The sequence below is a fragment of the Nerophis lumbriciformis genome, linkage group LG03 (assembly GCF_033978685.3).
Source record: "Nerophis lumbriciformis linkage group LG03, RoL_Nlum_v2.1, whole genome shotgun sequence".
Taxonomy (NCBI): Eukaryota; Metazoa; Chordata; class Actinopteri; order Syngnathiformes; family Syngnathidae; genus Nerophis; species Nerophis lumbriciformis.
In genome coordinates, this window is record NC_084550.2 from 4,694,069 (window position 1) to 4,766,157 (window position 72,089).

A 72,089-nucleotide genomic window follows, 5' to 3' on the forward strand; every position below is an offset into this window, starting at 1 on the left:
ATGTCTGTGCTGCATTGGATCAGTCTCCTTTCTTTAACAGGCAAAAGCTTTATAACCTCACTAATGCCTTGCATCGTCTATATTAGATATATAACAACGGGCGGGTGCGGTTCTGATCAAATGTTACATCGGGTGGATGGCGGATGGTTGACGACTTTCTGATGCGGTTGCGGATGAAATAATTGCCTATCCGCGCATCTCTAGTGTGCGTGCTGAAGTCGCACATATTTTGTGATCGGGCCGGCACGCTGTTGGAATGGATGAAGAGCAGACGTGACGACAGCTTGTGGAGGACGATAAACGCAGTGCCTTTAAAGCACGCCCCCCAAGACTGTGGTCCGGGTGGACTACGAGGTATAATGACTGATGAACAACTTGGTTGGATAATGAAGGCTGCCTCAGCTCAAAGCCTGAGCCCCGACATTAATGAACCAGCATCCCAGAAAAGATGGCAGGTATCTGGCTTGGGCACATCAGATTAGATCAGTGTGTTGCAAACTGAGCAGTTTAAAGTCCTGAATGGTTGGTTTATTCATTGTTATTTTATTTTCTAATTTATTAGCCTGTGGAATAATAATCAAAATAATATTTTTTGATTATTATTATTATTATTTGAAACTGGATTTTGCATGTCACTATAAAGTTATACAAGCCTTGCTTGTTCAATATTCAATGCAAAACTTGTTTGGATCCCTATTAAAAGGTTAATTTGTTCAACCTTGGCCCGCGGCTTTGTTCAGTTTGAAATTTTGGCCCACTCTGTATTTGAGTTTGACACCCCTGTCTTAGATTATCAATAAAGTATTTTTTGAGAAAGTTCGACTTTTTTGCACTATGAAAAAGTTGGAATTAGAGATGTCCGATAATATCGGACTGCCGATATTATCAGCCGATAAATGCTTTAAAATGTAATATCGGCGGTACACGGACATAGGGAGAAGTACAGAGCCGTTGCGGCACAGTCATCAGCCCCTCCCCTCTTCCACTCACAACACAGGAGTTGCAGCACGACTGCAGCATGAGAGGTTTACTGGCGACGCTTGATGACCTCATCAAACCGCCGCGAGCGCAGCATAACAACAACAAGAGTGTGTTGTTGCCGGTGCTGTAGCCGTGGCTAACAAGCGAGCTCGCTCTGTGACTGACTAACGACACCATGTCTATTGTTTGGGATTATTTTAAAGTGTCTCTGACGGATAAAAAAACTGGTAATTTGCATAAAGTTGGTGTTGCCATGAATTGATACATTATTGGTGTCATGTCTGTGTGATCATGTTTTGTTTTAGAAATGTTAGGTTTAAATTTTTGACTTTTTGTGCACTTTTGTTTTGTTTTGTCACCATAGCAACCATTAGTTTCACCTGTCACGTCACGCACCTGTTCCACGTTTGGACTCATTGTGCACTCTTGTCACCATAGCAACCATTAGTTTTCACCTGTCACGTCACGCACCTGTTTCACGTTTCGAGTCACGCACCTGCTTTCACTAATCATGTCCATAGTATTTAAGTTCATTCATTTTCTGTTGTTCGTTCTGACGACATCACCACATTTATGCTCCTGCACACTCTCCACACCCTGATGACCCTTGCTACTCTTTTTTTTCATGCCGGTTCCATGCCAAGTAAGTTTTTGTTTGTTAAACCACAGTTAGTGTTTTGTTTAATTGTTCATAGTTTCTGCCAATGTGCAAGTTTTGTGTTTAAAGTCTAGTTTTATTCTCCGCCACTGTGCGCGCTTTTTGTTTATTCCTTTTTTGATAGTTTAAAATAAATCATGTACCCACCTTCAAGCCTTGACCAGTCCAGTTCATTTGCACCACGGGAGAACAAACCAAGCCAAAGTCCAAGTCATGACAGTTGGAAAATAAACTGATATTCTTATGAAAAAGTTCTCTAGTCTGTATACATTTCTAGAGATTAAAGTGACAATCTTACAAAAAAAATAAAAAAAATCGTAATTTTACAATTTACTCTTGAGAGTTAATCTGTTTTCAGAAAATAATAATAGTCACAACTTTGCTGGAATGTAAAGTGTTTTGATAGGAAAATTGTATTTTATTTTTGATCATCTTTATTAAAAAAAAAATCCATAACTCTATGATAATGCGATTTTCCTCAAGATACAATGTATTTTTTAGAGATTAAAGGGTAATATAAAGGAGTGACTTTTCTTGAAATAAAATGTATTTTTTAGAAAATAAAAATATAAATTTATGAAAAAGTGTTGCGACACAAAAAAAAAATGGTACCTTTACAATTTACTCTTGAGACTACATTTTTTTCCAGAAAATAATAATAGTCATTACATGGAAAAAAAAAGTCACAGCTTTGCTAGAATGTGAAGCGTTTTTGATTTATTTATATTGACATTCTCATATTTTTAGAAAATTAAAATTAAAATGTATAACCCAACAAAAAATGTTTACATTTGTTCAAAAAAAAAGTGTTGCGACCCCGAAAGGGACAAGCAGTAGAAAATTGATGTTTTTAATTAGGAAATCCATTTTTGGAGAATAAAGTGATAATCTTACGAAAAAGTTACGTCATAATTCTATTGGGGGGGAAAAAAAAAGTAATCTTTTGAATGATGCGGACACGTTTGTTACTGGATACTTTCTAATACACTTTGCATGTGTAAGTAATATGCAACCATCATTTGTTGATACTTGTTTATATTGACAAATGTGCTGTTTTAGACTGAAATATTGTTGAATTAAGGACACTTATTACATGTTTAGCGTATGTACTACTGTGTGCTTAGCTGTTGTGTAGCTGCTGGTGCTTAACGTGTTTACCTTTTGTATATAATAAAATAGAAGAAAAGACCAACCTTGTGTGCTTATTGGAAGACATTTAGCTATGCATGAGTAATCGATGGTAACTGATCCCTTGCTTGTTTTGTTGATGATATCAGATCAATCTCTGATATCAATACCGCTAGTGAAAAATTGTCAAAAGGTGCACTACTACTGTGTCGCCTGTGCCATTATCTTTCTGACGAATACACCACATGGTGGCGCTGTTATTAAGCCCCAATAAACCCCTGAAGGGTGTGTCAGGTTCAAACACTGTAACATATATTAAACAAGACAAGAAGCAAGGAATTAAACAGAGACAGAATTAAATTTGGCTCAATTGAGGAGAAATGTCTGCGCTGTACTCTTGTACAGTCTCCACCACGCTCTAAAAGTAATCTTTTTTTTTGGACTGGGTACATTTTTAGAGATTAAAGTAATGATCTTACGAACAAAATCTTGATTTTACAAATACATTTTTTGAAAAAGTGATCACTTTAGGAAAAAGTTGATTTTCTTGTAGAAATTAAGGTAATAATCTTAATAACCGAGAACACCACCGGTTAGCAGTGGTTTAACACAGGGGATCTTAACCTTTTTGACCCCAGGGCCTATACTTGCCAACCCTCCCGGATTTTCCGGGAGACTCCCGAAATTCAGCGCTTCTCCCGAAAACCTCCCGGGACAAATTTTCTCCCGAAAGTCTCCCGAAATTCAGGCGGAGCTGGAAGCCACGCCACCGCCAGCTCCATGCGGACCTGAGTGACGTCAGGTGCGCAACACCACGTAAATCGTTGGCCAACCAAAAAGTAACCCCAGTACGCTATAGCCAACATTCACCAGGAGATGGCAACAGACAAACATAGATCACTCTATTACATTCCTCCCCTTTTAGAAATGTATAGAAGTTACTCAAAATAAATAAACAACCCACCAAAAAATGCAGAAGCTCAATAAAAAACTGTACTTAAGCCACATTCTTTTCTTTTTTTTTTAGTACTGAACTCTTAACCCTCAATTGTAAAAAATAACATGCTTATTATACAAACAGTATTTGTACACCTTTAACACAGATTTTTATACTGTCTTCAGAGATTCAGTTTTTTTGGTGGTGCTCGAAACCTTTCTGGGTACCTGCGAAAGGGTGTTCAGCATGGTTAGAAAAATAGTGACAGAGAATTGAACAAGGATGGACAATTCAACCCTTAACTCAACAATGAGTAGATGAGTGTTATGTGTGTGTATATGTGTAAATAAATGAACACTGAAATTCAAGTATTTATTTTATTTATATATATATATTATATATATATATGTGTGTGTGTATGTATATATATATATATATATATATATATATATATATATATATATATATATATATATATATATGTGTGTGTGTATATATATATATATATATATTAGAGATGCGCGGTTTGCGGGCACAACCGCGGAGTCCGCGGATTATCCGCGGATCGGGCGGATGAAATAAAAAAAAATTAGATTTTATCCGCGGATCGGGTCGGGTCGGGTGGTTCAAATTATTTAAAAAAATTAGATTTTAAATAGATTCAGGCGGGTGGCAGTTAAACCAATTGGGAAATATATATACATAGTTAAATGTTGTTACCCACTTACGAAAAACGAGCAGGCACCTGCAGCATATGCCACAACAGAAGAAAAAAAAAAAAAGAGATGGACACTTTTACGGAGCGGAGAAGGGACGCCTCGCCGGGGTCCGGGACCGAGGCCCCTTCCCCCGAGAGGGCCCCACCGGGAGCCGTAGCTGAGGCGATCCGCGAGAAGGGCCGGACGCACGTCCAGGGTCACCACCGCGCCCACCGCACCGACACCCCGCCTCGTCCGCCTTCGCCGCGGCCGGCGTCAAGCGCAGCAGGTAAGCAGCTTACCTGCCCGCCACCCCCGTGGCCGGGGGCTCGTAACAGGGGTCACTCCGCGCGCTCCGCCCGCGCAGCTTACCTGCCCGCCACCCCTGTTGCCGGGCAGGCCGCGTAACAGGGGTCACTCCGCGCGCAGTGCGCTCACGAAAGGGGTGGGGCTCACCCTGGTTGATATAGACAGCAGCTAGGACGGTGGCCATGGAAGTTGGAACCCGCTAAGGAGTGTGTAACAACCCACCTGCCGAATCAATTAGCCCTGAAAATGGATGGCGCTGGAGCGTCGGGCCCATATACCCGGCCGTCGCCGGCAGCGAGACGCGCTTGGAGGTGCGCTCAGCGCGGCTCCCATATGATTGCGCACTGGTGTACGTCTGGGTCGTGACAGCGTGGCACGCGAATGTCTGTGCTGCATTGGATCAGTCTCCTTTCTTTAACAGGCAAAAGCTTTATAACCTCACTAATGCTTTGCATCGTCTATATTAGATATATAACAACGGGCGGGTACGGGCGGATGGCGGGCGGATGCGGTTCTGATCAAATGTTAGATCGGGTGGATTGCGGATGGTTGACGACTTTCTGATGTGGTTGCGGATGAAATAATTGCCTATCCGCGCATCTCTAATATATATATATATATATATATTAGATTATATATGTGAAATACTTGACTTGGTGAATTCTAGCTGTAAATACACTCCTCTCCTCTTAGCCCCGCCCCCAACCACGCCCCCACCCCGACCACGCCCCCCACCCCCAACCCCCCACCTCCCGAAATCGGAGGTCTCAAGGTTGGCAAGTATGCCAGGGCCTGACATTTCTACTACAGAGGGGCTCAAATATTAACACTGAATTAGTAAACTTACTCTTAATTTTAATTGTATTTAAAAAAAAAAAAAAAAGTACTATTATACTGCAAAAGAAGAGACACATAAAAACTGATGAAATATAAATTTGCATACAATTACGCAGTGCTAAAACAACATTTTAACAAAATTAATAACACATATTAATAACATGTTTCTTAAAATAAACTGTCAATAAAAATGACGTGCAACTGAAAATAAAACTTTAATCATATTTTTTTGCGATGAAGAAACTACTTTATGTCTTTAGCTCCAGACGTGTTCTGTCTGTTTGATATTGTCATGACTGCCTCAAGTGGTGGAAAAAGAGTATTACAACTGAGTACTGCAAGGACCAGAGCTGAGAAACAGATATTTTTTGGCGGCCCTCGAGGGGGGCCAAACCAGAAACAGGTTTAGAAAATAAATGTCTATTTTTGTCACAATTACAAGTTCAACTTTGTAAAAACGCTTCCGCACGGTTCGAATGAAATGTTGGCTTTGATTGGCTTTCGTTTTTTCGTGTCCGTACACGCGCACATTCCTACGACGCTTGCCCACCCACAGGAGACATCTTTGGGTATGAACGGATTAAAAAATGGATGCAATGGCCACGGTGCAGAGTTTGAACAAGGTGAGCGAGACAATAAATCACTCTAAACACGGCCCTTTTTCTCCGGGCGTGTGCGTATCCTGAAAGTCTGAACTAGGAAGAGTCACCATGGTCAAACGCCAACGCCCTCTAAGCATCCACCTGACCGTGACATACAGAAACTTTAAAGTGGTAATCGTAATTTACGGAAAAAGTGCTTTTCTTTCTGATTCAAAATACAATTATATAGAAAAAAAGTAATACTTTTAAGAGAAAGTTAATTTTCTGCAAAAAACATTATTTAAAAAAAACATTATGTGGCCATTTTATGAAAAAGGTTATGACATTACAAAAATGATGTAGTCATATGATCAAGCATCCTTGCCAACCTTGAGACCTCCGATTTCGGGAGGTGGGGGGTGGGGGCGTGGTTGGGGGTGGGGCGGGGCGTGGTTGGGGGCGTGGTTAAGAGGGGAGGAGTATATTGACAGCTAGTCACCAAATCAAGTGTTTCATACATATATATATATATATATATATATATATGTATGTGTGGGGAAAAAAATCACAAGACTACTTCATCTCTACAGGCCTGTTTCATGAGGGGGTTCCCTCAATCATCAGGAGATTTTAATGGGAGCATTCACATACCATGGTTTATATAGGGCACAGAGTGGATGGGTACAGGCTGGCGTAGGGGCGTGGTGATTGGCTCATGTGTTACCTAGGAGGTGTTTCCGTCTGTGGCGGCATGCTGATACAATTTGGCTGCGCTTGTTGAGGGATGACAGGTCTGGACGGTAAATAATAAACAGTTTCTCTTTCAAGCATAGGTTGCATCTTTTATTACCACTATTGTAAGGTGTGCTGGATGCAAGAATTTGCCATGTTATTGAATATTCAACATTATTGTCTTTGAGGTCCCAAATGTGTTTGCTGAGTTCTGTGGTATTCCGCAGGTTTTGGTTCCTGAAAGAAGCCTTGTGATTGTTCCATCTGGTTTTGAATTCTCCCTCGGTTAATCCTACATATGTGTCGGATGTGTTAATGTCCTTGCGTATTACCTTAGATTGGTAGACAACTGATGTTTGTAAGCACCCACCGTTGAGAGGGCAATCAGGTTTCTTGCGGCAGTTGCAGCCTTTGTTGGTTTTGGGGTCGCTCTGTCCGGGGGCCGACGGCTCATTTGCAATTGTTTTGTTGTGGTTTGAGATAATTTGTCGTATATTGTTCATACAGCTGTAGCTCAATTTAATGTTGTTCTTGTTGAATACTTTTCTTAGGGTGATGCCTTTGGGGAAGTGTTTGTCAATCAGACTGAGGAATTTGTGGCCAATGTTAGTTGAGACGTTTTTGCTGTATGGGGGGTTGTACCAGATGATGTTGTTTCGTTTTCTGTTCTTTTTTGGTTGGTTTCCTGGCGTGGGTTCATAGGTGAGGGTGAAATTGTATCCGCTTTCATCAAGGGCTTTTTGGTACGGGGGGGTTGCTTGGTCAAATTCAGCTTTGCTAGATGACAGCATCGATAGCCTTTTATTAATTCCGGTAGGTATTCTTTTCGTGGTGGTGGGTGGGTGGTTGCTGTCATGGTGCACGTATTGGAGTGTTGTGTTGGATTTCGTCAATGGTTGGTAGCTGTTATTTCTCAGGTTGAAAGTGACGTCGAGGAAGTTGACGGTTTGCTTGTTGGCTTCAATCGTGATCCGTAGGCCGTTCTCTTTGAAAATTTGGCATATACATATATATATATATATATATATATATATATAGATATCTACATCCTGAAAATATGCAAACAAAACTGTGTTTAGATAATTGATACTTCAAACTTGCATAAATAAATCTTAAGGAATATAACATAACTTGGCTTCTGAGAGTTTCAAAATGTAATGAATAAAATGCTAAAGTTGTTGATAAACAAGCAATTATTTTAATAATTAAATATGGTCATTTTTTAATGAATTATTATGATAATTTAAAATCAATTATGTGAAATATGTTTATTTTAATGTATAATTCTATGGCTGGATGTAATAAGGAGTCACGAAAAAATACAAATAAAAATGCAATTAATTTTGATGTTTTTAGCAAAATAAAGTAAAAATGTATTTAGTTTTTTTTTTTTTTTTAATTAATAAATATATTTATTTTTAGGTAAAATAAACATAATAATACAATTTACCTCTCGTTTGGATGATTTAGTTCTTGTCACCCTGTTGTCCTCCCGTCATGAAAAAAGGCTGTCCTCACTCAGGTCCGCATGGAGCTGGAGGGGGCGTGGCTTCCAGCTCCGGCTGAAAATCGGGAGATTTTCGGGAGAATATTTGTCCCGGGAGTTTTTTTAGGAGAGGCGCTGAATTTCGGGAGTCTCCCGGAAAATTCGGGAGGGTTGGCAAGTATGTGATAAAGTGCTTTTTGATAGGAAATGAATTTTTATAAATGTAAGTGTATAATATTCGGAAAATCGTAATTGTACTTTTTTTGATTGGAAATACATTTATAGATAAAGTGATAATCTTATGAAAAAGTAACATTTCTTGAGAGCAAATGTCGGTAGTAACCTCAAGACAACGTGGATGGTTACACTAAAACTAGAGATGTCCGATATTATCGGACTGCCGATATTATCGGCCGATAAATGCTTTAAAATGTGATATCGAAAATGATCGTTATTGGTTTCAAAAAGTAAAATGTATGACTTTTTAAAACGCCGCTGTGTACACGGACGTAGGGAGAAGTACAGAGCGCCAATAAACCTTATAGACACTGCCTTTGCGTGCCGGCCCAGTCACATAATATCTATGGCTTTTCACACAAACAAGTGAATGCAATGCCATACAGGTCACACTGAGGGTGGCCGTATAAACAACTTTAACACTGTTACAAATATGCGCCACACTGTGAACCCACACCAAACAAGATTGACAAACACATTTCGGGAGAACATCCGCACCGTAACACAACATAAACACAACAGAACAAATACCCAGAAACCCTTGCAGCACTAACTCTTCCGGGACGCTACAATACACCCTGCTGCAGAATACGTCTCCGCTTATGCCACGCACAGAACCTAGACCCCATCCTGAACGAGACCTGCAGGATAGTGACCAGGTGCATCAAGTCAACCCCTGTTCTCTATCTCTACGCCTTCTGTCGCAAACCCTACCCCCCCCCCGACATCCGCAGAACAGTCACTACACAAGCCAAGCGCAAAAAGCAGGCTAAAGACAACCAGCTCTGCCACCCAGAAGTGCCTCTCTTCCAGGAATAGCTTCCTGGACAACACCAAAGCCCTGGAGACTACCCCAAAAACCTTGGGTCGGAGAAGGGCAGTGAAAGGCGCCCATCAAGAGGTTGAAGCTGACATTGTCAGACTCACAGTCATGTGGAGAGCTTCAGACCATGGAACACCTCATGAGTTGCAGCCAGGCGCCACAGTGTATTGGAGATGACCTGGCCAAACCAAGCTCCACTGCACTCGCCTGCGCCGACCACTAGAGGGACTTGATATATGAAGAAGAACCTAAAAAAAATATATTGTTTTCTTATTAAAAAAAAGTTGTTTTTTTATTAGAAAATACATTTTTGGAAAATATGGTGGTAATTTTATGAAAAAGTCATGATTATATATCCATCCAACCATCCATTTTCAACGGCCTCGTTACATATATAAAAGTAAATGTTCTTTGGACTGAGTGATAATCCATCCATCCATCCATCTTCTTCCGCTTATCCGAGGTCGGGTCGCGGGGGCAGCAGCCTAAGCAAGGAAGCCCAGACTTCCCTCTCCCCAGCCACTTCGTCCAGCTCCTCCCGGGGGATCCCGAGGCGTTCCCAGGCCAGCCGGGAGACATAGTCTTCCCAACGTGTCCTGGGTCTTCCCCGTGGCCTCCTACCGGTCGGACGTGCCCTAAACACCTCCCGAGGGAGGCGATCGGGTGGCATCCTGACCAGATGCCCGAACCACCTCATCTGGCTCCTCTCGATGTGGAGGAGCAGCGGCTTTACTTTGAGCTCCCCCCCGGATGACAGAGCTTCTCACCCTATCTCTAAGGGAGAGCCCCGCCACCCGGCGGAGGAAACTCATTTGGGCCGCTTGTACCCGTGATCTTGTCCTTTCGGTCATAACCCAAAGCTCATGACCATAGGTGAGGATGGGAACGTAGATCGACCGGTAAATTGAGAGCTTTGCCTTCCGGCTCAGCTCCTTCTTCACCACAACGGAACGATACAGCGTCCGCATTACTGAAGACGCCGCACCGATCCGCCTGTCGATCTCACCATCCACTCTTCCCTCACTCGTGAACAAGACTCCGAGGTACTTGAACTCCTCCACTTGGGGCAGGGTCTCCTCCCCAACCCGAAGATGGCACTCCACCCTTTTCCGGGCGAGAACCATGGACTCGGACTTGGAGGTGCTGATTCTCATCCCAGTCGCTTCACACTCGGCTGCGAACCGATCCAGCAAGAGCTGGAGATCCTGGCCAGATGAAGCCATCAGGACCACATCATCTGCAAAAAGCAGAGACCTAATCCTGTAGCCACCAAACCAGATCCCCTCAACGCCTTGACTGCGCCTAGAAATTCTGTCCATAAAAGTTATGAACAGAATCGGTGACAAAGGGCAGCCTTGGCGGAGTCCAACCCTCACTGGAAACGTCTCCGACTTACTGCCGGCAATGCGGACCAAGCTCTGACACTGATCATACAGGGAGCGGACCGCCAAAATCAGACAGTCCGATACCCCATACTCTCTGAGCACTCCCCACAGGACTTCCCGAGGGACACGGTCGAATGCCTTCTCCAAGTCCACAAAACACATGTAGACTGGTTGGGCAAACTCCCATGCACCCTCAAGGACCCTGCCGAGAGTATAGAGCTGGTCCACAGTTCCACGACCAGGACGAAAACCACACTGTTCCTCCTGAATCCGAGGTTCGACTATCCGGCGTAGCCTCCTCTCCAGTACACCTGAATAGACCTTACCGGGAAGGCTGAGGAGTGTGATCCCACGATAGTTAGAACACACCCTCCGGTTCCCCTTTTTAAAGAGAGGAACCACCACCCCGGTCTGCCAATCCAGAGGTACCGCCCCCGATGTCCACGCGATGCTGCAGAGTCTTGTCAACCAAGACAGCCCCACAGCATCCAGAGCCTTAAGGAACTCTGGGCGGGTCTCATCCACCCCCCGGGGCCTTGCCATAATCTTACTAAAAAAAATACTAATCTTACAAAAACATTTATTTTTGGAGTTAAGAGTAAATACATAAAAATAATTAAAATAGTAATTTAATTTGAAAAAAGTCATAGTTTCATGGAAAAAATATTGAATTAATGACAGAACAAAGCTGGTACTATTACGAAAAACTACATTCTATGTGAGGCATTTCGTAACAGTGAGACAACTTTTTGTAATTTTATGAGACGTAATTAAGTCGTCAAAGACATGAATGTTCTTGTCGTGTGTCTTGCTTGTGTGTACTTCAGCAGGTTGCTCTGTATTGTTTACATAGTTGGGGTCACGTCTGAAGCCTGAGGTCATGTTGACAGCGATCAACGCGTTTGTTTTGAACACATCACGTGGGCACGGTTCTATTATTTTTGTCGCAAGGGTCAAAATACTAGAAACACCTGTGTCCATGAGGCAGTGCAAACTATAATCATCAAAAATATTCTATCTTTTTTTTTTTTTTTATCTCATCAGGCAAACAAGTGATGTTTGTCTTGTGTTGGTTTGGGTATTGGACTGTGCGGGTGTACCTAATGAAATGACCAATGACGTTATAGAGAAAAGATTACATGGAAACACTGACATCTAGCGGCCAATCATATTCTTTCTTTTTTTCTTTCTTTAGTTTATTTGGAACATGAACACACTTACATCATAATACATCACACAATTTCATATCATTTCATTTGACATCATGCCCGAAAAGGAGTAGGAAGAAGCAAAGCTTATTTAATCCTACCCCTTTCCCACTTCAAAGCGTTTACAAATATATAGAATCATTTACTGACCTTTTTATATAATAAAATAACATCTATGAATTAGTATACAACAGTTTTGTAATATGTAATTAATTAATTAATTCAGTCATTATTAACATACTGAGATGAAGAATATCTTATTTTCAATAAGGAAAGTATTTCTCATAATTCTTCTTTTTTGTACTCTGTAAGCACTATTATTTTGAACAACCTCTTCAACTGGATCATATCAGTACAATTTTTAACTTCTTTACTTAATCCATTCCATAATTTAATTCCACATACTGATATGCTAAAAGTTTTAAGTGTTGTACGTGCATATAAATGTTTTAAATTATTTTTTCCTCTAAGTTTGTATTTCTCCTCTTTAGTTGAGAAGAATTGTTGTACATTCTTTGGTAGCAGGTTATAGTTTGCTTTGTACATCATTTTAGCTGTTTGCAATTTTACCAAATCACCAAACTTTAATATTTCTGACTTAATAAATAAATGTTCTCTATATCCAACATGATGTATTATTCTAACTGATCTTTTTTTGTAACACGGTTAGCGAATGTAGCGCACATTTGTAGTTATTTCCCCATATTTCTGCACAATAACTCAGATATGGTAACACTAGCGAGCAGTAGAGAATATGTAGTGATTTTTGGCCCAGGACATATTTTGCTTTATTCATTATTGAAATGTTTTTTGCCACCTTATGTTGTATGTTTTGTATATGAGATTTCCAGTTCATTTGATCATCTATTAATACTCCCAAAAATCTAGTTTCTTTTACCCTTTCTATGTCTACTCCGTCTATTTGTATTTGTGTATGATGCTCTTTTCTACTATTACCAAATAGCATTATTTTAGTTTTACTGAGATTCAAAGATAGTCTGTTTTTGTCAAAGCATCTTTTTAATTTGTTCATTTCTTCTGTTATTATTTGTATTATCTTCTGTGTGCTCTCTCCTGAACAGAAAGCAGTTGTGTCGTCTGCAAATAAAACCAACTTTAAGTCCTTCGTAACCTTACAAATGTCGTTTATATAAAGATTGAACAATCTTGGTCCCAGTATTGACCCCTGGGGTACACCACAGGATATATCTAGCCGTGTTGACATATTTTCACCCATCTTTACATATTGCTTCCTGTTGGTTAAATAACTTCTTACCCAATTCAATACCAAACCTCTGATGCCATATCGTTCTAATTTTCGTATTAAAATATCATGATTAATTGTGTCAAATGCTTTTGTTAAGTCCATGAATACTGCGGCCGCACATTCTTTACCATCTATTGCATTGGTAATTTCCTCTGTTATTTTGGTTAGTGCTATTGATGTTGAGATATTTGCTCGGAATCCATATTGGTTCTCCACAAGCGTCCCACTTTTGTTAATAAATAAATCTAATCGACTATTGAATAATTTTCCCAAGATTTTGGAGAATTGTGGAAGTAATGAAACTGGTCTGTAGTTAGTAAACTGGTGTACGTCTCCATTCTTATAAATTGGTACGACTTTTGCAATTTTCATTATATCAGGGAATTTACCGGTTAAAAATGATACATTGGTGATATATGTCAGAGGTTCTGAAATGTCTTGTATAACCTTTTTTATCGTTGTCATATCTATTCCATGACAGTCGGTTGAGGTCTTGGATTTACAATTTTTTACAATTTTGATTATTTCTTCTTTTGTTTCACTTTTAAGAAACATGGAATTGGGATTTCTGTCTATGAGCTCACTCAAGGCCTCAACTGACCCATCATCTGCATTTGGAATTCTTTGATCCAGATTTTTTCCGATATTAACAAAATAATCATTGAAACGTTCAGCTATTTGGTTCATATTGTCATTTTTTGTATTTCCATCTAGAAAGTACTGGGGGGTAATCTTTCTTAGCACCATTTTTAATGATGCTATTTAGGATGCCCCATGTTGCTCTCATGTTGTTTTTGTTCTTGTTTAATAATTGACTGTAGTATTCCTTCTTACATGTTCGTAGTATACCAATTAGTTTGTTTTTATATTTCTTATACTTATTTTCTGCCTCTATAGATCTCTGTGTTATAAATATTCGATACAATGTGTTTTTTTTTGTGACAAGCATTTTTCAGTCCTTTTGTCATCCATGGTTGGTTGTTTTTCTTTTGCTTCTTACTACGTTCTTTCCATGGACAATGTTTATCATAGAGTGTAAGAAAGGTGTTAACAAAATTCCCATATGCATCATCTACATCATCTTCATTATATACGTTGTCCCAAATTTGTTTCCTCAGATCCTTCCTGAAGGAAATCATTCCTTCCTCTGTGCATAGTCTTTGAAATGTCTTTTTGTCAATATTCTTCTTCCTGTAGTTCCCATCATAAATAGTAAAGACTGGCAGATGGTCGCTGATGTCGGTTGTTAACAGTCCACTTGTTGTATTATTTTCAAAGACATTAGTGAAGATATTGTCAATAAGTGTAGCACTGTGACTTGCAATTCTGGTTGGCCTTGTGATTTGGGGATACAAACTCATACTATACATTGTATCTGTGAAATCATTAATGGACTTTTGCTTGTGGTTATTAACTACAACCAATAGTGTTCCTTGCGAGCGAGTTCAGATCATTTTCGGTGAACTAAGCCAAAAAAATAATGAGAAGAACATCACGACGGCAAGGAAAGATGATTACAGATTCTCGTTTACTTAGCAGGGAAAATATTATGAAAGTTTGGAGTCTTCGAAATGTTTTGTATCATTTTATTAGGTTCAAATGGGACTTTTTTTGGCCTAAAAAAAAATGATTTAGTACTTTTAGTAAACTTCTAAACGACCTTTCAAAAACAACATGAAGCTTTTGAAGTAAATTAAATTGATTTCTTGCAGGTAAATATGATACAGCCGAGCAACGACAGACGCGCTAAACATCTCCCATGATGCATCGCCGCGTCAATTCGCGCATGCGCGCTTTTGACGACTAACCCACTAGCTATTTCTTTACAGCAGACAAAAAATGAATGAAATGTTGTTTTTAAATAATGTGACTTATCCATTTGATTAAACTAAACATTTTTTAGTTTATGCTCAACGGTGAAGAGACATCGCAGCGGAAATATGATATAACTGAGCAGGGAAAAAATCTGGATCAAAGAATTCCAAATGCAGATGATGGGTCAGTTGAGGCCTTGAGTGAGCTCATAGACAGAAATCCCAATTCCATGTTTCTTAAAAGTGTAACAAAAGAAGAAATAATCAAAATTGTAAAAAATTGTAAATCCAAGACCTCAACCGACTGTCATGGAATAGATATGGTAACGATAAAAAAGGTTATACAAGACATTTCAGAACCTCTGACATATATCACCAATGTATCATTTTTAACCGGTAAATTCCCTGATATAATGAAAATTGCAAAAGTCGTACCAATTTATAAGAATGGAAACGTACACCAGTTTACTAACTACAGACCAGTTTCATTACTTCCACAATTCTCCAAAATCTTGGAAAAATTATTCAATAGTCGATTAGATTTATTTATTAACAAAAGTGGGACGCTTGTGGAGAACCAATATGGATTCCGAGCAAATATCTCAACATCAATAGCACTAACCAAAATAACAGAGGAAATGACCAATGCAATAGATGGTAAAGAATGTGCGGCCGCAGTATTCATGGACTTAACAAAAGCATTTGACACAATTAATCATGATATTTTAATACGAAAATTAGAACGATATGGCATCAGAGGTTTGGTATTGAATTGGGTAAGAAGTTATTTAACCAACAGGAAGCAATATGTAAAGATGGGTGAAAATATGTCAACACGGCTAGATATATCCTGTGGTGTACCCCAGAGGTCAATACTGGGACCAAGATTGTTCAATCTTTATATAAACCACATTTGTAAGGTTACGAAGGACTTAAAGTTGGTTTTATTTGCAGACGACACAACTGCTTTCTGTTCAGGAGAGAGCACACAGAAGATAATACAAATAATAACAGAAGAAATGAACAAATTAAAAAGATGGTTCGACAAAAACAGACTTATCTTTGAATCTCAGTAAAACTAAAATAATGCTATTTGGTAATAGTAGAAAAGAGCATCATACACAAATACAAATAGACGAAGTAGACATAGAAAGGGTAAAAGAAACTAGATTTTTGGGAGTATTAATAGATGATCAAATGAACTGGAAATCTCATATACAAAACATACAACATAAGGTGGCAAAAAACATTTCAATAATGAATAAAGCAAAATATGTCCTGGGCCAAAAATCACTACATATTCTCTACTGCTCGCTAGTGTTACCATATCTGAGTTATTGTGCAGAAATATGGGGAAATAACTACAAATGTGCGCTACATTCGCTAACCGTGTTACAAAAAAAGATCAGTTAGAATAATACATCATGTTGGATATAGAGAACACACAAACACTTTATTTATTAAGTCAGAAATATTAAAGTTTGGTGATTTGGTCAAATTGCAAACAGCTAAAATGATGTACAAAGCAAACTATAACCTGCTACCAAAGAATGTACAACAATTCTTCTCAACTAAAGAGGAGAAATATAACCTTAGAGGAAAAAATAATTTATATGCACGTACAACACTTAGAACTTTTAGGATATCAGTATGTGGAATTAAATGATGGAATGGATTAAGTAAAGAAGTTAAAAATTGTACTGATATGATCCAGTTTAAGAGGTTGTTCAAAATAATAGTGCTTACAGAGTACAAAAAAGAAGAATTATGAGAAATACTTTCAACCTTATTGAAAATAAGATATTCTTCATCTCAGTATGTTAATAATGACTGAATTAATTAATTAATTACATATTACAAAACTGTTGTATACTAATTCATAGATGTTATTTTATTATATAAAAAGGTCAGTAAATGATTCTATATATTTGTAAACGCTTTGAAGTGGGAAAGGGGTAGGATTAAATAAGCTTACTCCTTTTCGGGCATGATGTAAAATGAAATTATATGAAATTGTGTGATGTATTATGATGTAAGTGTGTTCATGTTCCAAATAAACTAAAGAAAGAAAGAAAAGAAAGATATACGTCCGAAATATTTCCCATGATGCATTGCCGCGTCGATTCGCGCATGCGCGCTTTTGACGACTAACCCACTAGCTATTTATTTACAGCAGACAAAAAATGAATGAAATGTTGTTTTTAAATAATGTGACTTATCCATTTGATTAAACTAAACATTTTTTATTTTATGCTCAACGGTGAAGAGACGTCGCAGCGGAAATATGATATATAACCGAGCAGGGATATACGTTCGAAATATTTCCCATGATGCATTGCCGCGTCAATTCGCGCATGCGCGCTTTTGACGACTAACCCACTCGCTATTTCTTTACAGCAGACAAAAAATGAATGAAATGTTGTTTTTAAAATAATGTGATTCATCCATTTGATTAAACTAAACATTTTATGTTATGGTCAACAGCGAAGGAAAAGGAGGAAGGAAAATTGCGTGTTTTTTTTGGGGCGGACCGACAAAGCTAACTAACAGGCTAGTAAGCTAACGGGCTAGCATCTTGACAAAATGTATGTTTTATACACAATAGTCGCGTCGTTGGTCGCCTTTTTTGTTTTGAAGTGGATGAAAAAGAGGAGGTACTGCACCGACCTGAAGCGACTGGATGGAAAGACGGTTCTAATCACTGGTAATTAAGCCACTTCCGGGTGTAAATGAGCTGGACTTCCGGTTGTAAATGACCTGTTTATGAATGTTTTGTTTACTCACATGAATGTGTTTTGTGCAAATGGATTCTAGAGGTCAAGGTCAAGGTCAAGGTTCAACTTTATTGTCCCCGCGGGGAAATTTGTCTTGGGCACAGTGCATCATTGCTTTCTTAACATACCCAAAAACAACAGAACAAAAACACAAGCACAGACACAACCACAACCAGACAACTAACATTTAAACATCAGAACATGGAGCTTGATAGACATAGGTGGCACTTTGATGTAGGCATCAAATCTACAGTATGGAGATAAAGATAAAGTACCAATGTGCATTGCACTAGAGCTCATGGATAAAGTGCTGTGTGCTAAAGTGCTTAGTTCTAAAGTGCTATGTGCTAAAGTGCTATGCAGAGGTGGGTAGAGTAGCCAGAAATTGTACTCAAGTAAGAGTACTGTTACTTTAGAGATTTATTACTCAAGTAAAAGTAAGGAGTAGTCACCTAAATATTTACTTGAGTAAAAGTAAAAAGTATGTTGTGAAAAAACTACTCAAGTACTGAGTAACTGATGAGTAACATACACACTCATATGTATGTATATATATATATATATATATATATATATATATATATATATATATATATATATATATATACATACATACATACATATACATTGATATATACAGTATATAATTTATATGTATTTATTTAGCTGTTTTTGTTTACATGTTAAAGGGGTTTTAATGAATATACATGCATGTTTAACATATAGATTCCTTTCTTTCATGAAGACAAGAATATAAGTTGGTGTATTACCTGATTCTGATGACTTGCATTGATTGTAATCAGACAGTTGTGATGATAACATCCACGTTTTCAAATGGAGGTGAAGAAAAGTTCCTCCTTTCTGTCTAATACCACATGAAAGTGGTGGGTTTTTGGCATCTTGTTTGTCCAGCTTCCATATTCGTTTTTATACACTTTACAAGAAATATATTGGCGTCAAACTCCGTAGCTTGCTAGCTTGTTTGCGCTGGCTTTCGGAGACTCTTGTTTTGAAAGCGCAGGCGCGATGGAGCGGCACTTTTATTGTGAAGACAGGAATGTCCTCATGTGCGGTCAGTCTTTAGGCTTTTGACGGGATGTACGGTTAAAATAAAAATGTATCTTTTTTCCTTCACACTTTTGATTGATTGATTGGAACTTTTATTATTAGATTGCACAGTACAGTACACATTCCGTACAATTGACCACTAAATGGTAACACCCCAATAAGTTTTTCAACTTGTTTAAGTCAGGTCATGTGACCACCTGGCTCTGTTTGATTGGTCCAACGTCACCAGTGACTGCATCTGATTGGTGGAACGAAGTGAAACGTCACCAGTAAGGCAGGCACTTTGAAGGTCTGTCTGACAGACCAAAACAAACAAAGCGTGCATTAACAGATCGATAAAAATTAGTAGCGAGTAGCGAGCTGAATGTAGATAAAAGTAGCGGAGTAAAAGTAGCGTTCCTTCTCTATAAATATACTTAAGTAAAAGTAAAAGTATGTTGCATTAAAACTACTCTTAGAAGTACAATTTATCCCAAAAGTTACTCAAGTAGATGTAACGGAGTAAATGTAGCGTGTTACTACCCACCTCTGGTGCTATGTGCTAAAAAAGTGCTAACCTATGTATTAAAATTCTATTGCACATTGTTGGTCAGCTTAATGGAGGCTGGAACAAATGATAATTTAAGGCGGTTAGATTTGCATAGTGGGACCCGGAGTCTTCTCCCTGATGGCAGGGTTCCATATTCAGGAAAGAGTGGATGTTGTGAGTTGGAAATAATTTTCTTAGCTTTTTTCCTAACCGCCTGCTCATAGATGCTCTGTATAGGCTCATATTCTTTCCTCCCTACGATTTTCATTGCCGTTTTATGCATGCCGGCCAGTAGAGATGCGCGGTTTGCGGGCACAACCGCGGAGTCGGCGGATTATCCGCGGATCGGGCGGATGTAATTTAAAAAAAATTAGATTTTATCAGCGGGTCGGGTCGGGTCGGGTCGGGTCGGGTCGGGCGATTGAAATTAAAAAAAATTAGATTTTAAATAGATTCAGGCGGGTGGCAGTTAAACCAATTCGGAAATATATATACATAGTTAAATGTTGTTACCCACATACGAAAAACGAGCAGGCACCTGCTGCATATGCCACAACAGAAGAAAAAAAAAAAAAGAGATGGACACTTTTACGGAGCGGAGAAGGCCCCCGACGCCTCGCCGGGGTCCAGGACCGAGGCCCCTTCCCCCGAGAGGGCCCCACCGGGAGCCGTAGCTGAGGCGATCCGCGAGAAGGGCCCGACGCACGTCCAGGGTCACCACCGCGCCCACCGCACCGACACCCCGCCTCGTCCGCCTTCGCCGCGGCCGGCGTCACGCGCAGCAGGTAAGCAGCTTACCTGCCCGCCACCCCCGTGGCCGGGGGCTCGTAACAGGGGTCACTCCGCGCGCTCCGCCCGCGCAGCTTACCTGCCCGCCACCCCTGTTGCCGGGGGCGCGTAACAGGGGTCACTCCGCGCGCAGTGCGCTCACGAAAGGGGTGGGGCTCACCCTGGTTGATATAGACAGCAGGACGGTGGCCATGGACGTCGGAACCCGCTAAGGAGTGTGTAACAACCCACCTGCCGAATCAACTAGCCCTGAAAATGGATGGCGCTGGAGCGTCGGGCCCATATACTCGGCCGTCGCCGGCAGCGAGACGCGCTTGGAGGTGCGCTCAGCGCGGCTCCCATATGATTGCGCACTGGTGTGCGTCTGGGTCGTGACAGCGTGGCACGCGAATGTCTGTGCTGCGTTGGATCAGTCTCCTTTCTTTAACAGGCAAAAGCTTTATAACCTCACTAATGCCTTGCATCGTCTATATTAGATATATAACAACGGGCGGGTGCGGGCGGATGCAGTTCTGATCAAATGTTAGATCGGGTGGATTGCGGATGGTTGACGACTTTCTGATGCGGTTGCGGATGAAATAATTGCCTATCCGCGCATCTCTACCGGCCAGTTTGCTTTTTAGCTTAACGGTTAGGTTGCCAAACCATGAGGTGATCCCGTATCTAATGATGCTCTCTACAATGGCACGGTAGAAAATCATCATGATGTGGCATGCTTACGCCGTACAATCTTAATCTTCGCAAAAAATATAGCCTCTGTTGCAGTCTATTGCACAGTTTGTCAATATGTGTCTTCCAGCAGAGAAGATTATCAATATGAACCACTTGGCCACCTACTCAGTGGCCAAGTGGTTAGAGTGTCCGTCCTGAGATCGGTAGGTTGGGAATTCAAACCCCGGCCGAGTCATACCAAAGACTATACAAATGGGACCCATTACCTCCCTGCTTGGCACTCAGCATCAAGGGTTGGAATTGGGGGTTAAATCACCAAAATGATTCCCGGGCGCAGCCATCGCTGCTGCCCACTGCTCCCCTCACCTCCCAGGGGGTGATCAAGGGTGATGGGTCAAATGCAGAGAATAATTTCGCCACACCTAGTGTGTGTGTGACAATCATTGGTACTTTAACTTTAACTTTAACTTTAAATATTTATATGAGGATACCTGGGTGATTTCCTGATTTTTGATGACCACTGGCTCATGGTCAGTCACTTTCCTCGGATCCAAAACCATTTCCTGTGTCTTGGTCACATTTAAAATAAGATGGTTAGTGTCACACCACCTAATAAATAGGTCTATCTCGTCTTGGTACACAGAGGGGTCCGTATCCTTGTGTAGAAGGCTTAGGAGCACGGAATCGTCCGCAAATTTCACCATATAATTGTTAGGGTGCACAGTCCTACAATCATTGGTGTACAATGCAAATAGTGTTGGTGATACAACGCAACCCTGTGGGACGCCTGTGTTGCAGTGTTTGGTGTCTGACAGTGTTCTGTTGACCTTCACTTGCTGTGTTCTGTTTGTTAAAAAAGAGTGGAACCATTTGATCAAGGTGGAGTTTACACCCATGTTTTTGAGCTTCTCTAAGAGTACCGTATTTTCCGCACTATTAGCCACACCTAAAAACCACAAATTTACTCAAAAGCTGACAGTGCGGCTTATAACCCGGTGCGCTTTATATATGGATTAATATTAAGATTCATTTTCATAAAGTTTAGGTCTCGCAACTACGGTAAACAGCCACCATCTTTTTTCCCGGTAGAACAGGAAGCGCTTCTTCTTCTACGCAAGCAACCGCCAAGGTAAGCACCCGCCCCCATAGAAGAGGAAGCGCTTCTTCTTCTACTGTAAGCAACCACCCGCCTCCGTAGAAGAAGAAGAAGCGCGCGGATATTACGTTTCATTTCCTTTGTGTGTTTACATCTGTAAAGACCACAAAATGGCTCCTACTAAGCGACAGGTTTCCGGTTCATGAAAAGACGCAATCCCTCCATCCGCACACGGACTACTATTTCACAGCAACTGCCTAAAGACTTTCAAGAAAAGCTGGCTACTTTCCGTGCATATTGTAAAAACAAGATAGCTGAAAAAAAGATCCGGCCAGAGAACATTATCAACATGGACGAGGTTCCACTGACTTTTGATATTCCTGTGAACCGCACTGTGGATACAACGGGAGCACGTACGGTGAATATTCGCACCACAGGGAATGAGAAGTCATCCTTCACTGTGGTTCTAGCTTGCCATGCTAATGGCCAGAAACTTCCACCCATGGTGATATTCAAAAGGAAGACCTTGCCAAAAGAGACCTTTCCAGCCGGCGTCATCATAAAAGCTAACTCGAAGGGATGGATGGATGAAGAAAAGGTGAGCGAGTGGTTAAGGTAAGTTTACGCGAAGAGGCCGGGTGGCTTTTTTCACGCAGCTCCGTCCATGTTGATATACGACTCCATGCGCGCCCACATCACGCTGGTTTTTAATATATTATTAAAGTTTGACTGACCTATCTGACTGTTTTTTTGACATTCCTTTAGCGCAGTTAGATGCGGCTTATAACACGGGGCGGCTTATAGGTGGACAAAGTTTTGAAATATGCCGTTCATTGAAGGCGCGGCTTATAACCCAGGGCGGCTTATGGTGCGGAAAATACGGTATGTGAATTTGCACTGTATTAAAAGCTGAGCTGAACCTGATGACCTTTGACCTTTGCCAGGAGGATGTTCTGGGGTGGGCAAGGAGACGGCCGTGGCTTTAGCCATGAGGGGCGCCCGCGTGGTCATCGCCTGCCGAGACCCCGACAAGGCGGAGAAGGCGGTGCGGGAGATCAAATTCAGGAGCCGCAGTCTGCTGGTGGTCCACATGGAGCTGGACCTGGCCAACCTGCGCTCGGTGCGGGACTTCTGCGAGACCTTCCTCCGGCAGGAGAAGCGGCTGGACGTCCTGGTCAACAACGCCGGTGAGTGACGACCCGATGGCGCCATTTAAGACGCGGCCAAACTCAAACAAGACGTCCGCTAGTGATGGGTTGATGAGGCGTCATGAAGCGTTTCGACACATTGCAAAACTGTATTGATACTGTGTCGATACTGTGTCACTAAATACTGACATCTGCTGGACATTAAAAATCCCTACAGGCAACCTATGGACCGACTCAACTGACACTGATTGTATGCCCTAGTACAGGGGTCACCAACCTTTTTGAAACCAAAAACTACTTCTTGGGTACTGATTAATGCGAAGGGCTACCAGTTTGATACACACTTAAATAAATAAATATATTGTCATTTGTAAGTTACACGTAAGTGTGATTTAAACAAGAATAGCTAAATAAATACATTTATATACAGGTAAAAGCCAGTAAATTAGAATATTTTGAAAAACTTGATTTATTTCAGTAATTGCATTCAAAAGGTGTAACTTGTACATTATATTTATTCATTGCACACAGACTGATGCATTCAAATGTTTATTTCATTTAATTTTGATGATTTGAAGTGGCAACAAATGAAAATCCAAAATTCCGTGTGTCACAAAATTAGAATATTACTTAAGGCTAATACAAAAAAGGGATTTTTAGAAATGTTGGCCAACTGAAAAGTATGAAAATGAAAAATATGAGCATGTACAATACTCAATACTTGGTTGGAGCTCCTTTTGCCTCAATTACTGCGTTAATGCGGCGTGGCATGGAGTCGATGAGTTTCTGGCACTGCTCAGGTGTTATGAGAGCCCAGGTTGCTCTGATAGTGGCCTTCAACTCTTCTGCGTTTTTGGGTCTGGCATTCTGCATCTTCCTTTTCACAATACCCCACAGATTTTCTATGGGGCTAAGGTCAGGGGAGTTGGCGGGCCAATTTAGAACAGAAATACCATGGTCCGTAAACCAGGCACGGGTAGATTTTGCGCTGTGTGCAGGCGCCAAGTCCTGTTGGAACTTGAAATCTCCATCTCCATAGAGCAGGTCAGCAGCAGGAAGCATGAAGTGCTCTAAAACTTGCTGGTAGACGGCTGCGTTGACCCTGGATCTCAGGAAACAGAGTGGACCGACACCAGCAGATGACATGGCACCCCAAACCATCACCCAACCATGCAAATTTTGCATTTCCTTTGGAAATCGAGGTCCCAGAGTCTGGAGGAAGACAGGAGAGGCACAGGATCCACGTTGCCTGAAGTCTAGTGTAAAGTTTCCACCATCAGTGATGGTTTGGGGTGCCATGTCATCTGCTGGTGTCGGTCCACTCTGTTTCCTGAGATCCAGGGTCAACGCAGCCGTCTACCAGCAAGTTTTAGAGCACTTCATGCTTCCTGCTGCTGACCTGCTCTATGGAGATGGAGATTTCAAGTTCCAACAGGACTTGGCGCCTGCACACAGCGCAAAATCTACCCGTGCCTGGTTTACGGACCATGGTATTTCTGTTTTAAATTGGCCCGCCAACTCCCCTGACCTTAGCCCCATAGAAAATCTGTGGGGTATTGTGAAAAGGAAGATGCAGAATGCCAGACCCAAAACGCAGAAGAGTTGAAGGCCACTATCAGAGCAACCTGGGCTCTCATAACACCTGAGCAGTGCCAGAAACTCATTGACTCCATGCCACGCCGCATTAACGCAGTAATTGAGGCAAAAGGAGCTCCAACCAAGTATTGAGTATTGTACATGCTCATATTTTTCATTTTCATACTTTTCAGTTGGCCAACATTTCTAAAAATCCCTTTTTTGTATTAGCCTTAAGTAATATTCTAATTTTGTGACACACGGAATTTTGGATTTTCATTTGTTGCCACTTCAAATCATCAAAATTAAATGAAATAAACATTTGAATGCATCAGTCTGTGTGCAATGAATAAATATAATGTACAAGTTACACCTTTTGAATGCAATTACTGAAATAAATCAAGTTTTTCAAAATATTCTAATTTACTGGCTTTTACCTGTATATAAAAAAATGGGTATTTCTGTCTGCCATTCCGTCGTACATTTTTTTTTCCTTTTACGGAAGGTTTTTTGTAGAGAATAAATGATGAAAAAAAAACACTTAATTGAACGCTTTAAAAGAGGAGAAAACACGAAAAAAATAAAAATAAAATTTTGTAACATAGTTTATCTTCAATTTCGATTCTTTAAAATTCAAAATTCAACCGACAAAAAGAAGAGGAAAAACTAGCTCATTTGAATCTTTTTGAAAAAATTAAAAAAAGAATTTATGGAACATCATTGGCAGTTAAAGTTAAAAGTTAAAGTTAAAGTACCAATGATTGTCACACACACACTAGGTGTGGCGAAATTATTCTCTGCATTTGACCCATCACCCTTGATCACCCCCTGGGAGGTGAGGGGAGCAGTGGGTGAATCGCCCGGGAATCATTTTGGGTTAGTTACTGAAAACCAGTAACTAGTTACAGTTACTAGTTACTTTATTTCAAAAGTAACTCAGTTACTAACTCAGTTACTTAAACCAAAAAGTAATGCGTTACTGTGAAAAGTAACTATTTAGTTACTTATATATTTATTTTTTATTTTTTTAAGGCCCCATTTAATGCCTTTTAGCCTTCATTTTAGTACTGTTATTGCACTGGAGAATAATACAATCTGTTGATCAACTTGACATGCATTTGCATCACTGAACTCTGCTAAGCAATGTGGTCTACATACAACACACAAAGACAAAGATATGTTTTAAAGGGCCAATTTGTTTCAGACCAGAACAAATTGACAAAACTATTTTAAATAGCTGCAACTTAACATACATAAGTAACAAACAGCATAATAACAACATAGCTGTAAAACAAGAAAGGCACACACTACATACACAAAGCCTAACCAGGCGTTTTCTCAAGGAATTCTGAAATAAAATCATAGTCTGAAGCCCAGAACACTCTACACATGTCCCCACTTAGTTTAGAGAAAAGGAAATATTAGCCTGGCCCACTAGTATCCCTCTTTAGGTTTGTGAACTTTATAGTCTAAACATTTAGAGTGATGTGATAATCAAACACTCTAAAAGTTTAAAATGAAAGAGTATATAAGAGAATTGACAGAGTGTGTGTACCTTCAGTGTGCAGTGCCTTGTTAAAATCCAGCCACTGTTGGAGGTGGAGGTGAAGTGTGTGTCTCTTTACTAGCTTCGTCGAAGCATGTTGTTTTTGTCGCTGTTTCAGCATATTTGAAACTTACATTCAGCTAAAATGTTCTTTTCTTTGTGGTCGATAAAAGAAACGTACTGAAAATATCTCCATTTTAAGAAACTCGGCTTCGGGGTTCGCCATGACGTCTTGATAGTAGACACAGACACGCCCCCTCCCACACACACTCACACACACACGTACACACAGACAGCACGCGGCGCGCCTCTTTTTTGTCGCCTCTTCAGCAGCGCTGCAACACTCAGATCTTCTCAGTTTCTAGCCGATACTACATAAAAAATAACGCAGTAACGCATCATGTAGTAACGGTAACGGAGTTACTGAATATAAAAAATAACGCGTTAGATTACTAGTTACCGCCGATAGTAACGGCGTTACAGTAACGCGTTACTTTGTAACGCGTTAGTCCCAACACTGATCATTGGTAATTTTTCCTGATTAAGATACATTTTAGAATTTTGATGACATGTTTTAAATTGGTTAAAATCCAATCTGCACTTTGTTAGAATATTTAACAAATTGGACCAAGCTATATTTCTAACAAAGACAAATCAGTATTTCTTCTAAATTTTCCAGAACAAACATTTGAAAAGAAATTCAAAATACTTTGAAATAAGATTTAAATTTGATTCTACAGATTTTCTAGATTTGCCAGAATAATTTTTTTGAATTTTAATCATAGTAAGTTTGAAGAAATATTTCACAAATATTCTTCGTCGAAAAACCAGAAGCTAAAATATTTATTATTCTTTACAATAAAAAAAAAAAAAAAATGTTTTACTTGAACATTGATTTAAATAGTCAGGAAAGAAGAGGAAGAAATTTAAAAGGTAAAAAGGTATATTTGTTTAAAAATCCTAAAATCATTTTTAAGGTTGTATTTTTTCTCTAAAATTGTATTTCTAAAAGTAATAAGAAGCAAAGTAAAAAAAAAAAAAGAATTTATTTAAACAAGTGAAGACCCATCCATCCATCCATTTTCTACCGCTTATTCCAAGTGAAGAACAAGTCTTTAAAATATTTTCTTGGATTTTCAAATTCTATTTGAGTTTTGTCTCTTTTAGAATTAAAAATGTCGAGCAAAGCGAGACCAGCTTGCTAGTAAATAAATACAATTTAAAAAATAGAGGCAGCTCACTGGTAAGTGCTGCTCTTTGAGCTATTTTTAGAACAGGCCAGCGGGCGACTGATCTGGTCCTTACGGGCTACCTGGTGACTGCGGGCACCGCGTTGGTGACCCCTGCCCTAGTATATACAATAATATAAACCAAGTCATTGTATTTCATTTAGGATTATTTCATATCTTCATTTACCGTATTTTCCGCACTATTAGCCGCACCTAAAACCCACAAATTTACTCAAAAGCTGACAGTGCGGCTTATAACCCGGTGCGCTTTATATATGGATTAATATTAAGATTCATTTTCATAAAGTTTAGGTCTCGCAACTACGGTAAACAGCCGCCATCTTTTTTCCCCGTAGAAGAGGAAGCACCCGCCCCCATAGAAGAGGAAGCGCTTCTTCTTCTACTGTAAGCAACCACCCGCCCCGGTAGAAGAAGAAGAAGCGCGCGGATATTACGTTTCATTTCCTTTGTGTGTTTACATCTGTAAAGACCACAAAATGGCTCCTACTAAGCGACAGGTTTCCGGTTCATGAAAAGACGCAATCTCTCCATCCGCACACGGACTACTATTTCACAGCAACTGCCTAAAGACTTTCAAGAAAAGCTGGCTACTTTCCGTGCATATTGTAAAAACAAGATAGCTGAAAAAAAGATCCGGCCAGAGAACATTATCAACATGGACGAGGTTCCACTGACTTTTGATATTCCTGTGAACCGCACTGTGGATACAACGGGAGCACGTACGGTGAATATTCGCACCACAGGGAATGAGAAGTCATCCTTCACTGTGGTTCTAGCTTGCCATGCTAATGGCCAGAAACTTCCACCCATGGTGATATTCAAAAGGAAGACCTTGCCAAAAGAGACCTTTCCAGCCGGCGTCATCATAAAAGCTAACTCGAAGGGATGGATGGATGAAGAAAAGATGAGCGAGTGGTTAAGGGAAGTTTACACGATGAGGCCGGGTGGCTTTTTTCACACAGCTCCGTCCATGTTGATATACGACTCCATGCGCGCCCACATCACGCTGGTTTTAATATATTATTAAAGTTTGACTGACCTATCTGACTGTTTTTTTGACATTCCCTTTAGCGCAGTTAGATGCGGCTTATAACACGGGGCGGCTTATAGGTGGACAAAGTTTTGAAATATGCCGATCATTGAAGGCGCGGCTTATAACCCAGGGCGCCTTATGGTGCGGAAAATACGGTAAATAAAAATATATTTTTATCTTTTTTAGATACAGTCAATAAATAATGTGAACATGTATCATAACATGGAAATCTAAGAGAATGTGTTGTGGATGATTGTGGACTGGGAATTTTTTTTATTTAAATTTTTACACATTTTTATAAAAAAATAAATAAGTTTTTCCGACGTATTACATTTTAGACGATTTCTCTTCTTAGTTATTATTTCTCCGGCTGTAGAAAAGAGCCGCTCACAGGGCACAGAGGAGGCGTCAGTGCGACACAGTTCGCGTATCGGTCACGTGACCAAAACAGCTCATGATCGGTCACGTGACTTTCTAAAACCGACACAGGGTTTTGCTCTATGAGCTCGACGCATGCGCCGATGCATCGGTGTTGCCGGACCCGTCACTAACGTCCGCCTTTCCTCCAGCCATGCCCGGCGTCCTGGACTGGACGGAAGACGGCTTCAGCATGTGCTTCGGCGTCAACCACCTGGGCCACTTCCTGCTCACCGACCTGCTGCTGGGCCGCCTGAAGGAGTGCGCCCCCAGCCGCGTGGTGACGCTCACCTGCTCCAGCTACAAGTACCAGAAGCTGGACTTCCAGGACCTCAACTACAACCTGCTGCCCTTCTTCACCTACTGCCGCAGCAAGCTGGCCAACGTCTACTTCAGCCACCAGCTGGGACGCCTCACGCAGGGGAAGGGCGTCACGTCCTACGCCGTGCACCCGGGTAAGACGCCGCCGCCGCCGCCGCCCGGTCCGCCATCAACCCGCGTGACATCTCTCCGTCCTCAGGCTTCGTCCAGAGCGGATGGACGTGTCACTACTCCGTCCTCTTCCGCGTGCTGATGCGCGTCGTCATGTGGATGTTCTTCGTGCCCTGCGAGGCGGGAGCGCAGACCGTGGTCCACTGCGCCGTGTCGGACCACGCCGCCAAGATGGGCGGCGGCTACTTTGTGGACTGCAGAGCCGCCGCCTTGCGTCCTTTCGCCAGGGACGCCGGCGTGGCCAAAAAGCTGTGGGAGGCCAGCGAGAGACTGGTCAAACTGTCCTGACGCCACTTCCTGTTTACATTTCCAAGTTATTCTACATCAGGGGTGCTCACACTTTTTCTGCAGGCGAGCTACTTTTCAATTGATCAAGTCGTGGGGATCTACCTCATTCATACATATCATTTATATTTACTTATTTATGAAATATATGTTTTTGTTAACAAGTTAAAGGTGTTTAATGATAATGCAAGCATGTTTAACACATATAGTTAATATTGTTAACAAGTTAAAGGTGTTTAAAGATAATGCAAGTATGTTTAACACATGTAGTTAATATTGTTAATACATTAAAGGTGTTTAATGATAATACAAGTATGTTTAATACATATAGTTAATATTGTTAACAAGTTAAAGGTGTTTAAAGATAATGCAAGTATGTTTAACACATGTAGTTAATATTGTTAACAAGTTAAAGGTGGTTAAAAATAATACAAGCATGTTTAACACAAATAGTTAATATTGTTAACAACTTAAAGGTGGTTAAAGAAAAATACAAGCATGTTTAACACATATAGTTAATATTGTTAACAAGTTAAAGGTGTTTAAAGATAATGCGAGTATGTTTAACACATGTAGTTAATATTGTTAATACATTAAAGGTGTTTAATGATAATGCAAGCATGTTTAACACATATAGTTAATATTGTTAACAAGTTAAAGGTGTTTAAAGATAATGCAAGTATGTTTAACACATGTAGTTAATATTGTTAATACATTAAAGGTGTTTAATGATAATACAAGTATGTTTAATACATATAGTTAATATTGTTAACAAGTTAAAGGTGTTTAAAGATAATGCAAGTATGTTTAACACATGTAGTTAATATTGTTAACAAGTTAAAGGTGGTTAAAAATAATACAAGCATGTTTAACACAAATAGTTAATATTGTTAACAACTTAAAGGTGGTTAAAAATAATACAAGCATGTTTAACACAAATAGTTAATATTGTTAACAAGTTAAAGGTGTTTAAAGATAATACAAGTATGTTTAATACATATAGTTAATATTGTTAACAAGTTAAAGGTGTTTAAAGATAATACAAGCATGTTTAACACATATAGTTAATATTGTTAATAAGTTAAAGGTGGTTAAAAATAATACAAGCATGTTTAACACAAATAGTTAATATTGTTAACAACTTAAAGGTGGTTAAAGATAAAACAAGCATGTTTAACACATATAGATTCCTTTCTTTAATGAAGACAAGAATATAAGTTGGTGTATTACCTGATTGTGATGACTTGCATTGATTGGAATCATACAGTGGTGATGATAACGTCCGCATTTTCGAATGGAGGAGAAAAAAAGTCCTCCTTTCTGTCCAATACCACATGAAAGTGGTTGGTTTTTGGCATCTTATTTGTCCAGCTTCCGTACTCCTTTGTATACACTTTACAAGAAATACATTGTCGGCAAACTCCGTAGCTTGCTAGCTTGTGCACGCCGGCTTTCTGAGACTCTTATTTTGTTAGCGCAGGCAGGATGAAGCAGAGCTTTTATCGTGCAACTGTGCAAGTCGGTCTTTTGAGTTTTGACGACAGGTACGGCGCCAGAGTCTGTTGAAATAAAGTGTTTCTCGCGTTCCAGTCGGTAATTTTAATGAGCTGGCAGCAGCCAGCGTCATCTCAGAAGACCCTCGGGTGCCGTGAATGTCAATCAAGTGACGAAAGTGACGTCATAGTGAAGATTTATGATCGCTCATTTTTAGGACTATTTTTTTAATGCCTGGCTGGTGATCGACTGACACACCCTCCGAGATCGACCGGTAGATCGCGATCGACGTAATGAGCACCCCTGTCTACATTATTGAATTCATAATGACTTTATTAGAGGAAATGATGCTCCATTAAACACCTATTTCATTTCATAGGGGTGCACAAAAATCGATTCACATCCGAATCGTGTTTCTGATTCATTCCGATTCTAAATCAATTTTCAAAAATGTATCACATTTTTTAAAAATAATATTTAAACAGCCATTTTAGACCACCTCCATGCAACCAGAATGAGTTTTACGAAACTGTTTTGAAAAAGTTGAATTGTTATTGTACTAAATGAATCCCCAGGTCATGTGACTGAGAGAGGGTGAGGTGAGATTGTAACAATCTTGGGTCGTATCGCTACATTTCGGCCTTTCTTTCACCCGCATGGCAACAGCGTTCAAAGTGCCGTGCATTTACATACCTGCCAACTACTCCGGTTTTCCCGTAATTAGTACGGTTTTCATCAACCTATTCCGGGTTACGGTTGCAGTGATAAAAAAATACGGTTTTTCATTAATTAAAAACAAATATTTAAAAAAAAGTTTTATTCACGAAATCGCGTAACAACAATGACAATCGACACTGCTTCCCGTAACTTCCTATCGAGCCATTCCCAATGCCATGCGCGAGGCTATTTATAGCACCGCTGCCAAGCACGAGGCACCAGTTGCCATTGTTTCCAAACGAGCGAACGATCATGGAATCGGCCGGAGAAAAATCGCAAACGAGTCTTAAACCGAAAAGAAAACTGCAGTCATTCCGTGAAGAATATTCAAAAGCCTATCCGGGAATAATTATCCGTTCCAAAAAGGGTGGAAACTACGCGAATTGCACCTTGTGCGGACACGATTTTTCGATCGGACACGGAGGAATTAGCGATGTAAAAGACCACGTTGGGACAAAAAAACACAAGTCTAATGCCGTTGCTAGCGATACAAGTGGAAAACTTTCAACGTTTTTCGTCGCCCAAACAGATTCTTTGGATGTGATAAATGCCGAAGTTTTATTTACGGAGGCAATAATTGAGCATGGACTTCCAATCGCACTGGCTGATCAGTTATTTCGGAAAATGTTTCCCGACTCGAAAATTCATTTTCATTAATTCTTCGTCAATTCTTTTGAAAGGCTTACAGAAAACTGCAATTGAATTGTAGTTCCATGCTAATGATGCTATTGAATTACATTTTAATGAAGTAAACTTATCATAAAGTTACCATATCATTTTTGCAGTATGATCAATCTGATAGAATACATTTGGATTTTAGCCACAAAAAGGTAACGACACCAATGTTATCTATTGGAATTGTTTAGTACTGTTATACTGTTAAAAGTGTTTATACTATTTATGCTTTCAAGTCCAAGTTGAAGAAATCTTGTTAAATGTTGACAGCATAACTACCAAAATACAGAAGTATGTCCTTAATATTTTTGCAGTGCTATTTCTGTTGAAAAGTTCAAATGATTACATTAGAGATGTGATGTGCCACTTTTCAAGTGTCTGATGGCTTCAATTAATTGTCATTAATTTTTCATATTTTGAATTCTTTTGAAAGGCTTACAAAAAAACTACATTTGAATTGTAATTCCATGCTATTGACAGGACTATTAATTTTAATGAAGTTAGTTTACCATGTTTACAGTATGATAATTGTGATAGAAATGTGAATTTTAGGCACAGAATATTTTTTACAATTGAACAAGGCAGTAGATTATACAAGCTTGGACAGAAAGTTAATAATGACACCAATTTTTTTTTTTAATGGAATTGTTTAGTACTGTTTTACCATTTGTTTACTGTAAAAAGTGTTTATACTGTTTATACTTTCAATGAACAAATTGAAGTCTTGTGAAAGGTTGACAGGATAACTGGCATTAACTGTCAAAATAATTTCAAACTATTGAAGTTAGCTTACAGAATAAACATGTCAATCAACCCATATGATTTTTGCTGTAATATTTTTGTTTTGAAAAGTCACTGTGACTGATAGAAAAGTGATGGTTTTAGCAACATTTTAACCTGATACCGATCATCCATGAGTGACATCGGCCGATACCGATAAAACGTGTTACCGGAATTTTTCGACTTATTTATGGTGAGTGCTATTGACAGTGTAACAAGATCAACACAATATTTTAACCAGTTCATTATTCTATTTAATTATATACAATTATTTGAGCAAAAACAAAGTCAATAACTAAACAAAAACTAAAACTACTATTTACCCTCAAAGACCTCCTGTGTCCAGGGAATTATTCAGAGTTTGTTAGCATTAACAAAATAAGATGATTTTGCGAGAATACAAATTTCAACCCAATCATTCTACTGCTGTATCGATCATATACTGATACTACCCTTGGTATCGACACAACCAATTTATGGAACGATACTTCCTCCCCTTACTGATTTTAACAACACTGACACACAGTTGTTAGTGCATAGTAGGGTTGTACGGTATACTAGTTCAGTGTTTTTTCTTTTAATAAAAAATGAAAACGGGTCCCACAGACCCGGACACCACCCTTGATCTTGTGTACCAGGCGGATATTAGAGAACCTGATCAGGTTTTCAAAGCTAAGTATACCGTATTTGTCTAGTATGTTACAATGGTGGTATCGCCGAGGCTTTTTATCGAGGATTTTCAGTGCTTGATTATGTAATGATACTTGCCAACCTTGAGACCTCGAATTTCGGGAGGTGGGGTGAGGGGGGTGGGGTGGGCGTGGTCGGGGGGTGGTTAAGAGGGGAGGAGTATATTTACAGCTAGAATTCACCAAGTCAAGTATTTCATATATATATATATCCCTGCGACCCCGAAGGGAATAAGCGATAGGAAATGGATGGATGGATGGATGGATATATATATATATATATATATATATATATATATATATATATATATATATATATATATATATATATATACATATATATATATATAAATAAAAGAAATACTTGAATTTCAGTGTTCATTTATTTACACATATACACACACATAACACTCATCTACTCATTGTTGAGTGAAAGGGTTGAATTGTCCATCCTTGTTCTATTCTCTGTCACTATCTTTCTAACCATGCTGAACACCCTCTCTGATTATGTGTGGCACGCACAAAAGTGCTTTCATCAAATGCACTAGATGGCAGTATTTTCCTGTTTAAGAGTGTCACAACATTGCTGTTTACGGCAGACGGACTGCTTTACTGTAGACCTTCTTTATATTGTGGGAAAGCGGACTCAGGTCCGCATGGAGCTGGAGGGGGCGTGGCATCCAGCTCCGCCTGAATTTCGGGAGATTTTCGGGAGAAAATTTGTCCCGGGAGGTTTTCGGGAGAGGCGCTGAATTTCGGGAGTCTCCCGGAAAATCCGGGAGGGTTGGCAAGTATGTGTAATGATCTGAGAGAATTTAAAACAGTCTGTTTGGCTTGAGACCATGATGACATATATATATATATATATATATATATATATATATATATATATATATATATATATATATTTCACCGAAGCTGCTTTTGGGAAGCTGTTTTTATACCTAATCATGGCACCCACCTGTTTCCAATTAGCCTGTTCACCTGTGGTATGTTCCAAATAAGTGTTTGATGAGCATTCCTCAACTTTCTCAGTCTTTTTTGCCACTTGTGCCAGCTTTTTTTGAAACAAGTCGCAGGCATCAAATTCCAAATGAGCTAATATTTGCAAAAAAAACAAAACGTTTACCAGTTGGAACATGAAATATCTTGTCTTTGCAGTCTATTCAATTGACTATAAGTTGAAAAGGATTTGTTGTATTCTCTTTTTATTTACCATTTACCAGAGGTGGGTAGAGTAGCCAGAAATTGTACTCAAGTAAGAGTACTGTTACTTTAGAGATTTATTACTCAAGTAAAAGTAAGGAGTAGTCACCCAAATATTTACTTGAGTAAAAGTAAAAAGTATGTTGTGAAAAAACTACTCAAGTACTGAGTAACTGATGAGTAACATACACACACATATCATATATATATATATATATATATATATATATATATATATATATATATATATATATATATACATATACACATACATTGATATATACAGTATATCATTTATATTTATTTATTTTGCCGTTTTTGTTTACATGTTAAAGGTGTTTTAATGAATATACATGCATGTTTAACACATATAGATTCCTTTCTTTCATGTTGACAAGAATATAAGTTGGTGTATTACCTGATTCTGATGACTTGCATTGATTGTAATCAGACAGCAGTGCTTAACGTCCACGTTTTCAAATGGAGGAGAAAAAAAGTTCCTCCTTTCTGTCTAATACCACATGAAAGTGGTTGGTTTTTGGTATCTTATTTGTCCAGCTTCCATATTCGTTTTCACACACTTTACAAGAAATATATTGGCGGCAAATTCCGTAGCTTGCTAGCTTGTTTGCGCTGGCTTTCGGAGACTCTTATTTTGAAAGCGCAGGCGCGATGGAGCGGCACTTTTATTGTGAAGACAGGAACCGTGCAGTCAGTCTTTAGGCTTGTGACGGGATGTACGGTTGAAATAAAAAAAGTGTCTTTTTTCCTTCACACTTTTGATTGATTGATTGAAACTTGTATTAGTAGATTGCACAGTACAGTACATATTCCGTACAATTGACCACTAAATGGTAACGCCCCAATACGTTTTTCAACTTGTTTAAGTCAGGTCATGTGACCGCCTGGCTCTGTTTGATTGGTCCAACGTCACCAGTGACTGCATCTGATTGGTGGAACGGAGTCAAACGTCACTAGTGACTGCATTTTATTGGTGGAACGGAGTGAAACGTCACCAGTAAGGCAGGCACTTTGAAGGTCTGTCTGACAGACCAAAACAAACAAAGCGTGCATTAACAGATCGATAAAAATTAGTAGCGAGAAGCGATATGCTGAATGTAGATAAAAGTAATGGAGTAAAAGTAGCGTTTCTTCTCTATAAATATACTCAAGTAAAAGTAAAAGTAAGTTGCATTAAAACTACTCTTAGAAGTACAATTTATCCCAAAAGTTACTCAAGTAGATGTAACGGAGTAAACTACCCACCTCTGCCATTTACACAACGTGACAACTTCCCTGCTTTTGGGGTTGTATAAACATCAATAACGTCACACAATGTGCTGCAAAAGATGTGTAATCTTTACATAAATGTTTATTAAGTCAGGTTTAATATGTGTCTTTTACACATTAATTGCAGTAAAACGATGTTGTTGCAGCTTTTCTTTTTTCCCCTCAGCAGTCCTCAATACCACCCAAAGATGGCGGCAGTCTGGCGGCCAATGTTTGAGCTGCCGTAAATCCTCCGTCGAAGAAGAACAAAAAGGCGGAAGTTAGCAAGCTGAGCCAAAAAGAAGACAAAGCGGCCAGAGGCTAAAGCGGTCCAGTCGCCGGGAAGAAAATGTCGTTTACGAAAGACTTTGTAAGGAAACGATTACTGCAGGCTGCTGACGAAATATATGCCATGTTTGAGAGAACACTAGCGTCATATGAGAAGGAACTTTCTGGAACGAGGAAGGAGAATGAGCGACGACGACGACAACTGGAAGCCATTCCCGACACTGACACTGAAGGTCTTATTGCATCTTTATAAGCCTTTTATGTGTGCTTTACTCAACCCTGGTAACATATCACAGAACGTCAGCGATGACTGTAACCTTCACATATTCATTTAATATGACAGTCTCTCAGTGACGTGCGGTCAGAGGTGGATAGTAGTAACACGCTACATTTACTCCGTTACATCTACTTGAGTAACTTTTGGGATAAATTGTACTTCTAAGAGTAGTTTTAATGCAACTTACTTTTACTTTTACTTGAGTATATTTATACATAGTTTTCACGCCCGACTGATTTCCCATGATGCTCCGCGCGATCCGCCATTTTGAAAGGCAAGCGCACCGGTACAACATCAGCAAATTCATATATACGAACCCGTTCACAAACATATGCATAATGGCCGAGAAACCAGCAAAAAAGAAGTATAAAGAAGGCTTGGACAACCAGACGTTGGAAAGATACAACCAGAAGACACAATGCATAGGCGTTGACCCGTACGAAGTGCCGAAACAAAGTTTCACGTATGACCACAAATGCCTCCCGGCCATAACGTACATAGACATTTTGAACTACCTCGTCAATTACACCTGAGAGGAAGCAGCATCCAGGACCTAATGGTGGAATGTCATATCGCCACACGCCATCGCTTCTACACAGCAGCGTGTTGTTGTTGATGGGACTTTGAGGGACGCGGGAGCTGACTTGGCTGCCGGAGGCCGACATTGCGCCGCTGTTTCCGCCGCTGCTCGCACCGAGCTGGAGGTAGCCCCCCCCCCCGCACTTAGCTCCCCAAACATAGGATAACTCCTAACCGCCGTCTCCGTTGCGACCAGCAGAGGATCAAGGTAAAGTACCTCCATTGGAGCGGGACTGTGGGACGGTGCGTGTCCAGCCCATCGCCCGGTCAGTCTGTCGGCTCTCGCTAGCAGCATTAGCACTGCCTGTGTATTTTCGCCTGGGATGATGGGTGATCGCCCGAACCCGCCCAGGTAAAGTTGTTTATATATGAAACACTTGGATGCCATGTTTGTTCATGTTTTCATGTGCCGTGTTTCCTTTTTTTGCAAAGATGCTACGACGACTAGCATATGCTAAGGGCTAGCTTCGGCTACAAGCTAACCCACGCTAACAAGGATGGCAAATTTCCGCCCGTAGTTGTGCGCCTCGCCGCCAAAGCCCGGACGCAGTGGGTGCTAACGATACATCCATGCTTAATGTGCGCGCAGAAGGCGACTAACTATCGATAAACGCGGCGAATTCCTTGAAAAGAATGTGTCGTGAAGCGTGTCAACTAGGCCAGGTGTGTTTTGTTTGCCTCCCAAGATGGCGGATGACCCGGGATAACCCGGATGTGTGACGTCACGTAAACACCATGTATAGAGAAGGAACGCTACTTTTACTCCGCTACTTTTATCTACATTCAGCTCGCTACTCGCTACTAATTTTTATCGATCTGTTAATGCACGCTTTGTTTGTTTTGGTCTGTCAGACAGACCTTCAAAGTGCCTGCCTTACTGGTGACGTTTCACTCCGTTCCACCAATCAGATGCAGTCACTGGTGACGTTGGACCAATCAAACAGAGCCAGGTGGTCACATGACCTGACTTAAACAAGTTGAAAAACTTATTGGGGTGTTACCATTTAGTGGTCAATTGTACGGAATATGTACTGTACTGTGCAATCTAATAATAAAAGTTCAAATCAATCAATCAGAAGTGTGAAGGAAAAAAGATACTTGTTTTATTTCAACCGTACCGTCAAAAGCCTCAAGACTGACCCGCACATGAGGACGTTCCTGTCTTCACAATAAAAGTGCCGCGCCATCGCGCCTGCGCTTTCAAAACAAGAGTCTCCGAAAGCCGGCGCAAACAAGCTAGCAAGCTACGGAGTTTGACACCAATATATTTCTTGTAAAGTGTATAAAAACGAATATGGAAGCTGGACAAATAGGATGCCAAAAACCCACCACTTTCATGTGGTATTAGACAGAAAGGAGGAACTTTTCTTCTCCTGCATTTGAAAACGTGGACGTTATCATCACTGCTGTCTGATTACAATCAACGCAAGTCATCAGAATCAGGTAATACACCAACTTATATTCTAGTCTTCATTAAAGAAAGGAATCTATATGTTAAACATGCATGTATATTCATTAAAACACCTTTAACATGTAAACAAAAACAGCAAAATAAATACTTATAAATTATATACTGTATATATCAATGTATATGTATGTATGTATATATATATATATATATATGATATGAGTGTGTATGTTACTCATCAGTTACTCAGTACTTGAGTAGTTTTTTCACAACATACTTTTTACTTTTACTCAAGTAAATATTTGGGTGACTACTCCTTACTTTTACTTGAGTAATAAATCTCTAAAGTAACAGTACTCTTACTTGAGTACAATTTCTGGCTACTCTACCCACCTCTGCGTGCGGTGAGGTTGATGGCTGCCTTCATCACAGTCAGATTTACAAACATATGAACCCTAAAGAGTATCTTATTCACCATTTGATTGGCAGCAGTTAACGGGTTATGTTTAAAAAGCTCATACCAGCATTCTTCCCTGCTTGGCACTCAGCATCAAGGCTTGGAATTGGGGGTTAAATCACCAAAAATTATTCCCGGGCGCGGCCACCGCTGCTGCTCACTGCTCCCCTCACCTCCCAGGGGGTGATCAAGGGGATAGGTCAAATGCAGAGGACACATTTCATTACACCTAGTTAGGGCTGCAGCTAACGATTATTTTTCTGTCGATTAATCTATAGATTATTTTTTTCGATTAATCGGTTAATCTATAGATTATTTTTTCGATTAATCTATAGATTATTTTTCCTTTTACCGATTTTTTTTTTAATTTAAAATGAAGACGAAAAAATAAATGTAGGCCAGTTTTTTCAAAAGGCATGGCTTTTATTTACAAAAAAAAAAAGTATGGCCACTCAGTCAACATTGACAACAACATGACAAAATATTCTGTAACAATGTAAACATTTAAAACTTTTAACATTTAACAAAATTAAAAGTAGCTTATTTGCTTTTTAATGTGCAAATATAAAAGTAAACATCCAGTGCAAATCTTAATATTCTGGAATAGTATAAGCATTTCAAAAGTAAAAGTATTGCTTATTTTGCTTTAAAATGTGCAAAAATAAAGATAAACATCCAATACAAAAAAGTGCAAAACGGAAATATTCTGTAACAAGTGTAAACATTTCAACAAAAGTAAAAGTATTGCTTATTTGCTAAAATGTGCAAAAATAAAGCTAAACATCCAATACAAAAAAGTGTACAGTGTAAACATTTCAACAAAAGTAAAAGTATTGCTTATTTTGCTTAATAACACAACAATGATAGTATGATTAAAGTGAAAGTTAATTGTTGGTTTGTACATAGTATATGTAACTGTTAATGTTGTAAAAGGTATTTGCACAACTAATTAACGTTAGCGTTTGTGACACGTCTTGTGCCGTGGGGTTCTTTCAGGACCGACAGACTGAACGCCAGACGGCTTTGCCAGGTTTACAATCTTTTAATTTTACACAAAGTCTTTTCTCTTCCAACTGCGCGGATCGCGCACCTGGGCACGATTGCGGCGTCGCTCCCGGCGCGCCCCGCCTCGCCGCTCGCTCGCCGCCGCCGCCTCTCCACAGCGTTAAAGAGGAGCGCGTCTTTGTAAACACTGAACAGGCACGCCAAACGCGCCTCTCGGAGCGAAACGGTGCTTTAGTTTATGAATTTACAACGCAGATACAAATGACACATTCATGTTTTTGTGTAATAATGACAACGTATACGCACGCGGACGATTGACTTGTTGATGGTGATGGCAAGAACGCTGTCGGGGGTTTTCTTTTCAAATGTTCGTTCATAGCCGTTGTGCTGCTATGATAGGCCATTTCCGCTCGACACAGTGTGCATACAACAACATTATTAGGCCGTTTATTGAAATACTCCCACACTTTTGACGACTTTTGGCGTGCTTTTTTCCCCTCGCTCGCATCGTCTGCTTTGCGCTCCGCCATGACAGTAAAGTAGAGTGACGTAAATATGCGACGCGCCGACGCACAAAAACGGCGTCGACGTATTTACGTAACCGATGACGTCGACGCGTCGTTTCAGCCTTACACCTAGTGTGTTGAGTTGTTGAGTTTGAGTTTATTTCGAACATGCAAGCATACAACATGATACATCACAATTTCCAGTTTCTCTTTTCAACGTGTTCGAAAAGGAGTAGGAAGAAGCAGAGCTTATTTAATCCTACCCCTTTTCTTGGGTAGGCCGCAATTCGGACTAAAAATACCTAATGTAAGTTTATTATCGTCAATTAAGATTCTAGTAATATTTCTTCTCATAAATTGACCCTTTCTCATAAAATTATTTTTCACAACACCTTTTTTGGAACAGTATAGTATATTCCTTTCTGTAAAATGTGAAGTTTATGATAGTAAATTCAAATGAATTTCTCATAAGATAATACTTTTCTTTCATGTGAGTGTGAATGTTGTCTGTCTATCTGTGTTGGCCCTGCGATGAGGTGGCGACTTGTCCAGGGTGCACCCCGCCTTCCGCCCGAATGCATCTGAGATAGGCTCCAGCACCCCCCCGCGACCCCAAAAGGGACAAGCGGTAGAAAATGGATGGATGGATATATTATCACATGTGCCATTGTTTTTTTTAATTAATCAAAAGTACATTTATTTATTTAATCATTTGATTGTGAAATATACAAACGATTAAATAATTAGAACGATGATTAAATTCAAGATGAAAACATTATTGGAATATTGAAATATTTAATTAAAACATAAAATTACTATATTTACTTTTGCATTATATACGTATTTATAATTAATTCATGACAGATTTAAGTCATTATTTATTTGTGTTTCTTTTAACCCTTCATCGTGCAGTATAATGCTTTTTAAATGTAATTCACAAAACCAGAGAATACTATACTGATATGCATTGCCGTTATTGACCGTAGGGTGGCAGTGTGTGTGTGACAATCATTGGTACTTTAACTTAACTTTAACTTTACACATACAAACTGTAGCACACAAAAAAGCACATTTAATTAAAAAAAAACGTTATTATGGTCTTACCTTTACTTATAAATGAAGTCCATGCGCCGCTGTTGTGCTGGATTAATGCACCCCCGCCGTAGAATGCACCCCCTGACGGGAGTGTTATATCAACTAAAGCCCTCACTTCAACTTTCCACGTGCAAGATTGAATCTATTTAAAGGGGAACATTATCACCAGACCTATGTAAGCGTCAATATATACCTTGATGTTGCAGAAAAAAGACCTTTTTTTTTTTTAACCGATTTCCGAACTCTAAATGGGTGAATTTTGGCGAATTAAACGCCTTTCTAATATTCGCTCTCGGAGCGATTGTGACGTCACATCGGGAAGCAATCCGCCATTTTCTCAAACACCGAGTCAATTCAGCTCTGTTATTTTCCGTTTTTTCGACTGTTTTCCGTACCTTGGAGACATCATGCCTCGTCGGTGTGTTGTCGGAGGGTGTAACAACACGAACAGGGACGGATTCAAGTTGCACCAGTGGCCCAAAGATGCGAAAGTGGCAAGAAATCGGACGTTTGTTCCGCACACTTTACCGACGGAAGCTATGCTACGACAGAGATGGCAAGAATGTGTGGATATCCTGCGACACTCAAAGCAGATGCATTTCCAACGATAAAGTCAAAGAAATCTGCCGCCAGACCCCCATTGAATCTGCCGGAATGTGTGAGCAATTCAGGGACAAAGGACCCCGGTAGCACAGCAAGCAATGGCGGCAGTTTGTTCCCGCAGACGAGCGAGCTAAACCCCCTGGATGTCTTGGCTCACACCGTCCCGAAGATGATCAAGAGAAGAATATCGACCCTAGCTTCCCTGGCCTGCTGACAAGAGGGTATGTCTACAGAATATATTAATTGATGAAAATTGGGCTGTCTGCACTCTCAAAGTGCATGTTGTTGCCAAATGTATTTCATATGCTGTAAACCTAGTTCATAGTTGTTAGTTTCCTTTAATGCCAAACAAACACATACCAATCGTTGGTTAGAAGGCGATCGCCGAATTCGTCCTCGCTTTCTCCCGTGTCGCTGGCTGTTGTGTCGTTTTCGTCGGTTTCGCTTGCATACGGTTCAAACCGATATGGCTCGATAGCTTCAGTTTCTTCTTCAAATTTGTTTTCGCTACCTGCCTCCACACTACAACCATCCGTTTCAATACATGCGTAATCTGTTGAATCGCTTAAGCCGCTGAAATCCGAGTCTGAATCCGAGCTAATGTCGCTATAGCTTGCTGTTCTTTCCGCCAAGTTTGTTTGTGTTGGCTTCACTATGTGACGTCACAGGAAAATGGACGGGTGTATATAACGATGATTATGAGGCACTTTGAAGCTTTTTTTAGGGATATTGCGTGATGGGTAAAATTTTGAAAACAACTTCGAAAAATATAATAAGCCACTGGGAACTGATTTTTAATGGTTTTAACCATTCTGAAATTGTGATAATGTTCCCCTTTAAAAAAGTGTAACCGAGAGTTTATAAATGTCGCCTATACTGTATGAAACTACAAAATAACAAACACGGAGGCTCCAGTTTACACGAGGACCACTTTATTTACCTTCTTTCAAAAACCTCCGCAACGTGACATCACTTCCGCTCTTAGCGCCTTCAAAATAAGAGCTCAAGGCATATACTGTATAACAGCGCATAACAGGAACTTAACATCACAAAGAGGAAAGCCCATAAAAATAGGTTACAAAAGTTATTTAAGAAGAAGCCAAAAAGTGCAAAAACAATAATGTTCGTGTTGGAGGAGTTGTGAATTAGGTACACCTGCAGTCTGCAGGTGTACCTAATGTTGTGGCCCTGCAGTCATTCACAACTCCTCCAACACCAACATTATTGTTTTTGCCCTTTTTGGCTTTCTTATGAAATAACTTTTTTAAATAGATTCAATCTTGCACGTGGAAAGTTTAAGTGTGGGCTTTAGTTGATATAACACTCCCGTCAGGGGGTGCATTCTACGGCGGGGGTGCAGGAGGCGAGCCTCAGCCAGTGCGTCTTTTGCAGCCGTTTTATGATCGCTCAGCACAAGAAATACGTTACACACATACAGTTGTTGACAAAATACACTGTACATTATATACCTCAGCTAACTAAACTATGGAAATGTATAATATAGTTCATATAGCAATACAGTCTCACTGCACAGCAGGCCAGCAGTTAGCCGAGTCCGGAATCCATGTTGAGGCACTGAGTGACGTGCCTCAACTGGCTGCTGTTCACCGCACCGTCTCTTCTCAGTATTTGAACGGCAAATGTGAAAATTCAGCGATTTTGAATAAAAAATAATCTAAAACTGGTGAAGTTAAATGGAAAATAACTTTATAGTATAATCACTGGATACATATAACAATTTAATTTTTTTTTTTTCTTTTTACATTTTTTTTCTTTCCATGATGGCAGGTGAGGCCCCGCGTCTTTATTTTTTCTGTGCATTCTAAGTAGTAAAAAAAAAAAAAAAGCTAGTAAGAGGCGGCTAACAATGCAGATCATTCAAAACCTCCAGTATAAAGTTGTCGTCAGAAGTGTACATACACTTGTAAAGAACATCATGTCATGGCTGTCTTGACTTTACAATCATTTCTACATCTCTTGGTTTTTTTTGTGATAGAGTGATTGGAGCACATACTTGTTGGTCACAAAAAACATTCATGAAGTTTGGTTCTTTTAATGAATTAATTATGGGTCTACTGAATATGTGAGGGTCAAAAGTATACATACAGCAATGTTAATATTTGCTTACATGTCCCTTGGCAAGTTTACCTGCAATAAGGCACTTTTGGTAGCCATCCACAAGCTTCTGCTTGACCACTTGACCACAAAATTGGTGCAGTTCAGCTAAATGTGTTGCTTTTCTGACATGGACTTGTTTCTTCAGCATTGTCCACACGTTTAAGTCAGGACTTTGGGAAGGCCATTCTAAAACCTTCATTCTAGCCTGATTTAGCCGTTCAAGTATTTCATATATATATATATATATATATATATATATATCCATATATACACACACACATATATATATATATATATATTAGAGATGTCCGATAATATCGGCCTGCCGATAAATGCTTTAAAATGTAATATTGGAAATTATCGGTATCGGGTTTTTTTTAAAAATTGAATCAACATAAAAAACAGAAGGTACACTTACTATTAGTGCACCAACCCAAAAAAACTCCCTCCCCCATTTACACTCATTCACACAAAAGGGTTGTTTCTTTCTGTTATTAATATTCTGGTTCCTACATTATATATCAATATATATCTGTCAAGACTTGGACTTTGACGTGGCTTGTTTTCCCATGGTGAAAATGATTTGGACCAGACATGGCGTGAAGTTAAATACATGATTTGATTTTAACACTCAAAAAAAGAACAAATAAAAGGCACTCGCAGTGGAGGCACAAAACTTGACGCAGGGAACAAAAACTTGGACTATGCACAACTATGAACATGGCAACACAAAAGACACTAACTGTGGCATAAATAAACACAACTTACTTGCGGAAGCAAAGAGCAGCATGAGTGTGATGTCGCCAGGCCGACCAACAGAAAATGACAGGCTTAAATAGTCACGGGGTAAATGATAACAGGTGCGTGAGTTCAAATGAATCAGGTGCGTGAGTCGTGAGGACAGGTGAACTGATTGGTAGTCATGGAAACAAAACAAAGTGAAAAAACAGAGACTGACAGAGTGTAAAAACCAAACAGAACATAGCCAAACTAAACATGATCACCAAGACATGACAATATCAATACAGTCTGCAAGGGATACAGTCCATAAGCACACATGATTGTGCGTGCTGCTGGTCCACTAATAGTACTAACCTTTAACACTTCATTTTACTAATTTTCATTAATTACTAGTTTCTATGTAACTGTTTTTATGTTGTTTTACTTTCTTTTTTATTCAAGAAAATGTTTTTAATTTATTTACCTTATTTTATTTTATTAATTAAAAAAAAAAAAACCTTATCTTCACCATACCTGGTTGTCCAAATTAGGCATAATAATGTGTTAATTCCACGAATGTATATATCGGTATCGGTAATTAAGAGTTGGACAATATCGGAATATCGGATATCGGCAAAAAAGCCATTATCGGACATCCCTCACACACACACACACACACATATATATATATATATATATATATATATATATATATATATATATATATATATATATATATATATATATATATATATATATATATATATATATGTATGTATGTGTGGGGAAAAAATCACAAGACTATTTCATCTCTACAGGCCTGTTTCATGAGGGGGGGTACCCTCAATCATCAGGAGATTTTAATGGGAGCATTCGCATACCATGGTTTATATAGGGCACAGAGTGGGTGGGTACAGGCTGGCGTAGGGGCGTGGTGATTGGCTCATGTGTTACCTAGGAGGTGTTTCCGTCTATGGCGGCATGCTGTTACAATTTCGCTGCGCTTGTTGAGGGATGACAGGTCTGGACGGTAAATAATAAACAGTTTCTCTTTCAAGCATAGGTTGCATCTTTTATTACCACTATTGTAAGGTGTGCTGGATGCAAGAATTTGCCATGTTATTGAATATTCAACATTATTGTCTTTGAGGTCCCAAATGTGTTTGCTGAGTTCTGTGGTATTTCGCAGGTTTTTGTTCCTGAAAGAAGCCTTGTGATTGTTCCATCTGGTTTTGAATTCTCCCTCGGTTAATCCTACATATGTGTCGGATGTGTTAATGTCCTTGCGTATTACCTTAGATTGGTAGACAACTGATGTTTGTAAGCACCCCCCGTTGAGAGGGCAATCAGGTTTCTTTCGACAGTTACATCCTTTGTTGGTTTTGGAGTCGCTCTGTCTGGGGGTCGACGGCTCATTTGCAATTGTTTTGTTGTGGTTTGAGATGATTTGTCGTATATTGTTCATGCAGCTGTAGCTCAATTTAATGTTGTTCTTGTTGAATACTTTTCTTAGGGTGTTGTCTTTGGGAAAGTGTTTGTCAATCAGATTGAGGAATTTGTGTCCAATGTTCGTTGAGACGTTTTTGCTGTATGGGGGGTTGTACCAGATGATGTCGTTTCGTTTTCTGTTCTTTTTTGGCTGGTTTCCTGGCGTGGGTTCATAGGTGAGGGTGAAATTGTATCCGCTTTCATCAAGGGCTTTTTGGTACGGGGGGGTTCAGTTATATATATATATATAACTGAAATTCAAGTATTTCTTTTATTTTAACTTGCAAGCGTATTTCTTCTTCTTACTCGTCGTCGCCATGTCTCTTCTTCTGCTTCGTCTCCTTCTTCTTGCACGCTGTTTATATGGAGGAAAAGCGGACGTGACTGAGGACAGCATGCGGGCGTTAAAGGGTGAAGGTTTCAGGTGAGAGAGGACGCTAAAGCCACGCCCCCAATATTGTTGTCCGGGTGGAAATCGGGAGAAATTCGTGAGAATGGTTGCCCCGGGAGATTTTCGGGAGGGGCACTGAAATTTCGGGACCCTCCCGGGGAAAATCGGGAGGGTTGGCAAGTATGCCCCCCCCCAGACACATTTTTTCTCTCAATGTGGCCCCCAAGGCAAAATACGCTCTGGGAAAGGATATACTTTTATTCAATAATATTATATATATAACAGTGTTTCCCACACATTCATTTATTTGTGGCGGACCGCCACGAAAGAATTACGTCCGCCACAAATGGATTTTTCGGCTTTTGACTCGCTCGACCGCTCATAAAAGCAATGGGACTGTCTGTGAATGTTGCTTGTAGTTACAACTCCGGTGCAGTAGGTGGCGGTAGCCTACTATGGATTGTAACTCCGCCAATAGCACTTAATTCACCTGGTGGGCCAGAAGAAGAAGAAGAGGGACGGACGGACGGACGGACGGGATCAAAATACGAGGGTAATATAGGTTATAGCTGCATCGCTCGCGGCTCGTCATATATTTAACGTTAATCCGCGATTTCACCGAGCGTTTCACTGACGGTGAGCAGCCTGACGCTGCTTCATTAACACCGCCGCTGTTTGACTCGGTCACCTGTTTTCATACCGACGAGCTAACGTGTCCAGGTTATAACCCTGTTGTCAATAAACACACATGGACTGAAGCTAAATTGTCCACTGTCCACTGCAGCATGTGAATGCAATGAAAAGAATCAAATCTGAGCCAACCAGCTGTTAAAATGTTGTCCAGGTTAATGTTTTGGCCATTAAAGGCCCTTCATTTCAAGATTTCAACTGTGATCGGGCTTTAAACAGGTGGCTGACCTGTTCAGATGGGTGTAACTGCTACTGGTCAAATAATGTGAAATAGCATTTAATTTTACATGTATGCAATGCCATTTAAATGTAATTATAGATAATAATAATAATAAATACTGTGTAGTGTTGTAAATAGTCAACGGGAATAATTTTAGTAAGATATAAGCCATGAGCACTACACAGCCAGAAAAAAACCTAGGCAGGACAAGTAAAAATATTGGGGCAAGTAGATTTGAGAAGTCGGGCAAGTAGAAAAAAACCTTAACGTTGAACCCTGCATGTGTTGAGCTGCTGCCGCTTAAGGTTAGACGGCACTGTACATAGAGCGCTTCTGCTCGTTAGTAATAAATTCTAATGTTGGATGTTCACTCCTTCACACAGATGAGTATAGAAAAATATTTTCAACGGCCGAAAAGGGCTGGACTTGGAGAGGAGGTAGGCCTACAGTCCGGACCACAGGTGCGACCTGTTCAGCAGCAGCAGCAGGAGGAGGAGGAGGAAATTGACTGACTGTGGCAGGACACCTCTGCCTCTGTTTCACTTCATGTTGCTGGTAAATAATATGGTTGTAGTAGTAGGCTAAAGTTAAATTATTTAGTATTCACTAATTAAAGGGGCAAAACTTTTAAGATACATTTTAGCTTTTATATTTTATAAGATATATTTTTTGTAAGAACCACAATTAATAAATATATTTCAGTGAATCACTAATTGTTCAAATCTGTATATAAATATGTACATAAAATGTTGTAATTATATTCCAACTCCGCGTTCTTCTTGGTCATCGCCGCCACCCCTAAGGCTGCAGCTAACGATTATTTTTCTATCGATTAATCTATAGATTATTTTTTCGATTAATCTATAGATTATTTTTCCTTTTACCGATTATTTTTTTTATTTAAAATGAAGATGAAAAAATAAATGTAGGCCAGTTTTTTCAAAAGGCATGGCTTTTATTTACAAAAATAAAAAGTATGGCCACTCAGTCAACATTGACAACAACATGACAAAATATTCTGTAACAATGTAAACATTTAAAACTTTTAACATTTAACAAAATTAAAAGTAGCTTATTTGCTTTTTAATGTGCAAATATAAAAGTAAACATCCAGTGCAAACTTAATATTCTGCAATAGTATAAGCATTTCAAAAGTAAAAGTATTGCTTATTTGCTAAAATGTGCAAAAATAAAGATAAACATCCAATACAAAAAAGTGCAAAACGAAATATTCTGTAACAGTGTAAACATTTCAACAAAAGTAAAAGTATTGCTTATTTTGCTTAATAACACAACAATGATAGTATTATTAAAGTGAAAGTTAATTGTTGGTTTGTACATAGTATATGTAACTGTTAATGTTGTAAAAGGTATTTGCACAACTAATTAACGTTAGCATTAAAGAGGAGCGCATCTTTGTAAACACTGAACAGGCACGCCAAACGCGCCTCTCAGAGCGAAACAGTGTTTCAGTTTATGAATTTACAACGCAGATACAAATGACACATTCATGTTTTTGTGTAATGATGACAACGTATACTCACGCGGACGATTGACTAGTTGATGGTGATGGCAAGAACGCTGTCGGGTGTTTTCTTTTCAAATGTTCGTTTATAGCCGTTGTGCATACAACAACATTATTAGCAGAGGTGGGTAGAGTAGCCAGAAATTGTACTCAAGTAAGAGTACTGTTACTTTAGAGATTTATTACTCAAGTAAAAGTAAGGAGTAGTCACCCAAATATTTACTTGAGTAAAAGTAAAAAGTATATTGTGAAAAAACTACTCAAGTACTGAGTAACTGATGAGTAACATACACATATATATATATATATATATATATATATATATATATATATATATATATATATATATATATATACACACACACACACACACACACACATATTTATATATATATATATATATATATATATATATATATATATATATATATATACAAACACACACACATATATATATATATATATACACATATATATACATACATTGATATATACAGTATATAATTTATATTTATTTATTTTGCCGTTTTTGTTTACATGTTAAAGGTGTTTTAATGAATATACATGCATGTTTAACACATATAGATTCCTTTCTTTCATGAAGACAAGAATATAAGTTGGTGTATTACCTGATTCTGATGACTTGCATTGATTGTAAACAGACAGTATTGCTTATAACGTCCACGTTTTCAAATGGAGGAGAAAAAAAGTTCCTCCTTTCTGTCTAATACCACATGAAAGTGGTTGGTTTTTGGAATCTTATTTGTCCATCTTCCATATTCGTTTTTATACACTTTACAAGAAATAAATTGGCGGCAAACTCCGTAGCTTGCTAGCTTGTTTGCGCTGGCTTTCGGAGACTCTTATTTTGAAAGCGCGGCGCGATGGAGCGGCACTTTTATTGTGAAGACAGGAACTGTGCAGTCAGTCTTTAGGCTTTTGACGGGATGTACGGTTGGAATAAAAAGTAGTCTTTTTTCCTTCACACTTTTGATTGATTGATTGAAACTTTTATTAGTAGATTGCACAATACAGTACATATTCCGTACAATTGACCACTAAATGGCAACACCCCAATACGTTTTTCAACTTGTTTAAGTCAGGTCATGTGACCGCCTGGCTCTGTTTGATTGGTCCAACGTCACCAGTGACTGCATTTTATTGGTGGAACGGAGTGAAACGTCACCAGTAAGGCAGGCACTTTGAAGGTCTGTCTGACAGACCAAAACAAACAAAGCGTGCATTAACAGATCGATAAAAATTAGTAGCGAGTAGCGAGCTGAATGTAGATAAAAGTAGCGGAGTAAAAGTAGCGTTTCTTCTTAGGCCGTTTATTGAAATACTCCCACACTTTTGACGACTTTTGGCGTGCTTTTTTCCCCTCGCTCGCACCGCTCGCATCGTCTGCTTTGCGCTCCGCCATGACGGTAGTGTGACGTAAATATGCGACGCGTCGAAGCACAAAAACGGCGTCGACGTATTTACGTAACCGATTACGTCGACGCGTCGTTTCAGCCCTAGCCACCCCCCAACCACACCACCACAAATAGATGCCTGTCCTGTGGGAAACACTGTATAATATATAAATATTAAACATTGTCTATTCAGCAACGTCCTTTTATAATTTTTAGTGGCTGGAGGATTTACGGGGCTAATTAAAACAAATTCAATTGATGTGTTTTGGTGTCTGCTGGCGTTTTTTTTAAATTTTAATAACATTAATTTTTCCATTTATAAGATATGTCATTTACATATTTCCAATGTGGGAAAAAAAACTTCCTGCAATATGCATTTTCTTGCGTGTCCTTCTTCACATTCGCCTTAAGAGCGCACCGAAAAAAAAAAAAAAGTGGGTTCCATTGTAGATGCACCGCAGGAGTCAGGGCTGTTGGTTTCTGAAATGCCCATAAAAAGTGGTAGGGTTGAAAACACAGCAAAGCGCGCATGATAAAATGAATGTGCATTAAATGATGGAATAGTACATGCAAAATCCTCATTTAAATAAGGTGTTCTGCAGCAGTTATCAATAGCACATGCAGTGGTAGTAGATCACACGCAACATGCCCACTAATAGTACACGTCATTCTATTGTTTGCACATGCTGTTTAGAGCCTGATATCAGTAAATCAGGCCCTCAATGTAGGGCTCCAATCCCTACAGATATGCTTTTTACTATTAAAAGAATATATAATTCAGACCAGGGGTGCTCATTACGTCGATGGCGATCTACCGGTCGATCTCGGAGGGTGTGTCAGTCGATCACTAAAAAATAGTCCTAAAAATGAGCGATCATAAATCTTCACTATGACGTCACTTTCGTCACTTGATTGACATTCACGGCACCCGAGGGTCTTCTGAGATGACGCTGGCTGCTGCCAGCTCATTAAAATTACCGACTGGAAGGGCGAGAAACACTTTATTTCAACAGACTCTGGCGCCGTACCTGTCGTCAAAACCCCAAAGACCGACTTGCACAGTTGCACAATAAAAGCTCTGCTTCATCCTGCCTGCGCTACCAAAATAAGAGTCTCAGAAAGCTGGCGTGCACAAGCTAGCAAGCTACGGAGTTTGCCGACAATGTATTTCTTGTAAAGTGTATACAAAGGAGTACGGAAGCTGGACAAATAAGATGCCAAAAACCAACCAGTTTCATGTGGTATTTGGACAGAAAGGAGGACTTTTTTTCTCCTCCATTCGAAAATGCGGACGTTATCATCACCACTGTCTGATTCCAATCAATGCAAGTCATCACAATCAGGTAATACACCAACTTATATTCTTGTCTTCATGAAAGAAAGGAATCTATATGTGTTAAACATGCTTGTATTATCTCTAACCACCTTTAAGTTGTTAACAATATTAACTATATGTGTTAAACATGCTTGTTTTATCTTTAACCACCTTTAAGTTGTTAACAATATTAACTATTTGTGTTAAACATGCTTGTATTATTTTTAACCACCTTTAACTTGTTAACAATATTAACTATATGTGTTAAACATACCGTATTTTCCGCACCATAAGGCGCCCTGGGTTAAAAGCCGCGCCTTCAATGAACGGCATATTTCAAAACTTTGTCCACCTATAAGCCGCCCCGTGTTGTAAGCCGCATCTAACTGCGCTAAAGGAATGTCAAAAAAACAGTCAGATAGGTCAGTCAAACTTTAATAATATATTAAAAACCAGCGTTCTAACAACTCTGTTCACTCCCAAAATGTACGCAAATGTGCAATCACAAACATACGTATATCAACATGGACAGAGCTGCGTGAAAAAAGCCACCCGGCCTCTTCGCGTAAACTTAAACTTACCTTAACCACTCGCTCATCTTTTCTTCATCCATCCCTTCGAGTTAGCTTTTTATGATGACGCCGGCTGGAAAGGTCTCTTTTGGCAAGGTCTTCCTTTTGAATATCACCATGGGTGGAAGTTTCTGGCCATTAGCATGGCAAGCTAGAACCACAGTGAAGGATGACTTCTCATTCCCTGTGGTGCGAATATTCACCGTACGTGCTCCCGTTGTATCCACAGTGCGGTTCACAGGATTATCAGTTGCTGTGAAATAGTAATCCGTGTGTGGATGGAGAGATTGCGTCTTTTCATGAACCGGATCCCTGACGCTTAGTAGGAGCCATTTTGTGGTCTTTACAGATGTAAACACACAAAGGAAATGAAACGTACGGTGATATCCGCGCGCTTTTTCTTCTTCTACGCGGGCGGGTGGTTGCTTACAGTAGAAGAAGAAGCGCTTCCTGTTCTATGGGGGCGGGTGCTTACCTTGGCGGTTGCTTGCGTAGAAGAAGAAGCGCTTCCTGTTCTACCGGGAAAAAAGATGGCGGCTGTTTACCGAAGTTGCGAGATCGAAACTTTATGAAAATGAATCTTAATATTTATCCATATATAAAGCGCACCGGGTTAAAAGGCGCACTGTCAGCTTTTGAGAAAATTTGTGGTTTTTAGGTGCGGCTAATAGTGCGGAAAATACGGTACTTGCATTATCTTTAAACACCTTTAACTTGTTAACAATATTAACTATATGTATTAAACATACTTGTATTATCATTAAACACCTTTAATGTATTAACAATATTAACTATATGTGTTAAACATGCTTGCATTATCATTAAACACCTTTAACTTGTTAACAAAAATTTCATAAATAAGTAAATATAAATGATATATATGAATGAGGTAGATCCCCACGACTTGATCAATTGAAAAGTAGCTCGCCTGCAGAAAAAGTGTGAGCACCCCTGATTTAGACTGTGTTCTGCCTTCGAGACATATTTTATCTGTTTTAATCTCGTGAGACGTCGTCACAACCCCAATACATTGGTGTTATACTCAAATAAAAAATATAGTTTTGGACTGAGTTAAAGTGCATTTGTGTTGCTTGTGTCCTGCAGATGTCCAGCAGCTGGAGAATCAAGAAGAAGCATGTTCCCCTCAGCCGCAGCAGGAGGATCCACAGCCCCCTCATGTGAAAGAGGAAGAGGAGGAAGTGTGGATCACTCAGGAAGAGGCGGATCTTGCCAAATTACCACTGACGGTTGTCTCTGTAAAGACGGAAGACAACGAAGATGTCGACGAATCCCAAGCGGACAACCTCTTAGCGCCGCTGTCTGACAGCGACGACACAACGTCCTCTGAAAAGGACGCAACGTCACAGGCGGAAACAAAACGCGACACAGGTCAAACGGGTTTCACCTGCTCAGTCTGCGGCAAAAGATTCCCCCGAAAGGACACCTTGATTGCGCACAGGAGAACGCACACGGGCGAGAAACCCTTCCGGTGTTCACTTTGCTCCAAAAGATTTTCCTACAAGTGCGATTTGACTCGACACATGCGGACGCACACCGGAGAAAAACCCTACACGTGTTCAATTTGCGGCGAAAGCTACTCGCAGAAGTCCAATTTGTTGGCACACGAGAGGACGCACACCGGGGAAAAACCGTTCATCTGCTCGGTTTGCGGCGACGCCTTCGCCCAAAAGATCCACATGGTGGCGCACATGAGGACGCACACGGGAGAGAAACCCTTCGCTTGTTCCGTTTGCGGTAAAAGCTATTCTCAAAAGTCCAAAATGATCACACACAAGAGAACACACACCGGCGAGAAACCCTTTGATTGCTCGGTTTGTGGCGACGCCTTCGCTCACAGGTTGTCTTTGAACGCACACATGGAAACGCACAACGAGGAAAAACCTTTCAGCTGCTCCGTTTGCGGCGAAAGCTTTTCCTACCGGTCCACTATGCACGGGCACATGCGGATCCACCACCGAAAGCCCGTCGCCTGCACCATTTGTGGCAGAACGTTTGCTCTGAAGAAGATCCTGACGATGCACATGAGAACGCACACGGGAGAGAAACCTTACAACTGCTCGTTTTGCGGTAAAGGATTCACCCAAAACACGCACATGCTGTCGCACATGAGAACGCACACGGGAGAAAAGCCCTACTCCTGCTCACTTTGTGCTAAGACGTTCTCTCGCCGCGACACTTTGACGGCACACGTGCGGAAACACAACGGAGAATAATCCTTTTCCCCGCAGTTTGTCGTCAAAGATTGCAAAGTCGTACAAGCCTAATATCATTTGGACTACAGAAGTGTACAACAATGAAATTAAACGATTCCAACTTGATAGTAATTATTTAACAAAGTAATTTCTGTTTAGTAGATATATTTGCTGTCAAAATGTTTATTTGTTTGCCAATAAACGTAATGTTTTTTTTACGTTTATTTTATTTAAAATGATCTTTATGTTGTCAAATGACTTCCAATGTAAGGATCCATGTGTTCATCATACTTGCCAACATTGAGACCTCCGATTTCAGGAGGTGGGGGCGTGGTTAAGAGGGGAGGAGTATATTGACAGCTAGAATTCACCAAGTCAAGTATTTCATACATATATACAGGTAAAAGCCAGTAAATTAGAATATTTTGAAAAACTTGATTTATTTCAGTAATTGCATTCAAAAGGTGTAACTTGTACATTATATTTATTCATTGCACACAGACTGATGCATTCAAATGTTTATTTCATTTAATTTTGATGATTTGAAGTGGCAACAAATGAAAATCCAAAATTCCGTGCGTCACAAAATTAGAATATTACTTAAGGCTAATACAAAAAAGGGATTTTTAGAAACGTTGGCCAACTGAAAAGTATGAAAATGAAAAATATGAGCATGTACAATACTCAATACTTGGTTGGAGCTCCTTTTGCCTCAATTACTGCGTTAATGCGGCGTGGCATGGAGTCGATGAGTTTCTGGCACTGCTCAGGTGTTATGAGAGCCCAGGTTGCTCTGATAGTGGCCTTCAACTCTTCTGCGTTTTTGGGTCTGGCATTCTGCATCTTCCTTTTCACAATACCCCACAGATTTTCTATGGGGCTAAGGTCAGGGGAGTTGGCGGGCCAATTTAGAACAGAAATACCATGGTCCGTAAACCAGGCACGGGTAGATTTTGCGCTGTGTGCAGGCGCCAAGTCCTGTTGGAACTTGAAATCTCCATCTCCATAGAGCAGGTCAGCAGCAGGAAGCATGAAGTGCTCTAAAACTTGCTGGTAGACGGCTGCTTTGACCCTGGATCTCAGGAAACAGAGTGGACCGACACCAGCAGATGACATGGCACCCCAAACCATCACTGATGGTGGAAACTTTACACTAGACTTCAGGCAACGTGGATCCTGTGCCTCTCCTGTCTTCCTCCAGACTCTGGGACCTCGATTTCCAAAGGAAATGCAAAATTTGCATGGTTGGGTGATGGTTTGGGGTGCCATGTCATCTGCTGGTGTCGGTCCACTCTGTTTCCTGAGATCCAGGGTCAACGCAGCCGTCTACCAGCAAGTTTTAGAGCACTTCATGCTTCCTGCTGCTGACCTGCTCTATGGAGATGGAGATTTCAAGTTCCAACAGGACTTGGCGCCTGCACACAGCGCAAAATCTACCCGTGCCTGGTTTACGGACCATGGTATTTCTGTTCTAAATTGGCCCGCCAACTCCCCTGACCTTAGCCCCATAGAAAATCTGTGGGGTATTGTGAAAAGGAAGATGCAGAATGCCAGACCCAAAAATGCAGAAGAGTTGAAGGCCACTATCAGAGCAACCTGGGCTCTCATAACACCTGAGCAGTGCCAGAAACTCATCGACTCCATGCCACGCCGCATTAACGCAGTAATTGAGGCAAAAGGAGCTCCAACCAAGTATTGAGTATTGTACATGCTCATATTTTTCATTTTCATACTTTTCAGTTGGCCAACATTTCTAAAAATCCCTTTTTTGTATTAGCCTTAAGTAATATTCTAATTTTGTGACACACGGAATTTTGGATTTTCATTTGTTGCCACTTCAAATCATCAAAATTAAATGAAATAAACATTTGAATGCATCAGTCTGTGTGCAATGAATAAATATAATGTACAAGTTACACCTTTTGAATGCAATTACTGAAATAAATCAAGTTTTTCCAAAATATTCTAATTTACTGGCTTTTACCTGTATAACATGTTTACTTTATAGGCCAAAGCGAAAGTTGTTCAACAATATTATGTTTGTCAATTACTTATTATTATTATTATTATTATTATTATTATTATTATTATTATATCATTGTTATTATTAGTATTAGTAGTATAAGTAGTATACTACATTCGTTGGCGCATTCGCTATTTGTAATTAATGCAACCGGAAATACGTCACTTCCGTCAGAGCCTGTTTGTCCCAGTGGTTTGCCGTAGCCGTAGCATTGCAGCTACCCTCGCTGCGTCATCGCACAGAATGTTCTAGTGCTGTGTCTACTTTCATAACTGTGTCTACTTTCATAACGGGCGAGACGTCCAAAACATATTCTAAAAAAAATGTTGAAAGAGTTGGTGAAGGCGAGGTTAATGGCGGCGGCCGACGAAATATTTGCTCTGTTTGAAGGAACGATAGCGTCGTACGAGGAGGAACTTTCTCGAACAAAAGAGGAGAAGGAGCGACAAAGACAACAACTGGAAGCTGTTGGCGAGACTGAGTTACACGTAGAAGGTATGTTTACATGTTCGCGTGTACTTTTCACACATTTGCATAAACACGTCTAATAGGTTAAAGGGTAACTACTTTTTTGGGGGAATTTTGCCTATTATTCACAATACTAACGTGAGCATGCTTGCCAACCTTGAGACCTCAGAATATATACAGCGACCCCAAAAAGGGACAAGCGGTAGAAAATGGATGGATGTATATATCCATCCATCCATCTTATTCCGCTTATCCGATGTTGGGTCGCGGGGGCAGCAGCCTAAGCAGGGAAGCCCAGACTTCCCTCTCTCCAGCCACTTGGTCCAGCTCCTCCCGGGGGATCCCGAGGCGTTCCCAGGCCAGCCGGGAGACATAGTCTTCCCAACGTGTCCTGGGTCTTCCCCGTGGCCTCCTACCGGTCGGACGTGCCCTAAACACCTCCCTAGGGAGGCGTTCGGGTGGCATCCTGACCAGATGCCCGAACCACCTCATCTGGCTCCTCTCCATGTGGAGGAGCAGCGGCTTTACTTTGAGTTCCTCCCGGATGACAGAGCTTCTCACCCTATCTCTAAGGGAGAGACCCGCCACCCGGCGGAGGAAACTCATTTCGGTTGCTTGTACCCGTGATCTTGTCCTTTCGGTCATAACCCAAAGCTCATGACCATAGGTGAGGATGGGAACGTAGATCGACCGGTAAATTGAGAGCTTTGCCTTCCGGCTCAGCCCCTTCTTCACCACAACGGATCGATACAGCGTCCGCATTACTGAAGACGCCGCACCGATCCGCCTGTCGATCTCACGATCCACTCTTCCCTCACTCGTGAACAAGACTCCGAGGTACTTGAACTCCTCCACTTGGGGCAGGGTCTCCTCCCCAACCCGGAGATGGCACTCCACCCTTTTCCGGGCGAGAACCATGGACTCGGACTTGGAGGTGATGATTGATATATATATATATATATATATATATATATATATATATGTGTGTGTATATGTGTATATATATATATATATATATATATGTATGTGTGGGAAAAAAAATCACAAGACTACTTCATCTCTACAGGCCTGTTTCATGAGGGGTTCCCTCAATCATCAGGAGATTTTTGAAAAAAAATATCTCCTGATGATTGAGGGAACCCCTCATGAAACAGGCCTGTAGAGATGAAGTAGTCTTGTGATTTTTTTTCCCACACATACATATATTGCGCTCTACTACGGTATCGAGCACTATTTTTTGGATAACCTTATTAAGACATATATATATATATATATATATATATATATATATATATATATATATATATATATATATATATATATATATATATATATATATATATATATATATATATATATACTGTTTGGCCCTGCGATGAGGTGGCGACTTGTCCAGGGTGTACCCCGCCTTCCGCCCGACACCAGCAGATGACATGGCACCCCAAACCATCACCCAACCATGCAAATTTTGCATTTCCTTTGGAAATCGAGGTCCCAGAGTCTGGAGGAAGACAGGAGAGGCACAGGATCCACGTTGCCTGAAGTCTAGTGTAAAGTTTCCACCATCAGTGATGGTTTGGGGTGCCATGTCATCTGCTGGTGTCGGTCCACTCTGTTTCCTGAGATCCAGGGTCAACGCAGCCGTCTACCAGCAAGTTTTAGAGCACTTCATGCTTCCTGCTGCTGACCTGCTCTATGGAGATGGAGATTTCAAGTTCCAACAGGACTTGGCGCCTGCACACAGCGCAAAATCTACCCGTGCCTGGTTTACGGACCATGGTATTTCTCTTCTAAATTGGCCCGCCAACTCCCCTGACCTTAGCCCCATAGAAAATCTGTGGGGTATTGTGAAAAGGAAGATGCAGAATGCCAGACCCAAAAACGCAGAAGAGTTGAAGGCCACTATCAGAGCAACCTGGGCTCTCATAACACCTGAGCAGTGCCAGAAACTCATCGACTCCATGCCACGCCGCATTAACGCAGTAATTGAGGCAAAAGGAGCTCCAACCAAGTATTGAGTATTGTACATGCTCATATTTTTCATTTTCATACTTTTCAGTTGGCCAACATTTCTAAAAATCCCTTTTTTGTATTAGCCTTAAGTAATATTCTAATTTTGTGACACACGGAATTTTGGATTTTCATTTGTTGCCACTTCAAATCATCAAAATTAAATGAAATAAACATTTGAATGCATCAGTCTGTGTGCAATGAATAAATATAATGTACAAGTTACACCGTTTGAATGCAATTACTGAAATAAATCAAGTTTTTCAAAATATTCTAATTTACTGGCTTTTACATATATATATATATATATATATATATATATATATATATACACATCCTGAAAATATGCAAACAAAACTGTTTGGATAATTGATACTTCAAACTTGCATAAATAAATCTTAAGGAATATAACATAACTTGGCTTCTGAGAGCTTCAAAATGTAATGAATAAAATGCTAAAGTTGTTGATAAACAAGCAATTATTTTAATAATTAAATATGGTCATTTTAAATGAATTATTATGATAATTTAAAATTAATTATTTCAAATATTTTTTGGGATGTAATAAGGAGTCAGAAAAAAATACAAATAAAAATACAATAAATGTTGATGTTTTTAGCAAAATATAGTAAAAATGTATTTATTTATTTATTTTTTAATTAATAAATATATTTATTTTTAGGTAAGATAAACATAATAATACAATTTATCTCTTGTCTGGATGATTTAGTTCTTGTCACCCTGTTGTCCTCCCGTCGTGAAAAAAGGCTGTCCTCACTCAGGTCCGCATGGAGCTGGAGGGGGCGTGGCCTCCAGCTCCGGCTGAAAATCGGGAGATTTTCGGGAGAATATTTGTCCCGGGAGGTTTTCGGGAGAGGCGCTGAATTTCGGGAGTCTCCCTGAAAATTCGGGAGGGTTGACAAGTATGTGTCATGGCAAAGTCCGCCTTATTAGCATACTTGCCAACCCTCCCGATTTTCCCGGGAGACCCCCGAATTTCAGTGCCCCACCCGAAAATCTCCTGGGGCAACCATTCTCCCGGATTTCTCCCGATTTCCACCCGGACAACAATATTGGGGGCGACTGCCTTTAGTGTCCTCTCTCACCTGAAAAGGTGATAAAGCGGTAGAAAATGGATGGATGGTCTGTCATAACATTTTTAGAACTCTTATCGGACATTGTGACTTAGTTTTCCTGGGGAAAAAAAGGCACCCAAACTGTACAGCTAAATATGTATATATACAAACCCCGTTTCCATATGAGTTGGGAAATTGTGTTAGATGTAAATATAAACGGAATACAATGATTTGCAAATCATTTTCAACCCATATTCAGTTGAATATGCTACAAAGACAACATATTTGATGTTCAAACTGATAAACATTTTTTTTTTTTTTGCAGATAATCATTAACTTTATAATTTGATGGCAGCAACACGTGACAAAGAAGTTGGGAAAGGTGGCAATAAATACTGATAAAGTTGAGGAATGCTCATCAAACATTTATTGGGAACAGGTGGGTGCCATGATTGGGTATAAAAACAGCTTCCCAAAAAAATGCTCAGTCTTTCACAAGAAAGGATGGGGCGAGGTACACCCCTTTGTCCACAACTGCGTGAGCAAATAGTCAAACAGTTTAAGAACAACGTTTCTCAAAGTGAAATTGCAAGAAATGTAGGGATTTCAACATCTACGCTCCATAATATCATCAAAAGGTTCAGAGAATCTGGAGAAATCACTCCACGTAGGCGGCATGGCCGGAAACCGTGACCTTCGATCCCTCAGACGGCACTGTATCAAAAACCGACATCAATCTCTAAAGGATATCACCACATGGGCTCAGGAACACTTCAGAAAACCACTGTCACTCAATACAGTTTGTCGCTACATCTGTAAGTGCAAGTTAAAACTCTACTATGCTAAGCGAACGCCATTTATCAACAACACCCAGAAACGCCGACGGCTTCTCTGGGCCCGAGATCATCTAAGATGGACTCATGCAAAGTGGAAAAGTGTTCTGTGGTCTGACGAGTCCATCCATCCATCCATCCATCCATCTTCTTCCGCTTATCCGAGGTCGGGTCGCGGGGGCAGCAGCCTAAGCAGGGAAGCCCAGTCTTCCCTCTCCCCAGCCACTTCGTCCAGCTCTTCCTGTGGGACCCCGAGGCGTTCCCAGGCCAGCCGGGAGACATAGTCTTCCCAACGTGTCCTGGGTCTTCCTCGCAGCCTCCTACCGGTCGGACGTGCCCTAAACACCTCCCTAGGGAGGCGTTCGGGTGGCATCCTGACCAGATGCCCGAACCACCTCATCTGGCTCCTCTCCATGTGGAGGAGCAGCGGCTTTACTTTGAGCTCCTCCCGGATGGCAGAGCTTCTCACCCTATCTCTAAGGGAGAGCCCCGCCACCCGGCGGAGGAAACTCATTTCGGCCGCTTGTACCCGTGATCTTGTCCTTTCGGTCATAACCCAAAGCTCATGACCATAGGTGAGGATGGGAACGTAGATCGACCGGTAAATTGAGAGCTTTGCCTTCCGGCTCAGCTCCTTCTTCACCACAACGGACCGATGCAGCGTCCGCATTACTGAAGACACCGCACCGATTGATCTCACGATTCACTCTTCCCTCACTCGTGAACAAGACTCCGAGGTACTTGAACTCCTCCACTTGGGGCAAGATCTTCTCCCCAACCCGGAGATGGCACTCCACCCTTTTCCGGGCGAGAACCATGGACTTGGACTTGGAGGTGCTGATTCTCATCCCAGTCGCTTCACACTCAGCTGCGAACCGATCCAGTGAGAGCTGAAGATCCTGGCCAGATGAAGCCATCAGGACCACATCATCTGCAAAAAGCAGAGACCTAATCCTGCAGCCACCAAACCAGATCGCCTTGACTGCGCCTAGAAATTCTGTCCATAAAGGTTATGAACAGAATCGGTGACAAAGGGCAGCCTTGGCGGAGTCCAACCCTCACTGGAAACGTGTCCGACTTACTACCGGCAATGCGGACCAAGCTCTGGCACTGATCATACAGGGAGCGGACTGCCACAATCAGACAGTCCGATACCCTATACTCTCTGAGCACTCCCCACAGGAGGGACACGGTCGAATGCTTTCTCCAAGTCCACAAAACACATGTAGACTGGTTGGGCAAACTCCCATGCACCCTCAAGGACCCTGCCGAGAGTATAGAGCTGGTCCACAGTTCCACGACCAGGACGAAAACCACACTGTTCCTCCTGAATCCGAGGTTCGACTATCCGGCGTATCCTCCTCTCCAGTACACCTGAATAGACCTTACCGGGAAGGCTGAGGAGTGTGATCCCACGATAGTTAGAACACACCCTCCGGTTCCCCTTCTTAAAGAGAGGAGCCACCACCCCGGTCTGCCAATCCAGTGGTACCGCCCCCGATGTCCACGCGATGCTGCAGAGTCTTGTCAACCAAGACGAGTCCACATTTCAAATTGTTTTCGGAAATATTCGACATCGTGTCATCCGGACCAAAGGGGAAGCGAACCATCCAGACTGTTATCGACGCAAAGTTGAAAAGCCAGCATCTGTGATGGTATGGGGGTGCATTAGTGCCCAAGGCATGGGTAACTTACACGTCTGTGAAGGCACCATTAATGCTGAAAGGTACATACAAGTTTTGGAACAACATATGCTGCCATCTAAGTGCAGTCTTTTTCATGGACGCCCCTGCTTATTTCAGCAAGACAATGCCAAGCCACATTCAGCACGTGTTATAATAGCGTGGCTTCGTAAAAAAAAAAAAGAGTGCGGGTACTTTCCTGGCCCGCCTGCAGTCCAGACCTGTCTCCCATCGAAAATGTATGAATCGTAAAATACGACAGCAGAGACCCCGGATTGTTGAACGACTGAAGTTCTACATAAAACAAGAATGGGAAAGAATTCCACTTTCAAAGCTTCAACAATTAGTTTCCTCAGTTCCCAATCGTTTGAGTGTTGTTAAAAGAAAAGGTGATGTAATACAGTGGTGAACATGCCCTTTCCCAACTACTTTGACACGTGTTGCAGCCATGAAATTCTAAGTTAATTATTATTTGCAAAAAGAAAATTAAGCTTATGAGTTTGAACATCAAATATGTTGTCTTTGCAGTGCATTCAATTGAAAAGGATTTGCAAATCATTGCATTCCGTTTATATTTACATCCAACACATTTTCCCAACTCATATGGAAACGGGGTTTGTACACCACTTATACTTTTACTGCAGAATGAAGTTCGATGACAAACAAAATAGCAAAAGAACATTCACAATCTATTTGTGATGGGCGTTCCTCTTTGAAAAGTTGAGAAACACGCCAGATAGATATATGTTTTCTCACGTTTGGTGTTCATGAACAAGCTTTATGTCCACGTTAATGTTACCGTATTTTCCGCACTATTAGCCGCACCTAAAAACCACAAATTTACTCAAAAGCTGACAGTGCGGCTTATAACCCGGTGCGCTTTATATATGGATTAATATTAAGATTCATTTTCATAAAGTTTCGGTCTCGCAACTACGGTAAACAGCCGCCATCTTTTTTCCCCGTAGAAGAGGAAGTGCTTCTTCTTCTACGCAAGCAACCACCAAGGTAAGCACCCGCCCCCATAGAACAGGAAGCGCTTCTTCTTCTACTGTAAGCAACCACCCGCCCGCGTAGAAGAAGAAGAAGAAGCGCGCGGATATTACGTTTCATTTCCTTTGTGTGTTTACATCTGTAAAGACCACAAAATGGCTCCTACTAAGCGACAGGTTTCCGGTTCATGAAAAGACGCAATCTCTCCATCCGCACACGGACTACTATTTCACAGCAACTGCCTAAAGACTTTCAAGAAAAGCTGGCTACTTTCCGTGCATATTGTAAAAACAAGATAGCTGAAAAAAAGATCCGGCCAGAGAACATTATCAACATGGACGAGGTTCCACTGACTTTTGATATTCCTGTGAACCGCACTGTGGATACAACGGGAGCACGTACGGTGAATATTCGCACCACAGGGAATGAGAAGTCATCCTTCACTGTGGTTCTAGCTTGCCATGCTAATGGCCAGAAACTTCCACCCATGGTGATATTCAAAAGGAAGACCTTGTCAAAAGAGACCTTTCCAGCCGGCGTCATCATAAAAGCTAACTCGAAGGGATGGATGGATGAAGAAAAGATGAGCGAGTGGTTAAGGTAAGTTTACGCGAAGAGGCCGGGTGTCTTTTTTCACGCAGCTCCGTCCATGTTGATATACGACTCCATGCGCGCCCACATCACGCTGGTTTTTAATATATTATTAAAGTTTGACTGACCTATCTGACTGTTTTTTTGACATTCCTTTAGCGCAGTTAGATGCGGCTTATAACACGGGGCGGCTTATAGGTGGACAAAGTAAAGAAATATGCCGTTCATTGAAGGCGCGGCTTATAACCCAGGGCGGCTTATGGTGCGGAAAATACGGTAGTTATTAAAACTTCATCATTTGTATGAATGTAATATTTTCAGGCAAGCCCGCGTGCCAATAAATGAACAGGGAACCCGACTTACTTTTGAAGAAGGATGATCAAACTAGTTGTTTTTTTTGTCTTGCAGACTTCCAGCAGGGGGGGGGGCTCCGTTTTGAAGCAGGAGGATCCACAGCCTTGCACTGGGGAAGGTCTTTGGCTGGAGCAGGTTGATCACGCTGTGGTCTCTGTGAAGATTGAAGACCATGAAGACAAACAACCTGAGCTTCATCACAGTCCAAGTGAGGAGAACAGAGGGGCGGAGCCTCCGAGCAGCAGCTCGGTACAACACATGACAACAGAAGCTAATGAAGACACCCAAAAACCTTTGAGCAGAGATACAGACTCTGAAGCTCTTACTGACAACAAGGACTCTAAATGCTCTAAAGGGACGTTAGTTAAAACCTGTTTTACCTGCTCAATTTGTGCTCGTCGCTATTCTTATAAGAGCCATTTGGCTCGACACATGCGTATGCACTAGAGATGCGCGGATAGGCAATTATTTCATCCGCAACCGCATCACAAAAGTCGTCAACCATCCGCCATCCACCCGAACTAACATTTAATCAAAACCGCACCCGCCCGTTGTTATATATCTAATATAGACGATGCAAGGCATTAGTGAGGTTATAAAGCTTTTGCCTGTTAAAGAAAGGAGACTGATCCAATGCAGCAGAGACATTCAATGCGTGCCACGCTGTCACGGCCCAGACGCACACCAGTGCGCAATTATCTGGGAGCCGCGCTGAGCGCAACTCCAAGCGCGCTCGCGCCACTCAAACTGCTGCAGGCAGCTGCGTTCTATCTTGTTTTAACATCCTGTGGCACTCTTCTGGGATCACGGCGGACGAAACTGCTCATGCTCAGGGTGTTTGTGGAGGTTCGGGGTTTTGCACAAATGTGATGCACCATGTTAGAATGTCCCGGTTTTGTGACTGTCGTAGACATAAACAGCGTCGCAGCTCTTGCAAATCACGTAGCCAGCATTACTATCATCCTGATTTACAACCTCATAAAAACGAGTCCACGCTGAACTTTTCTGGCCTTTTTTTCCCCCTGGTCTTTAGTATTCCCTTTTTTAGTTTGTCGCGTACCACGTTTGCTGCCGGCGTTGCCATCTCTTTTTTTTTCTTCTTCTGTTGTGGCATATGCTGCAGGTGCCTGCTCCTTTTTCGTATGTGGGTAACAACATTTAACTATGTATACAGGTAAAAGCCAGTAAATTAGAATATTTTGAAAAACTTGATTTATTTCAGTAATTGCATTCAAAAGGTGTAACTTGTACATTATATTTATTCATTGCACACAGACTGATGCATTCAAATGTTTATTTCATTTAATTTTGATGATTTGAAGTGGCAACAAATGAAAATCCAAAATTCCGTGTGTCACAAAATTAGAATATTACTTAAGGCTAATACAAAAAAGGGATTTTTAGAAATGTTGGCCAACTGAAAAGTATGAAAATGAAAAATATGAGCATGTACAATACTCAATACTTGGTTGGAGCTCCTTTTGCCTCAATTACTGCGTTAATGCGGCGTGGCATGGAGTCGATGAGTTTCTGGCACTGCTCAGGTGTTATGAGAGCCCAGGTTGCTCTGATAGTGGCCTTCAACTCTTCTGCGTTTTTGGGTCTGGCATTCTGCATCTTCCTTTTCACAATACCCCACAGATTTTCTATGGGGCTAAGGTCAGGGGAGTTGGCGGGCCAATTTAGAACAGAAATACCATGGTCCGTAAACCAGGCACGGGTAGATTTTGCGCTGTGTGCAGGCGCCAAGTCCTGTTGGAACTTGAAATCTCCATCTCCATAGAGCAGGTCAGCAGCAGGAAGCATGAAGTGCTCTAAAACTTGCTGGTAGACGGCTGCGTTGACCCTGGATCTCAGGAAACAGAGTGGACCGACACCAGCAGATGACATGGCACCCCAAACCATCACTGATGGTGGAAACTTTACACTAGACTTCAGGCAACGTGGATCCTGTGCCTCTCCTGTCTTCCTCCAGACTCTGGGACCTCGATTTCCAAAGGAAATGCAAAATTTGCATGGTTGGGTGATAGTTTGGGGTGCCATGTCATCTGCTGGTGTCGGTCCACTCTGTTTCCTGAGATCCAGGGTCAACGCAGCCGTCTACCAGCAAGTTTTAGAGCACTTCATGCTTCCTGCTGCTGACCTGCTCTATGGAGATGGAGATTTCAAGTTCCAACAGGACTTGGCGCCTGCACACAGCGCAAAATCTACCCGTGCCTGGTTTACGGACCATGGTATTTCTGTTCTAAATTGGCCCGCCAACTCCCCTGACCTTAGCCCCATAGAAAATCTGTGGGGTATTGTGAAAAGGAAGATGCAGAATGCCAGACCCAAAAACGCAGAAGAGTTGAAGGCCACTATCAGAGCAACCTGGGCTCTCATAACACCTAAGCAGTGCCAGAAACTCATCGACTCCATGCCACGCCGCATTAACGCAGTAATTGAGGCAAAAGGAGCTCCAACCAAGTATTGAGTATTGTACATGCTCATATTTTTCATTTTCATACTTTTCAGTTGGCCAACATTTCTAAAAATCCCTTTTTTGTATTAGCCTTACACAATATTCTAATTTTGTGACACACGGAATTTTGGATTTTCATTTGTTGTGCCACTTCAAATCATCAAAATTAAATGAAATAAACATTTGAATGCATCAGTCTGTGTGCAATGAATAAATATAATGTACAAGTTACACCTTTTGAATGCAATTACTGAAATAAATCAAGTTTTTCAAAATATTCTAATTTACTGGCTTTTACCTGTATATATTTCCGAATTGGTTTAACTGCCACCCGCCTGAATCTATTTAAAATCTTTTTTTTTTTTATTTCAACCGCCCGACCCGACCCGCGGATAAAATCTATTTTTTATTTTTTTTTGACCCGCGGATAATCCGCGGACTCCGCGGTTGTGTCCGCAAACCGCGCATCTCTAGTATGCACACTAGAGAGAAACCTTTTAGTTGCACCGTTTGCAGCAAAGAATTCTCTCAAAAAGGCAACATGGTAGCACACATGACGACGCACACCGAAGAGAAACCCTTCGGTTGTTCAGTTTGTGGCGAGAAATTCTCTCGAAAGTATTACAGGGTAGCACACATGAGGACACACGCGGAGGAGAAACCTTTTATTTGCTCAACGTGCGGCAAGGGTTACACTGTAAAGCCGTCTTTGGTTGCGCACCAAAGAACACACACCGGGGAAACCCACGTAAGTTGCTCAGTTTGCGGTAAAGGATTCTCTCAAAAGGAAGGCATGGTGAGACACATGAGAACACACACAGGGGAAAAACCTTTTAGTTGCTCAATTTGCGGCAAAAGTTTCTCCCAACATTTTGTAAAAGTGTTGCACATGAGAAAACACACCGGTGAAAATCTCTTTGATTGCTCAGTGTGTGGTGATAGATTCGTCTGCAAGAGTGTGTTAAATGTACACATGAGGACGCACACGGGGGGAGAAGCCTTTTAGCTGCTCGATATGTTGCAAACGTTTTGCTGCAAAGGGCATTTTGAATTCTCACCAACAAACACACACCACCAAAAAAAACCCTCAGTTGCTCAGTTTGTGGGAAAAGTTTCTCTCAAAAGGCAAAGGTCGTATTACACATGAGAACACACATTGGAGAAAAACCTTTTAGTTGTGCGGTTTGTGGGAAGCGATTCTCCCAAAAGTCACACATGCTGTCACACGCGTCAACACACACGAAGGACAAATCTTATATTTGCAAGGTTTGTGGCGAAAAGTTCGCTGACAAGACAACCTTGGACGTGCACATTAGAACACACGGAGGAAAAAAACCTTTTAACTGCACCGTTTGTGGTAAAAACTATGTCCACAGGCACACTTTGACGGCACACATGCGGATACACGATGGAGAACAGACAGTTTCCTAAACAGTTTATAAGAGAAAGTGGTTCTATCTTACTGTAATACAGTGGTTCTCAAACTTTTTTTGTCATCCCCCACTTTGGACAAGGGGGAGTTTTCAAGCCCCACCTGCCCCCATCGCCCCAACAGAGCGCTAATGCCAAGCTTTAACATTTTCAAATTTATTGAACATCAAGTTGTATACATTCAAACTCAATAACATAAAATAACACCAAGTTCAATGATAAATAAAATAACTGTGCAGCTGTGGTACAACTTGCATCAAGTTCAATAATAAATAAAATAACTTCCATCAAGTTCAATGATAAATAAAATAACTGTGCAGCTGTGGTACAACTTGCATCAAGTTCAATAATAAATAAAATAACTTCCATCAAGTTCAATAATAAATAAAACAAAAGTGTTATAACTTGCATCAAGTTCAATAATAAATCAAAAAAAGTGTTATAACTTGCATCACGTTCAATAATACATCAAAAAAAGTGTTATAACTTGCATCAAGTTCAATAATAAATCAAAAAAAGTGTCATAACTTGCATCAAGTTCAATAATAAATCAAAAAAAGTGTTATAACTTGCATCACGTTCAATAATAAATCAAAAAAAGTGTTATAACTTGCATCAAGTTCAATAATAAATCAAATAAAAGTGTTATAACTTGCATCAAGTTCAATAATAAATCAAATAACTTGCATCAAGTTCAATGATAAATAAAATAACTGTGCAGCTGTGGTACAACTTGCATCAAGTTCAATAATAAATAAAATAACTTCCATCAAGTTCAATAATAAATAAAACAAAAGTGTTATAACTTGCATCACGTTCAATAATAAATCAAAAAAAGTGTTATAACTTGCATCAAGTTCAATAATAAATAAAAAAAAGTGTTATAACTTGCATCAAGTTCAATAATAAATCAAAAAAAGTGTCATAACTTGCATCAAGTTCAATAATAAATCAAAAAAAGTGTTATAACTTGCATCACGTTCAATAATAAATTTAAAAAAGTGTTATAACTTGCATCAAGTTCAACAATAAATCAAATAAAAGTGTTATAACTTGCATCACGTTCAATAATAAATCAAAAAAAGTGTTATAACTTGCATCAAGTTCAATAATAAATCAAATAAAAGTGTTATAACTTGCATCAAGTTCAATAATAAATCAAATAACTTGCATCAAGTTCAATAATAAATCAAAAAAAGTGTTATAACTTGCATCAAGTTCAATAATAAATAAAACAAAAGTGTTATAACTTCCATCAAGTTCAATAATAAATCAAAAAAAGTGTTATAACTTGCATCAAGTTCAATAATAAATAAAACAAAAGTGTTATAACTTGCATCAAGTTCAATAATAATAAAAAAAAGTGTTATAACTTGCATCAAGTTCAATAATAATTCAAAAAAAGTGTCATAACTTGCATCAAGTTCAATAATAAATCAAAAAAAGTGTTATAACTTGCATCACGTTCAATAATAAATCAAAAAAAGTGTTATAACTTGCATCAAGTTCAATAATAAATCAAATAAAAGTGTTATAACTTGCATCAAGTTCAATAATAAATCAAATAACTTGCATCAAGTTCAATAATAAATCAAAAAAAGTGTTATAACTTGCATCAAGTTCAATAATAAATAAAACAAAAGTGTTATAACTTCCATCAAGTTCGATAATAAATCAAAAAAAGTGTTATAACTTGCATCAAGTTCAATAATAAATCAAATAACTTGCATCAAGTTCAATAATAAATACAATAAAAGTGCCACTTTGCAATCTTTGCAAAAAAAAAAAAAGGAGGAGCTATGCATTTGGCAAGACAGGGCAAGTGACAGCACTTTGCCCCGGGAGAGCCACTTTGCTTCACTGTGAAACAGTACGGCTGTATGATCAGCTCCCATTTCCTCACACAGTGCAGAGAACAGTCGCACTTTCAGTGGTCGTGTTTTGATCAAATTTACCGCGCTCACAACATCTGTTAAAACCTCATTGAGTTCGGGGCTGAGCTGCCTTGACGCGAGTGCTTCCCGGTGAATGACACAGTGTGTGCCCGTCACATTTTTGTTTCTCTGCAGGCGCTGGCTCTGGCTCGACGACATTTGAGGTGCGAGTCACAAATGTATATATTTGTGTAATTGTGATCCACACATTAGCCTGCTACCCATCCGCGCGAAAGTTTGTTCCGCTTAGCCCCGCCCCCATTAGTTACTGTTGCTATGTCTGTCAAACTTTCGCTCGTACCGAGAAATATAAAGCCTACAGTAAAAATAAGTACCGGTAATTTCCATTTATTTATATAGCGGATTTCACAGACAGATTCACAAAGTGATTTACAGTGTGTATAGAAAATGAAAGCATAGTAAAAAAAAAAAATCTAAGAATATAATAATAAATAAATAAATTGTAAGTGAAATTTCCTCCCGTTCCTCGCGCCCCACCTGTCATGTCTCTATTCCCCACCAGTGGGGCGCGCCCCACACTTTGAGAAACGCTGCTGTAATACAACCAACGTAAGAACTGGAAGTGTAATCCTGCCACATTATACGTGGCGTTGAGTCAATACAGAGTGTAGGCTCTCTAATTTAATCAAATGCGAGCTATGTTTATAAAAAAAAAAAATTCGGACAATGAGACTATTATTTTAAAGCAGGGGTGTCTAAAGTGTGGGCCGGGGGCAATTTGGTGATTTTTTTTTTTTTAACA

At 40.2% G+C, this 72,089-nt stretch overlaps 2 protein-coding genes and 1 pseudogene across 2 annotated transcripts; all 3 read left to right on the top strand.

Annotated features, from left to right (window-relative positions):
- The first annotated feature begins 17,026 nt into the window (after window positions 1-17,026).
- On the top strand, window positions 17,027-29,888 carry LOC133578067 (retinol dehydrogenase 14). Its single transcript, XM_061932220.2, has 4 exons — window positions 17,027-17,785; window positions 22,954-23,196; window positions 29,131-29,433; window positions 29,499-29,888. Exons 1-4 carry the CDS (start codon window positions 17,665-17,667, stop codon window positions 29,756-29,758), a joined length of 927 nt encoding a protein of 308 aa, XP_061788204.1. The 5' UTR covers window positions 17,027-17,664; the 3' UTR covers window positions 29,759-29,888.
- Window positions 29,889-36,845: 6,957 nt separating this feature from the next.
- LOC133578147 (uncharacterized) lies at window positions 36,846-55,680 on the top strand. The gene is made up of 2 exons (XM_061932336.2): window positions 36,846-37,106; window positions 54,362-55,680. The coding sequence occupies exons 1-2, from the start codon at window positions 36,935-36,937 to the stop codon at window positions 55,489-55,491; spliced, it is 1,302 nt and encodes a 433-aa protein (XP_061788320.1). The 5' UTR covers window positions 36,846-36,934; the 3' UTR covers window positions 55,492-55,680.
- A 12,728-nt stretch (window positions 55,681-68,408) lies between these two features.
- LOC140677601 (uncharacterized) lies at window positions 68,409-69,752 on the top strand (annotated as a pseudogene).
- Window positions 69,753-72,089: the final 2,337 nt, after the last annotated feature.

Coding starts and splice junctions, on each gene's coding strand:
- LOC133578067 (XM_061932220.2), top strand. CDS start 17,665: ATGTATGTTTTATACACAATAGTCGCGTCGTTGGTCGCCTTTTTTGTT. Junction 17,786..22,953: donor AAAGACGGTTCTAATCACTG/GTAATTAAGCCA, acceptor GACCTTTGCCAG/GAGGATGTTCTGGGGTGGGC. Junction 23,197..29,130: donor CGTCCTGGTCAACAACGCCG/GTGAGTGACGAC, acceptor CCTTTCCTCCAG/CCATGCCCGGCGTCCTGGAC.
- LOC133578147 (XM_061932336.2), top strand. CDS start 36,935: ATGTCGTTTACGAAAGACTTTGTAAGGAAACGATTACTGCAGGCTGCT. Junction 37,107..54,361: donor TCCCGACACTGACACTGAAG/GTCTTATTGCAT, acceptor TGTGTCCTGCAG/ATGTCCAGCAGCTGGAGAAT.